General features: G+C 49.7%; 1 long non-coding RNA gene across 1 annotated transcript; it reads left to right on the top strand.

Annotated features, from left to right (window-relative positions):
* The first annotated feature begins 35,123 nt into the window (after positions 1–35,123).
* Positions 35,124–49,144, top strand: LOC119972969. Its single transcript, XR_005462204.1, has 3 exons — positions 35,124–35,203; positions 36,299–36,379; positions 48,937–49,144. It is a non-coding gene; the product is annotated as an uncharacterized LOC119972969 (long non-coding RNA).
* The last annotated feature ends 22,945 nt before the right edge of the window (positions 49,145–72,089 follow it).

The following is a 72,089-nucleotide window of genomic DNA, read 5'->3' as shown; positions in this document are numbered from 1 at the left end:
TGTTTAACAATACGCAGCGGTGCAAGATCAAAAATGACAAGATCTTGAGGTGGAGGATCGAGCTCTCCGCCTATAACTATGAGATCTTGTATCGCCCGGGGAAGCTCAATGAGCCCCCAGATGCCCTATCGCGCGGTACATGTGCCAGCGCACAAATGGACCCACTCCGAGCTCTCCACAATGACCTCTGCCACCCGGGGGTCACCCGGTACTTCCATTTTGTCAAGGCCCGCAACCTGCCCTACTCCAATGAGGAGGTCAGGGCCGTAACCAGAGGCTGCCTAGTCTGCGCAGAGTGCAAGCTGCACATCTACCGGCCAGATAGAGCGCACCTGCTGAAGGCCTCCCGCCCCTTTGAGTGCCTTAGCATGGACTTCTAAGGGCCCCTCCCCTCCACCGATCACAATGTGTACTTCCTCAACGTAATCGACGAGTTTCCCTTTCGCCATCCCATGCCCCGACATGACTTCTGCCATGATCATCAAGGCCCTGCACAGCACCTTCACCCTGTTCGGTTTCCCCACCTACATCCACAGTGATCGGGGATCCTCCTTCATGAGTGATGAGCTGCGTCAGTTTCTGCTCAGCAAGGGCCTCGCCTCAAGCAGGAAGATCAGCTGCAACCCCCGGGGAAACGGGCAGGTGGAGAGGGAGAACGGGACGGTCTGGAAGGCCGTCTTTCTGGCCCTTCGGTTTAGAAATCTCCCGGTCTCCCGCTGGCAGGAGGTCCTCCCCAACGCGCTCCATTCCATCCGGTCGCTCCTGTGCACCGTTACTAATGAGACCCCTCACGAACGTGTGTTTGCCTTCCCTGGGAAGTCCGGGGTTTCGCTCCCAACATGGCTGACAGTTCCTGGGCCCGTCCTCCTACAGAAGCATGTGAGGAGTCATAAATCAGACCCCCTGGTCGAGAAAGTCCACCTCCTCCATGCAAACCCACAGTACGCCTACGTGGCACACCCCGACGGGCGACAGGACACTGTCTCCCTCCAGGACCTGGCACCCGCTGGATCCCCACCCACAACCCCCGACCTGACACTGCCCCTTCCCCCCCCCCCCCCCGGCTGCCTCGTTCACCCCTGCGCCACCCACCCTCCCACCAGCGAACCTCACCGCAGCCCCCACCCCAGCAGGATCTGTCCCCTCACTGGACCCACTAAGGGGTGATGAAGGAGAGGACAACATCGGAGCCAATGCCACCACCAGGACTGAGGCGATCGCAGCAGAGGGTCAAAGCCCCCGACAGACTCAATCTGTAACACTGTTTTCACCCCCGCCGGACTTTTTTTTCAAACAGGGGGTGAATGTGGTAAACACCACTGGTAACACATTACATGTATTACGGTACTGCCACTTTATTACAGGTACCACAGTAAATCCCAGCCTGCTGGCTCCTCCCAGCAGGCGGCGTATAAAAGTGTGTGCTCTCCTGCGCTGCTCCCATTCTGGTTCCAGCTGCAGGAGGCACAACATCTTGTGCAATAAAGCCTCGATTGTTCCACCATTCTCCTCTCGTGGTAATTGACGGTACATCACAGGGTTGCTAAATAGGAGAGAAGTGCAGAGTCGTAGTTAATTTTCCATTCACTAACCCAGTGGAATTGAGGCCAATTGCATCAACACCACGTCACAAACTGCTGAAATTCATTGAAGACTTTGAATGAAACCTGGGAATTTGCTAGTTTATAAAACACCTCAACTCGAAGAGGTTGTGTAGTTAATGAAAAAAGGTTTACATTCATTTTCCAACTTTTCACACTATGGGTGAGTTTTCTCCTTGATATGGGGGCAAGAATGGAGGCAAGCAGGCAGGTAGTTTGATGCTGCCAGTCACCATGTGGTTTGGTGGCACCATCTCCAGACTATTCCCTCGAGGCAGGATTGGGGGGGTGGAAGGGCTACTTTCTGGAAAGCGGCAGGTATGTAATTAAGAGATGCGCTACCAGTGGAGTGGAGGATCCGGCCGATGGAGAATTCCGCATCATGTGATTTGAGGGGTTGATAAAACACCCCAGTCACCGTGGTGTCCACCAGACAGAAAAGGCCTTGATCGTGCTGGCAGACAACGCATGCACCTTTCCAGGAACACCTGGCAGTGAACACAGCCATGGAAGAGGGGCAGATAGTCGCAACGGACGAACCCCTCAACTTCCCTCTGCCTGGACCTATTAATGGCCAACTTGGCCAGGTCCAGGAGCAGGCACACGAGGGCCTCCCTGATCCCCACTGCCCTCCGCACTGGGCGTGGCCTGCTCGCGACTGAGCAAAATAACTGAACAACTAATCCCAGCAACTGAATTTTCCCATGCTACAAGGAAACTCATAGATTTCAATAGAGAGGGAAGACAGATGGCTGGGCTGATCTTCATGTGCCTGGCTGCCAAGTCACTGATGTAAATCCCCGGTACAGTATCATGAGAAGAATCAGACTTAAATTGTTATTCTTCATGCATGACTAACAATTGACATATTATGAATTTTACACTTCATATTGAATCTATTAATTAATACGAAAGGATCAATTGCATGTTTTTCAAGGATAATTGATAGAGTTAGTGGCGGGGGCATTTAAAGCACAAGTGAATTCAAAATACACGTAAAGTTTTCATATAAATATGGTTTTAATCGCTGCATTTCCTGAAGTACTCGACTGCGCTATCCATTATATACAAGTTGAATTTTCATAAATGCATGATTTATTTGCCAAAAAATGTTGGCGCTTGATTATACTGTTGGTAATAATTGTTGTAACTGATTAGAAATTGAAACAAAAGGTAAAACATTTAGACTGTCACCTTGGCATTAAATCAGGATGTGATGATGGTACACCCAACTCCTCATTAACATCTGGGGACTGGTGTCCAAAGGGACAGCGGCAAGTTGATAAAGTAATTCACAGGTTGAAAAGCTGCAGTCTCCCAGTACACTCTCAACATAAATCCAGTTGGATTGTGCTGGAAGGCTGGAAAATTAGACTAGGATCATGAAAGACCAGGGCCGGGATTCTCCAATCCCGCGGCCAAGTTCTAATGCCGGTGTGAAAAGTGGCGCCAATCACTCTGGCGTCAACGGTCCCCAATAAGGAGGAATGCTCCCGTTCCTAGGGGGCTAGGTCGGCGCCGGAGTGGTCCCCGCAGCTCCAGCCGGCGCAGAACGGCCGGCTTGATTCCGCGCATGCGCGTGGCAACGTGGTGGAGCCCTACAGGGGCCCGGCGCGGAGGAACATAGGCCCCCATGGAACCAGCCCGCCCGCACGGAGCCAGCCCACCCGCCGATTGGTAGGCCCCGATCGCGGGCCAGGCCACCGTGGAGCCCCCCCCCCCCGCAAGATGGCCCCTGCAGACACGCCTTCCATGTCCCGCCACGTGGGACCTGAGTAACCCAAGCCAGCGGGACTCGGCCGAACTTGGTGGCCACTCGGCCCATCGGGGCTCGAAGAATCGCCGGTGGGGGGAGGGGAGGGGGCTGCTTTCAATGGACCCCGACCGACGCAGCGGCAATCCCGCGGACGCTCAAGGATCAGCGCCGGAGAATCGGTAAGCCAGCGTCAGGGTAGCGGAGCACGATTCTCACGTTCCCCCCCGGGGATTCTCCAACCTGGCACGGGGCTGGAGAATCCCAGCCCAGGGGTCAGCCTTCGACACCAGTTTTCATGGGACTTTATTTGAGGTGGAATCTCAGTCTATGTCGAACAGGATCAGCTGTGCCAGAGGGGCTGTGGCTGGCGTTTTCTGGCTGGGAGTTTCCTCAACCCCTGCTTCACGATCCACTGCTTGGCAAAAGTGATAGCAATTCATGCCCTCAAATATTTCCAAGCAGTTTTCGGTCACAAGTCGGCACGGTTGCAGTATGTCTGTTCAGATGTGACACATTGACTATTTTGTGACCTCCCCTAGGGGCGTGGGTGCCCATCCAGGTTACTAAATATAGGGATCTGCCATCTAATCCACCAAGATCCGACATTCCTAATGGGCAGAGCTGTCTTATTCTGGAATGGTGCCTTATTATTTAAAAATAAACATTTCATCATAAAATGAGTTACTGCATATTCTTAATGGCACATTTACCCAGAAATTATTCTGTGTATTAACATTAAAACAGGGAAGGCACAATATTTAGTTGTGCAGCAATGCTTCTAGCCTATCATACATTTCAGTGAGCGTGATGTGTTGCCAGCCGCTACCTGCACGGAGGTATGCTGATATTTTACTTCTTGATTTCCAGAAAGCTCTTGATAATGTCAAACAGAAGGTAATTGGATATAGCGTCAGGAACCCAGGTTCAATTCCAGCTTAGGGTGACTGTCTGTGTGGAATTTACACTTTCTCCCTGTATCTGTGTGGATTTCCCCCGGGTGCTCCGGTTTCCTCCCATAGTCCAAAAATGTGCAGGTGAGGTGGATTGGGCCTGCTAAATTGCCCCTTAGTGCCCAATGATTGGATGAGGTTACGGGGATAGGAGGGTAGGTGAGTGGGCCTATATCGGGTGCTCTTTCAGAGGGTCAGTGACACTCGATGAGCCAAATGTCCTCCTTCTGCAATGTAGGGATTCTAATTCCCTTCCGACTGTACCACTGTGCCACTAGCTCTGTCCTGCCAGTGGGACAGGACAGACCCAGGAATGGTGACGGTGATGTTCATAGATCATAGAATTTACAGTGCTCTGTGAGGTATTCCTTGAGTATGATTATGTCAGGCTCTTGCTTGACTAGTCTGTGAGATAGCTCTCCTAATTTTTCCACAAACCCCCAGATGTTAATAAGCAGTCTTTTGCAGGGTCAAGAGGGTTGGGTTTGTCGTTGTTGTTTCTGGTGCCGAGGTCGATGCCAAGTGGTCCATCCGACTTTGTTCCTTTTTGTTTTCTTTGTAACAGTTGGATACAATTCATTGGTTTGCGAGGCCATTTCAGAGACCACTTCAGACTCAACCGTTTTGGTGCAATTTGAACCTTGGTAATCCAGAGCATTATCCTGGATCTCTGGATTACTAGTCCAGTGACAATATGACTCTGCCTCTGCCTCCCCTAACTCAAGTTTATAAAGGAGGTTGTGGAGTTGCTGGGGGTGGAGGGGAGGAAGTTGATGCGCGTGTCTGGCACAGGCAGGATCGATATACTTCACAATCTTTTGATCCTGCTATAGATATTTGCTAAAACCATTACCATTGATTTTCACCATGCTTGGCCTGCCTGATGTTGCCCGACCTGCTAAATATTTAGCAGCATTTTCTGTTTCATTTCAGATTTCCAGGTTATGCAACATTTTGCTGGGCGTGAACTGGACTCACATCTTTGAATTTGTCTTTCAACTCAGTCAAATATGCTCAGCCAGTTTGAGCCTGGAGTCTCCTGGCTTCCAGGATTCACCGCTGCGCACCCCCCTCCCAACCACCCACCCCCCCAAAAGAACCCATCCCGCCCTCCCAACCACCCCCCCTCCAACCACCCCACCCCCCTCCCAACTACCCCCTCCACCAACCCCCCCTTCTCCCCCCCCCCCCCCTCCACCAACCCCCCCCCCCCTCCCCCCTCCACCACCCCCCCCCTTCAAAAGCAGCATCAGGCCAGCGAGAATCAGCACAGGTTTCCAAAAACGGAAACCAGGCCTGATGGCCATGCCGGGTGCGGGGGGGGGGGGGGGGGGGAGGATCCTCGGTAACTCCATGGCAGGGGTATTGATCAGTTGGTGCGGGATAGGTGGCACCGATGCCCAGATGATGGCAAGGATGGATTGGGGGGAAGGGAGGGGGTCACCCACATGCCTGCGGGGTGTGTGGGTGGCGAGGAATATCTTGTGATATTGTGGAGGTGGAGAAGAGGTTGCCCCTCCGGCGTCAAGGGTTGGATGTGTTGCTGGTGTTTGCAGAGGACGCGATGTCCGTAGGTAACTTTGAGATCGCAGCAATCTCTGAGGATCTGCGGCGGGGTCAGAAAATCGGGGGCCGCCTGGTGTGAGGGGGGGGGGGGGGGGGGCCTGCACGGTGGGCTAGCCCGCAATCGGGGCCTACCGATCGCTGGACGGGCTTATCCCAGTGGGAGCTTATGTTCCTCCGCGCCAGGCCCCTTTAATCTCCGCCATGTTGCGTTTAGGCCGGCGCGGAGACAGCAACTCACGCGCATTCCAATGAATTCCGATGGGAATCACAACGGAACAAGCCAACGGGATCCTCAGCAGGTTTCCCACCCATAATGGCGCGATTCTCCGGAAAGATTTCAAAATGTGATAGAGAGCAGAAACGGCCGTGAGCTTCCCGGCACTTGGCCCAGCGAGGCCGGCAACAATAGTCAACGCTAATTGGTCCATTTAATTGGTCCTCATGGGCTTCACGCTGCAAATGAAGGATCGCCAGATGATTCGCCGGGACCGCGCTCGGCAGCACCCCCGCTAACAAAGTCTAGCAGCACACCAACCCCACTCAGCCCGCCGCCATGGCAGCAAGACGACCAGCCCTAACGTTTGGAGACGCAGACCTGGGCAGGCTTCCAGATGCAGTGGAGGCCAGGAGGGAGGTCCTGTTCCCCCGAGGGTCCTGGAGGGTGAGTCACAGGGCAGCCAGTGCAGCCTGAGCCAAAGAGGCCGTCAGCTCAGGCAGCGTGACCAGGAGGACTGGTCTCCAGTGCCGCAAGATGGCCAACGGCCTACTCCGATCAGCCCGGGTGAGTTGACGGCACTCCCCGTCCTCTCCCCTGCCTCCTTCCAGAAACATCCCATCCTTCAACACGAACAGGCCCACTCCCCAGACCCTCCATCTGCCCCCCCAAACCCACCGTTCACCACAACCCTCCCTTCACCAAACCCTCCCATCATCCCAACACTCCCATCATCCCAACACTTCTATCATCCCAACACTCCCATCATCCCAATCCTCCCTTCACACACACCCAGCACTGTGATGCCCTCTCTGAGTCTCCGCAGGAGAAGCTCTCCCACAATCGCCAGGAAAGGGCCCAGATGGCAGACGGGTGCCGGACCTAAGAATCTTCATGACATTCGAGGAACGGGCCCTGGAGGTGACGGGGTTGGCCAAGGACAGAGCGGTCACCAACGTGGAGGTCGGCGCACGCTGCAGAGGTGAGGATCCACTGGGCTCCACCCGGATGGACTGTCACACGCGAGTTGTTATTGGCACTCAGACTGACCGATCCATCCCACTGACCACTTGTCCATTCTCCCGCAGGTCCTCCATCCGATGGCACCTGCTGACCTGGAGTGGACCCATCCCCTGCCTCCAAGGACGCCACAGTCGATGCGTCACAGCTGCCATCCCCATCCTCCACCAGCGCAGAGACACACACCTCAGTGGGAAACATTAGTGGACAGGCTTCTGGGGCTCAATATGGTGAGCACCATACAGTTGTTGATGCACATCAGATGGAGGCAGGAACCCCCCAGGCGAGACAGCAGTCGGAGGGCTGCTGGATGCCGTGACCCAGCTGGGTCCCAGCCAGATGCTGAGCCTCTGGAACAGGTTTATCCAAAGCTAATGGAAACGTTAGAGAGCAGACGGGACAGCTAGAGGGAGAAGTCAGTGACACTCCAGCAGGTCCATAGCCAATTGGAGGAGTCCCAGAGGCTACGGGAGCAGCAGATGTCGCCGGCCATGCGTGGCACTGAGGCCAACACTGCCAGGGTGGCGACCGCAGTGGAGAGCTTGCTGCACGACGTCGGCAGCATGAGTGAAAGTGCCCAAGGTGTGTCGCAGTTGCTTGAGCAAGAGTGCAACAAGGCCGGAGAATCGGGCCATAGTCATTTTTTGAGAGAATCCCCTCCCCCCCCAAATATTTATAATTTGTGATTGTATTGACTAATTTCTGCTAATTTTATTTATAATCTTGGCTGTCTTCTTTGAACTGCTGTAGTGACACATCTCACATTAATTTAAGATTAAAATATAAAAATAATTAAGTAAAAATGGTTCTAAAATTAATTTAGCAATTTTAATATAAAATTCAAAATTTTCGAAAGGGTATACCCAAACCTCTGTAAAAGCACATGTTAACACACACCATTTGGGAGGCACATGTCATTCCAGATTTGCTGCCTGCATCCTGATCCCAGATATTCAAAAGGAGATGTTTTTACAGACACCTTGGCCTGGATTCTCCTGGAATCGGCGGGATGGCCCGTACCTACGCCAAAGAGCGGCGTGAACCACTCCGGCGTCGGGCCGCCCGAAGTTGCAGAATCCTCCGCACTTCTGGGGTCTAGGCCGGCGCTGGAGGGGTTGGCGTCGTGCCAACCAGCACCAAAGGGCCTCCGCCGGCCGGCGTGAGTTGTCGCATGCGCAGGACTGCCAGCGTGTTCCAGCGCATGCGCAGAACCGCTGCCGTGTTTCCTGCGCAAGCGCAGGGGGTTTCTTCTCCAGGCCGGCCATCGTGGAACCTTACAGGGGCCGGAGGGGAGGATTGCCCCCATGGCACAGGCCCGGCCACAGATTGGTGGGCACCGATCGCGGGCCAGGCCACCATGGGGCCCCCCCCCCTGGGGACGGATCCCCCCACACCCCCCTGAGGACCCCGCTAACCACCTTCCAAGCCAGATCCCGCTGGGATGGACCATGTCCATCTCACGCCAGCGGGACAGGCCGAAAACGGGCGACCGGAGAATTGCCGGGGAGGGGGGGGGGGGGGGGGGGCTACCAAAGGCCCACCACCGGCGCAGCGCGATCCCCGCCCCCGCCCATAAAACCGGCGCCAGAGAATTCGGCAGCCGGCATCGGAGTGGCGGGGCGGGATTCACGCCACCCCAGGCGATTCTCCGACCCGGCGGGGGGTCGGAGAATCCTGCCCATTATTTCCAAAGTTATGACAATTGTAGATACATGGTTAAAAATAAAAATATTAAAAAATGATGAATGTATTAACATTAAAAAGTGCTGCTCCAAACATACTGCTCTATCTTTCTGAAAAAGATATGTTCTTGAAAATTAATATTTTCAATGTAATTTTAAATGAATTGATATCTGAAACAAAATAGCAGCAGAGGAATGTCTTGTGAATTACACAAATATTGCTGTTGCTTTTTTCCTTATGGGCTTTACATTTAACTCCATTATGTTAATTATTAATGAAAACTTTAAAATCAATCCCTATCAGGATTTGCATAAGCTCAACTAGCTAAATTGTAATGGATTCGGATTTCAATGCACATAATTGCTTCAATATATTAGCCAAACAAAATCCTGGGATTATCACTTCTGAATCTAATTTAATACAACACAACCTATGACAGCCAAGTACCTTACATATTTTGAGACCGTGCATGCTAAAGTGACCACCTCATTGCATTACATAAAGTGTAAAAGGGAAATCAAAGACACATAAATAGTGTTACAAACAAAAGCCCAGTTCTGAGAGTGGGTTGTATTAATGAAAAATGGCCACTATGGGGCAGAGCCGCTTCAGAACCAAAATGAGCAAATAGCAGGCACTGCAAAGGCAACTCAAGTATCCTAAAACCACAATAATGGAAGATCGATTCCTTGCTTAGATGGACATTTCTACAGTTGTACGTGTTGTTCCTTCTGTCTCAGAAGTGAATCCTACAACTGTTAAATCACAGCAATTTTGTAAACTGTGTGACAAGTCCAAACATTTTGGAGTCTCTAACGTGAGGTGCAAAGCTCATTGGCAAACGTCAGAGGATGATAACGACATTAAATCCTTTGAAAAACAGCACAGAGGCTGTTTAGCACAGGGCTAAATCGCTGGCTTTGAAAGCAGACCAAGCAGGCCAGCAGCACGGTTCAATTCCCGTACCAGCCTCCCCGAACAGGCGCCGGAATGTGGCGAATAGGGGCTTTTCACAGTAACTTCATTTGAAGCCTACTTGTGACAATAAGCGACTTTCATTTCAAATGGTCCAAAACAAAGGTGGAAGCAAAAACAGTTGCCAGTCCAAAGAGGAGGTTAGAAGTTAGCAAACCCTGGAAGGTAGGATGCCTTGAAATCAAGGCAACGGCCATTGATAGGAACCTTGAAACGTAAAAGTTTCTAATGAAAGGATCGCCACCTGAAACCTTTACCTACCTGGCCTGCTGAAAGCTTCTAACCGTGCCAGTTGGCCTGAATTGCAACATAAAACATATTGCTTCCATCCCAACAAAGGATAAGCAAACAAACTGGGGCTGACATCCCCAGATGGAGGTGTTGTATTCCAGGTGAGCCACTAAACCAAAGTCCCGTCTGCCTTTTCTAGTCGATGCAAAAGAACACACGATAGTACTTTGAATAGAGCTGGGGCATTCTCCATGTATCCTGGTCAATATTTAACCTTCAACCAGCTCATTCAAACAGATTGCTGGGCGTGAGACTTCATTGTGTACAAACTGGCGGCCATATTTCCTACATTACAACAGTGACTACACTTCAGAAGTACGTCATTGGTTGCAAAAACCTTTTGGCCCACCTTAAGGCTGTGGAAAGCACGACACAAGTGCAAGTTCTTTCTTTCTTGTTGCCGGGTGAAATTTATGCTGCTTGCCTGGTGCTTTGCAATTTAAAACTGAAGAATCATTTGCACTTGAAGACCAATTATATGCCTCAGATTAATTATTATATCTCGTATTCTCAGATGGGAAGAGGTGCAACCAATCCAGAGGAAGTGCACTGACTTTTCCATCCGTTGGGACCACTTTAGAGTCCAGAACACAGCCATCAGAGCAAGGCGCCTTCTGGATCAATTTTCTAAAAAGCAACAAATTAACGGGCTGCTTCCTACTCCGTTCAATTAGCGACGGCGGATGAGTTGAGGAGGAAGGAGGACCAGTCAGAGGGCTGCAGCCTTCATACCAGCGAGAATGACAGCGTGCTGAAGGAAAGCCCTCAAAGGAGGGGAGAGCTAAATGATAGCGAGAAAAGGCTCAGCGACCAGCAGCTATTTCTGCATATGGAGACTGTCCTCAGACAGTACTCAAATAGATGGCCATGCATTGGCAAACCTCTGCCTGTGGTACCCCCAGCCTTAGCATTTGCACCATGAAGCAGTAAGATTGCCTTTTATTTTTATGTCTCTCCAACCTCTCGCTGTGCAGTCGCCTCCTCTGAGTTGCCAAGGTTCTGGCATTGCCCGTACAATGCAATCAAAATTGCATTACCCGTGGAAATGTGCTGCTAATAGTCCTTTTAACAAGCTTAATTGGTCTCCTGCCACTGCCAGGTGAGTTGCCATAACCACACAGAAGCCACCACAGATAAAACAGGAGTAGGTTGGAACATGTCAGGGAACAGGCAAAACGTCCTTGTCTGCTATTTTCCCAACTTTCCCACGTCCCACCCCATCTCTGCAATATTTTAAATTTTGCAGGGTCAGGAATTTTACACTTCCCCGTCGTGAAGTTTGCAGTTTGCATCTGCTGGCACTGACTTGCCGGCCAATCAGATTGGCTGGCAGCTCTCTGAGGCAGAAGCCCCATCTCCTATCCAGCCAAGGAATGCACCTGGAAGAAAAGACTGCCGGGTCGGAGAATCGCCGGGGGGGGGGCGAGGTGAATCCCGCCCTCGCCGGCCGCCGAATTCTCCGGCACCGGAGATTCGGCGGGGGCGGGAATCACGCCGCGCCGGTCGGCAGCCACTCGCAGCGGCCCCCGCCGATTCTCCTACTAGCGATGGCCCGAAGTCCCGCTGGTCCTTTGCCAGTAACGCCAGCATAGATTAGACTAGGTCCCTTACCGGTGGGACCTGGCGGCGCGGGCAGCCTCCGGGGTCCTGAGGGGTGCGCGGGCGATCTGGCCCCGGGGGGGGGGGGGGGGGGGGGGGGGGTGCCCCCATGGTGGCCTGGCTTGTAATCAGGGCCCACCGATCTGCGGGCGGGCCTGTGCCGTGGGGTCACTCTTTTCCGACGCGTCGGCCGTGTCAGCCTCCGCGATGGCCGATGCGTGGGTGAACCCCCACCTGCGCATGCGTGGGGATGACGTCAGCAGCCATTAGTGGAAGAGGAGGTGGGGGAGCATGAGGAGCAGTTGACCCCATTGGTGGCTGAGATAGGAGTGATGCAGGAGAGCCAGCAGAGGCTGAGGGAGAGGGTGGAGAATTTGGAGAATCGCTCCAGAAGGCAAAACCTCAGGATAATCGAGATGGCTGAAGGCATTGCAGGTGCGGAGGCCGGAGTGTATGTGGCAAAGATGTTGTAGAAATTTATGGGGAAGGGGGCCTTTGGCCGGCCCCTGGAGGTCAACCGAACGCACAGGGCGCGGATGAGGAAGCTGCAGGGGGTTGAGCCGCCAAGGGCGATGGTGGTGCCGTTGCACCGCTTACTGGACAAGGAGAGGGTCCTTGGATGGGCGAGGCAGACTAGGAAATGTACTTGGAAAGGGCCGAGCTCCAGGTGTACCAGGACCTGGGAGCAGGACTGCCGAAGCGGAGGGCCGGGTTTAACGGGTTAAAGCTGCCCTCTTTGAAAAGGGGGTGAAGTTTGGAGTATTACGCATGGCCCGCCTGTGGGTGACTTTCCATAAGCGAGAGCATTATTTCTTCACGCCAGAGAAGCTGATGGCATTTGTGAGGGTCAATGGACTGGGAAGGGTGTGAGGACAGTGAACTTTGGAGGAGCTTTGTGCGTTTTTAAAAAGTTTTTTATGTTGGTTCTTGAGGGAAGGTTATTTATGGGGGAACAACGATGGTGAGTACACCTTTTGTTATTCTTCAGGGATGTATGGTCAGGTGGATTGGGGGAGGGGGACTGGAGATGTAGGGAGGTTGGAGGCCTTGGTAGCTGGGCTGACTATTTAATGTGAGTGAGGTGAGGGATTGCCAGGAGGCAGGCATGGGTGGGGGTGGGGGGAAGGGGGGGGCTGGTGTTGGCTAACAAGCGTTCGAGGTGGGGAGCATTGTGACTGATCCAGAGTGGAGATATGTTATGAATAGGGGAAGGGGGGGGCTATCACAGACCGATCCAGAGGGCAGCAAAACGTACGTACAGTTAGTCAAATGAAGGATAAAACAAACCTCTCTGCAAAATAAAGCAAATTAGCGCGGGCAAGAAAAATGTAATGTATATTTAGTAACAACTGTTTATAAATATGAGAAAAGCCAATAAAAAGATTTTCAAACAAAACAATGAATAGGGGAAGGTTGGAGGGGATGCCGGCGGTTCTGGTAAACGTCTATGCTCCAAATTGGGATGATTTATATTTTACGGAGGTGGGTGTTAGGGAAGATTCCTGACTTGGACTCGCATCGGCTGATTATGGTGGAAGGTTTGAATACGGTGATAGAACCGGGCTTGGACCGATTAAGTCCCAAATCGCCGAGGGTGGCGTCAATGGCAAAGGGCCTGAGGGGGTACATGGAGGTTTGGGAGGCCGAGGACGAAGGAGTTTATATACTTCATACTTCTCTCACGTGCACTGGGTATACTCCTGGCTGCATTTTTTTGTGCGAGATAAGACGTTGCTGGCGGGATTCGGGGAGTATTCGGCGATCGTGGTTTCTGACCATGCGCAGAGTGGATCTTTGTGTGGCCTGGGGTAGGGGGGGGGGGGGGGGGGGGGGGGGGGTGGCCAGCGCCCGCAGTGGAGGTCGGATGTGGGATTGGTGGAGGATGAGGGGTCGTGTGAGCGGGTGAAGGCTGCCATTTGGTTTACGTGGAGCTAAACAATACCGGGGAGGTCATGGCTGCCATGCTGTGAGAGGCGCTCAAGGCGGTAATTAGGGGAAGGTTCATTTCAATTCGGGCACACAGGGAGAAAGCAGTACGGGTGGAGATGGCAAGACTGGCGGACGTGATTTCGAGGATGGAAAAGAGATACTCGGAGGCTCCGGAGGCAGGGCTGTTGAAGGAGAGGCAGAGGCTCCAGATGGAATTTGGGCTACTGTCTACAGGGAAGGTGGTGGGGCAGTTACAGAGGGCCAAAGGGGCTGTGTATGAATATGGGGAGAAGGCAAGCAGGATGTTGACCCATCAGTTGTGAAAGCAAGAGGCGGCGAGGGAGATTGGCAGAGTGAGGGATGATGTGGGTAAGGTGATGCTGGACCCGGAGGGGGTGAATGGCATGTTTAAAGCGTTTTATAGATGGCTATACGAGTCTGAGCATCCTATCAGAGGGAGAGGAGATGCGGCGGCTTTTGGACAGGCTGGAGTTTCCCAAAGTAGAGGTGGGGCTGGTTCGGCGACTGGGGCCCAATTGGGCTGAGGGAGGTGACGGAGAGTATGGGGACGATGCAGGAACAGAAGGCCCCGGGGCCGGATGGGTTCCCAGTGACAATAATAAAGATTATTATTGATAATAATAACAAATCTTTATTGTCACAAGTAGGCTTACATTAACACTGCAATGAAGTAATTGTGAAAAGCCCCTAGTCACCACATTCCGGCGCCTGTTCGGGTACACTGAGGGAGAATTCAGAATGTCTAGATTACCCAACAGCGTGTCTTTTTGGGATCTGTGGGAGAAAACCGGAGCCCCCGGAGGAAACCCACGCGGACATGGGGAGAATGTATTATTATTATTAAAGAAAGTTAAGGATCTGGAGCAGTGAGGATCGTACCACCTGGTATCATTACTGAACGTAGACGCCAAGCTGCTGGCGAAGCCGTTGGCCTTACAAATCGAAGACTGCATCCTGGAGGTGATAGGCGAAGATCAAACAGGTTTTGTGAAGGGGAGGCTGTTGACAGCGAACGTGAGGAGGCTGCTTAATATATTCATGATGCCTTCGGAGGGGCAGGAGGTGGAGGTAGTGGTGGAGTGGGATAATCTGCTGGAGGTGTTTGGGCAGTTCGGGCTCTGGCAGGGGTTTGTGTATTGGGTCCAGTTGCTGTACAAGGCAGCGGTCACAAGTGTGCGGATGAACCGAGCGAGTTTGGGATACTTCGGGCTGCATTGGGGGACAAGGCAAGGGTGCCCGCTCTCTCCATAGCTCTTCGCCTTGGCGACAGAGACACTGACAGTGGCGCGCTTAGGCATCGAGGGACTGGAGATGGATTGAGCGCGGGGGTGGGGGGGGGGGGGGGGGGGGTGGGGGTGGCATCGAGCACAGGGACTCATCGTATATGGATGACCTGTTGCTGTACATTTCAGACTCGTTGGGCCGTATTGGAGTCTTAGAGGAATTTGGTCAGTTTTCGGGATACAAATTGAATATGGGGAAGAGCGGGTTGTTACCGATTGAGATGAGAGGGCATGAAAGGAGGTGAGTGGAGTGACCATTTAGGATGGTGGGGGTGAGCTTCAGATACTTGGGTATCCAGGTGATCCGGGGCTAGACGCAGCTGCACAGATTGAACCTGGCTGGACTGGTGGAGCAGATTAAAATGGATTTGAAGAGGTGGGATGTGCTGCTGCTGTCACTGGCAGGGTGTGTGTAGACAGTAGAAATTACGATGCTGCCAAGGTGTCTGTTCGTGTTCCAGAACCTCCCAGTCTTCATCCCCAAGTCGTTTTTTAAGAAGGTCAATGCGCTGCTTTCTGGATTCATTTGTATGGGGAAGGCCCCTTGGGTTAGGAGAGCTATCTTGGAGTGGGGGCAAAGTGGGGGAGCTTGTGCTGCCGAGTATGATGAATTACGACTGGGCAGCGAATATTGCTATGGTTAGGAAATGGGTCGTGGGGGAGGGATCGGAGGGAGCCGACATCGAATGGAGGAACATGTTTAAGCGTTTTGTTTGTGGCGCCTCTACCGTTCTCGCTGGCCAGGTACTCCATTGTTGGTGTCGGCCCTAGGGGTGTGGGGGCAGTGGAGGCAGCATTTAGGGCTGGAGAGTACCTATGGGCACCGATCTGCGACAACCATAGGTTTGTGCCGGGGCCGGGGGGCTGAATGCGAGGTTTCGGAAGCTGGCAGGGATTGAGTGATTTAGCGATTGGTTTATAAGAGGCAAATTTGCGAAGTTGGAGTAAGAGTACGAGTTTCCCGGGGGGGGGGGAGGATTTAGGTACCTGCAGGTCTGAGACTTTGTAAGGAGAGAGATGCCGTCCTTTCCTGGGCTGCAAGACAAGGTGCTGTCGAGGGACAAGATAAGGGAGGGTAAGGTGTCAGATGTATAAAAAGAGTTGATGGAATGGGAGGGAGCCCTGGTGGGGGACATAAAATGTCAGTAGGAGCGGGAGCTGGGAGGGGGCCAAGACATGGGCAGAGGCCTTGTGGAGGGTGAACGTGTCATCGTCATGTGCGAGGTTAAGCCTCATCCAGTTCAAAGTGATGCATAGAATGCATGACAGTAGCAAGGATGAGTAGGTTCTTTGAGGGGGTACAGGATAGGTGTGGGCGGTGCGCGGGGTGGCCCGTGAATCACGTCCACATGTTGGAGGTGTGTCCAAGATTGAGGGGGTTGGGGCAGGGGTTCGGGGACATGATGTCCAAGGTGCTGGGTTGGGAGGTAGCCCCGATACCTGAGGTGGCGATGTTTGGGGTGAAAACCCGAGAGTCCAGGGATTGAGGGAGGCCGACGGTTTGGCCCGTCTCTCCCTGATACCCCGGAGACGGATTTTGCTCGGGTGGTGGGACCCGGAGCTGCTGAAAGCGAGGGTGTGGGTGAGCGACCTGGAGGAATTCCTGAGGCTGGAGAAGGTTAAGTTCATCTTGAGGAGGTCGTGGATGGGTTCACCCAGAGGTTATTGATGTCTTTCAGGTTGGAGGGGTCAGCGGGGCTGGGGGGGGGGGGGGGTATGGGGGTTAAATTGAGGAAGGCGGGAGGTGAGAAGAGGCTGGTATTAGGGGAGCAGGGTGGGGGAGTGGCTGTTGATTGTTGATAAAGTTGTTTGGTTGTTCTTCTCCTTTTGCTTCTTTATATGTTTGTATGAATAAACTATTTTTAAAAAAAACTTTACCATCTCAGTAACAATAGTCATGTGGAGGGACTGGACATCTGACTTAAATTGCTATTAGTAGAAGGTAATTTTCTCCTTTATCCATTGCTTAGACAGCAGTTTAAAACTGGCTCCAATGCAACCTGTAAATTTCAGGTCTAATTCCATCAGTATCGTGACCAGTAAGACGCAGGTTTCAATCCTTCACAGTATTTGATGAATGGAAGTCCAGCCGCTATGTAACTATTCTTCTGTCAGAGTTAATTCATTTCTTTTCTAAAACGTATCAGAAACCAATATATTTATGAATGGTAAGATGAAGAAGAAAAGTTATAACACAGAAAAAAAAGGTGGCAAGGCAGCTACTACAAGCAAGGATATGTTCCCCGCTGACTCTTTGGGTGGCTTCAAATCCTGCCCATAACATAAGCAGAAACTGTAACTCTGCTTAATTGACTGTACATCAATTGGAAAATGTGTTCACTTTTAACTCATCATTTTGTTCTTCAATACAATGCACCTGTGCTTTTTCCCCTTGAAGCAAATACATTCCTGCCACATTTTTAGAAAGCATTTCCGTTGCAAGTTCACCTTCAAGCCACACACCATCCTGACTTGGAAGTATGTCACCATTCCTGCAAGGTCACTGGGTCAAAATCCTGGAACTCCCTTCCAAACAGAACTGTGGGTGTGCCCACACAACACAGACTACAGTGGTTCAACAAGGCAGCTCACCACGGCCTCCTCAAGGGCAATTAGGGATCGGCGATTAATGCTGGCTTGGCCAGCCACGCCCACTTCCTGTGAAATAATTTTTTAAAAGTTTTTTGCAGACTTTAAAAACATAACATTGAAACGCTGTGATTGCAAGACCTGCTATCTTGGGATGAAATTGCAAAAAACTTGCGCAACCTTCTGAAACATAACTCACCACACAGGGAAAGCACAACAGCAAGTCTGCACCATCAACTTCAACTCACATACCGCCCACCCAATGCATCCCTATTGGTTTATTTAGAAAAGGCATGACATGCTGTCTAGGCCAATTAAAACCATATTTTGATCACTCAAGCAGTGTAGTGGGAAGTTTTCAGGTGCAGCTCTAAGAAAATGTGTTGGCCCTATCATTTCTAAATCTAGCATTATGTTGTTTTCCTGTGAATTGATCATTTTTTTCCTCAAATGTCAGTCAAACTCTGCTTTTTAAGTGAAAACTATTAAAATGAAAACTATTAAAGTGAAAATGCAGAAGGGATTTTATTTTGAACCATGTGGTATTTTGAAACATTACTTTTTACCATTACTAGAATTTCATTATGCAACAGTTTAATTCTTTAATTCAATCCTATGAAAAATATGAATTACAGAAGACTTTATTTACTTCTTTCTTTTTATATAAATTTAGAGTACCCGATTAATTTTTTCCAATTAAAGGGCAATTTAGCATGGCCAATCCAGCTACTCAGAACATCTTTGGGTTGTGGGGGTGAAACCCACGCAGACACAGGGAGAATGTGCAAACTCCACACGGACAGTGACCCAGAGCCGGGATCGAACCTGGGACCTCGGCGCCGTGAGGCAAAAGGGCTAACCCACTGCGCCACAGTGCTGCCCCGACTTTATTTACTTCTGACTGGAGGATGGCATATGGAGGGATTATTGCTTTGCTTGATTTATATTTATAACCTAGATGTTGAGTGTAATTTCAAAATCCTAGGATAATACAAGACTTGGAGTATTCTGATCTGTGAGGAGGGTAGTGATAGACTTCAAAGGGATATGGACAGGCTGGTGGAATGACAGACACATGGCGGATGAAATTTAATGCAACGAAGTGTGAAGTGGTACGTTTTGGTCAGAGAAGCAAGAAGAGGTGACGTAAAATAAAGGATTCAATTCTGATGGAAATGCAGGAGCACAGGAACCTGTGGTGGTCGAAGGTGGCAGAACAGGTTGAGAATGTAATTAATATATCCTGGGCGGGATTCTCCCCTAACCGGCGGGGTGGGCTGTACTGGCCCCGAGGAGTGGCGTGAACCACTCCGGTGTCGGGCCACACGGACCTTCGGGGCTAGGCCGGCGCTGGCGGGGCCGGTGCGAGTTGGCACATGCGCGGGAGCGCCAGCACGTGCTGGTGTCAGCCCAGCGCATGCGCAGGGGGGGTTCTTCTCCACGCCGGCCATGGCGGACCGTTACACCAGCCGGCGCGGAGGGAAAGAGTGCCCCCATGGCACAGGCCCGCCTGCGGATTGGTGGGCCCTGATTGCAGGCCAGGCCACTGTGCCCCCCCCCCCGGGCCAGATCCCCCCCGTGCCCCCCCCCCCCCCCCCCGCTCCCCGAGGACTCCGCAGGCCACCTGCAGAGCCAGATCCTGGTGTAATTCACGCTGGCGGAACCAGCCGAAAATGGGCGGAGAATCGCCGAGGGGGGGGGGGCGTGCCGGAGAATTCGGCAGTCGGCATCGGGGTGGGAGTCATGTCGCACTCCGGCGATTCTCCGGCCCGGCAGGAGGGTATCGGAGAATCCCACCCCCTTTGTTTTATATATAGGGGTCCATGAGTACAAAAGCAAGGACATTATGAATTTTCATAACGTACTGGTTCAGCCTCAACGGAAAGGATGTGTGGGTTTTAGGATGGGTGCAGAAAATATTTACAACTATGGTTCAGAGGATGTGAGACTTCAGTTATGTGGATAGCTTGCTGAAGCTAAGACTGCTCTCCTCAGTAAAGATTGAGAGATTTGTCAGACCTGTTCAAAATCTTGAGAAGTCTGTAGTGTAAATGGGAAGAAACTGTTCCCATTGACAGAAGGTCAAGAATCCTAAAGTGATTAACGAACCAGAGGTGCCAAGAGGCAAAGCTTCTTTATGGAACAAAGGGTTTGGATCTGAGTGTGTGGTGGAGACAGATCCAATTCTGGTTTTCAAAGGGGAACTGGATATTTATCTGAAGAGTAAAGCTTTTACTGAGAACTAAGGCAAACATATTGTGCTGTATGGTGTCCTTCTGTGCTGTGACCATTCTACAAATCCAGACAGATACATTCTAGGAAGTTGAGAAACAGAAAGAAACTGAAGGTTATTACAGGCCGGTGAGCCTCACGTCAGTGGCAGGGAAATTATTGGAGAGAATTATTCAAGACAGGATTTACTCCCATTTGGAAGCAAATGGACGTATTAGTGAGAGGCAGAATGGTTTTGTGAAGGGGAGGTGGTATCTCACTAACTTGATCGAGTTTCGAGGAAGTGACGAAGGTGATTGGTGTAGGTAGGGCAGTGGATGTTGTCTATATGGACTTCAGTAAGGTCAATGTCAAGATCCCGCATGGCAGACTGGTACAGAAGATGAAGTCACACGGGATCAGAGGTGAGCTGGCAAGATGGATACATAACTGGCTCGATGATAGAGGCGGAGGGTAGCAGTGGAAGGGTACTTTTCTGAATGGAGGGCTGTGACTGGTGATGTTCCACAGGAATCAGTGCGGGGACCTTTGTTGTTTGTAGTATATATAAATAATTTGGAGGGAAATGTAACTGGTCTGATTAGTAAGTATGCGGACGACACAAAGGTTGGTGGAATTACGGATAGCGATGAGGACTGTCAGAGGATACAGCAGGATATAGATCGGTTCGAGACTTGGGTGGAGAGATGGCAGATGGAATTTAATCCGGACAAATATGAGATAGTGCATTTTGGAAGATCTAATACAGGTGGGAAGTATACAGTAAATGGCGGAACCCCAAAGAGTATTGACAGGCAGAGGGATCTGAGTGGACAGGCCCAAAGGTCACTGAAAGTGGCAATGCAGGTGGAGAAGGTAGTCAAGAAGGTTAAGGCATGCTTGCCTTCATTGGCCAGGGCAGCGTATAAAAATTGGCAAATCATGCTGCAGCTGTAGAGAACTAGTTAGGCCACACTTGGAATACAGTGTTCTATTCTGGTCGCCACACTACCAGAAGGATGTGGAGGCTTTAGAGAGGGTGCAGGTTTATCAGGATGTTGCCTGGTGTGGAGGGCATTAGTTATGAGGAGAGGTTGGATAATCTTGGTTTGTTCTCACTGGAACGATGGAGATTGAGGGGGCAACCTGATACAAGTCTACAAAATTATGAGGGGCATGGACAAAGTGGATAGGCAGAAGCTTTTTCTCAGGGTGAGAGTCAATTAATAGGGGGATATAGGTTTACGGTGCGAGGGGCAAAGTTTAGAGATGTCCAAGGGAAGTTTTTTTTACACAGAAGGTAGTGTGCGCCTGGAACTCGCTGCCGGAGGTGGTGGTGGAAGCAGGTTTGATTGTGACGTTTAAGGGGCGTCTTGACAAATGGGAATAGAGGGATATGGACCCCGGAAGTGTAGAAGGTTTTAGGTTCGACGGGCAGCATGGTCAGCACCGGCTTGAAGGGCCGAAGGGCCTGTTCCTGTGCTGTACTTTTCTTTGTTCGTTACCCCAATAGTGTGATAAAGGTTGGGAAGAGGCTCATGTTAAACACTAACAATCCCTCACATACACACACTCTTTCAGCCCCACACCCTCACACACACAGTCTCCCCCACCCCCACACTCATTCTCCCCAAACCCTCACTCTCCCCAACCTCTCACACACATTCACTCCTCCCCACCCCCCCCCCCCACAACACTCACTCCCAACCCCTCACACTCTCTCCCTCCATCCTTCCCCCTCACATGCATTCCCCCGACCCCCTCACGCTTACTCCCCCCACCCCTACACACACACCACCACTCTCTCACAGACACTGTCCGCCACCATCTAACACACCACACACTCGCTGCCCCATCCCCTCACGTTCCCCCCCAAACCTCTCTCACCTACACACACACACACAATCTCCCCCATCCCCTCAAAGATGCACTCTAGCCCCATCCCCTCACACACTCTTCCCACCCCCTCACACACACACAACACCCACTCTTCCCACACAGAACACTTTATCCCAGGTTAGTCACCACTAACTGTATATTAGATGTAGTAACTGTATATTAGATGTAGTACGGTAAGGCTCCTGTACAAGAGGTACATGCCTGCTGGCTCCGCCCAGTAGATTATTCTCTACTCTCGTCTTTATAGTAATTGATAGTGTATCATTTTATTGAGCTGAGATTTTTCAGCGATGGAACTTTGTATCAAGCCTGATCGCCTACAGCTGCACCGTCAAGCAGCCAATACCATGTCGGCCTTCGAACACTGGCTAGCCTGCTTCGAAAGCTACCTCCAATCATCAAACCTCGGACGCACAGAAGCTCCAGGTCCTTTATTCACAAGTGAGCTCTGATATATTTCCCCTTATCCGGGATGCACCCACTGACTCTGAAGCAATGGAGCTCCTGAAAGGACATTACGTTCGGCCGGTTAACAAACTCTACACCAGGCACCTCCTATCCACGAGACAGCAACACCCCGGTGAGTCCTTAGATGATTTCTGGTGTGCCCTGCACATCCTGGCGAGGAACTGTGACGGCCAAGCAGTTTCGGCAGTCGAGCATACAGAACTTTAATCAGTGACGCTTTTGTTACGGGCATGGGGTCGGCATACATCCGCCAGCGCCTATTGGAAGGGAGTACGGCTTGACCTTGCAGCAACCAGGCAGCTCGCAAATTCGCTAACAGTAGGCCCCCGACCGCACAGCATACGCCCCCGACCACATGGCACCCTCATGGACATCGTAGGCCCCACAAGCTAAGGCCCCCAGCCCACCCCAAGCCTGCGCCACGCGGCAGCCAGCTAACCCCGGGGGGCCCAAATGCTACTTCTGCGGGCAGACCAAACACCCCCGGCAGCGCTGCCCGGCGCGGAGCGCAACCTGCAAGACCTGCGGAAAGAAGGGATATTTTGCTGCTGTGTGCCAGGCCCGGTCGATCGCTGCTGTTTCTAGGCCCAGCATTCCTACACCCTTCATGTGCAACCCGTGGGCGCCATCATTTTCATCCCCGCAGACCACATGCGGCCCGTGGGCGCCGCCATCTTTAACGCCGCCCGCCATGTGCCCCCCGTGGGTGCCGCCACCTTCGGCGCCATTTTGGATGGTGCTTCATCGGGAACTTCGTCTGGCCGTTCATTGCCTGCCACCACCGCCGACCAGCCCGGGGCCTACCAGCACCAGCCGCAGCTCACCTTGATCACCCTCGACCAGTCCTGGCCTCACAACCTCGCAAATGCGATGAAAACGGTGAAAATTGATGGTCACAAGACTTCCTGCCTTCTTGACTCTGGGAGCATGGAAAGCTTCATCCACCCCACTACGGTAAGGCACTGCTCCCTTGCGGTACACCCCATTACCCAGAGAATCTCCCTGGCCTCCGGATCCCATTTGGTGGAAATCCGGGTGCACTGCATCACGCCCCTCACCATCCAGGGCGTAGAGTTCAGTAACTTCCGACTCTACGTCCTCCCCAACCTCTGCACTGCCCTGTTACTCGGTCTGGACTTCCAATGCAATCTCCAAAGCTTAACTTTAAAATTCGGCGGACCCCTACCCCCCCCCTCACCGTTTGCGGCCTCATGACCCTTAATCCACCTTCCTTGTTTGCAAATCTCACCCCGGTTTGCAAACCCGTCGCCACTAGGAGCAGACGGTACAGTGCCCAGGACAGGACCTTCATCAGGTCGGAGGTCCAGAGGCTGCTGTGGGAAGGCATTATTGAGGCCAGAAACAGCCCCTGGAGAGCCCAAGTGGTAGTAGTAAAGACTGGGGACAAACACAGGATGGTCATTGACTGCAGTGAGACCATCAATCGATACATGCAGCTCGATGCGTACCCCCTTCCACGCATATCTGATATGGTCAATCAGATTGCACAGTACCGGGTCTTTTCCACAGTGGACCTGAAGTCCGCCTACCACCAGCTCCCCATCCGCAAGGAGGACCATCAATACACTGCGCTCGATGCAGATGGCCGCCTCTATCATTTCCTTAGGGTCCCTTCGGCGTCACTAACGGGGTCTCGGTCTTCCAACGTGAGATGGACCGAATGGCTGACCGGTACGGACTGCGATCCACCTTCCCGTACCTAGATAATGTCACCATCTGCGGCCATGACCAGCAGGACCACAATGCTAACCTTCTCAAATTTCTCCACACCGTCAAACTCCTTAACTTCATGTACAATAAGGAGAAATGCATGTTCCGCACCAACCGCTTAGCCATCCTTGGCTATGTTGTGGAAAGCGAGTTCTTGGGCCTGACCCCGACCGCATGTGCCCCCTCATGGAGCTCCCCCTTCCCCACTGCCCCAAGGCCCTGAAACGATGCCTGGGGTTTTTCTCCTATTATGCCCAGTGGGTCCCGAACTATGCGGACAAGGCCCGCCCACTCATTCATTCCACAGTTTTCCCCTGTCGGCTGAGGCCCGCCAGGCCTTCAATGGCATCAAGGCCGACATCGCCAAGGCCACGATGCACGCAGTCGACGAGATCCTCCCCTTCCAGGTCGGGAGCGATGCATCGGACGTCGCTCTGGCCGCCACCCTCAACCAGGCAGGCAGGCCCGTGGCATTCCTTTCCCGCACCCTCCACGCCTCCGAAATTTGGCACTCCTCTGTCGAAAAGGAGGCCCAAGCCATCATGGAAGCTGTGCTGCATTGGAGGCAATACCTGGCCGGCAGAAGATTCACTCTCCTCACTGACCAACGGTCGGTTGCCTTCATGTTCAATAACACACAGCGGGGAAGATCAAAAATGATAAGATCTTGAGGTGGAGGATCTTGCGCTCCACCTACAATTACGAGATTTTGTATCGCCCCGGGAAGCTCAACGAGCCCCCCGACGCCCTATCCCGAGGTACATGTGCCAGCGCACAAGTGGACCGACTCAGGGCCCTACACGATAGTCTCTGTCACCCGGTTCTTCCATTTCATAAAGGCCCGCAAGCTGCCCTACTTCATTGCAGAGGTCAGGGCTGTCACCGGAAAGTGCCAGGTCTGCGCGGAGCGCAAACCGCACTTCTACCGGCCATACCAAGCGCACCTGGTGAAGGCCTCCCGTCCCGTTGATCGCCTCAGCATGGACCTCCAAGGTGCCCTCCCCTCCACTGACCGAAACACGTACTTCCTGAACGTGGTCGATGAATGCTCCCGATTTCCCTTTGCCATCCCATGCCCCAATATGACTTCTGTCATTAAAGCGCTCAACAGCAACTTCGCCCTGTTCGGTTTCCCCGCTTACGTCCACAGCGATCGGGGATCCTCCTTTATGAGTGATGAGCTGCGCCAGTACCTGCTCAGCAAGGGCAGTGCCTTGAGCAGGAAAACCAGCTACAACCCCAGGGGAAACGGGCAAGTGGAGAGGGAGAATGGGACGGTCTGGAAGGCCGTCCTGCTGGCCCTACGGTCTAAAAATCTCCCGGTCTCCCGCTGGCAGGAGGTCCTCCCCGACACGCTTCACTCCATCCGATCACTACTCTGCACTGCAACTAACGAAACCCTCTAGGAACGTCTCCTTGCCTTCCCCAGGAAGTCTACCTCTGGGGTTTCGCTCCCAACATGGCTGGCAGCTCCTGGATCCTCTTCCGCAAACACGTGCAGACCCACAAGGCGGTCCCGTTGGTCGAAAGAGTACAACTACTGCATGCGAACCCGCAGTACGCCTACGTGGTGCACCCCGACAGGCGCCAGGACAGTCTCCCTCCGGGACCTGGCACCACCCATGGCCCAACACCCGACACCCTCCCCTCCGATTGCCCCGGGGCCACTCACCCTCCCCCCAGTGCACTTCACCACAGCCCTGCCCCAGGACGATCAGTCCTCCCACTGGTTCCACTCGGGGATGAAGACGAGGCCAACACGTTCCCGGAGTCACAGGCAACCTAGTCGGCGCCCGCATCGCCACCGGGACCGAGCCGATCACAGCGGAGGATCAAGGCACCCGACCGACTGAACCTAAAGATTTTGCCTGCACTGTAAATTTTTCCACCACTCCCGCTGGACTCTTTTTTTTTAACAGGGGGTGAATGTGGTAGTCACCACTAACTGTATATTAGATGTCGTAACTGTATATTAGATGTAGTATGGTAAGGCTCCTGTACTAGAGGTACAGGGGTAAATCCCTGCCTGCTGGATTTTCCCATTCTGGCAGCAGCTGCAGGAGGCCACACATCTCAGCTCAATAAAGCCTCGATTATTCTCTACTCTCGTCTTTGTAGTAATTGATAGTGCATCACCCATCCCCTCACATTCTCCCCCAAACACCTCTCACCTACACACACACACACACAATCTCCCCCATCCCCTCAAAGATGCACTCTAGCCCCATCCCCTTACACACTCCTCCCATCCCCTCACACACACACAACACCCACTCATCCCACCCCCTCACAAACACCCTCCCCATTTCCTCACACACCCCCTCCCCCATCCATTCACACACACAACCACTCTCCCCCAACCCCACACATATACCCTCCCCATTCATTCACACACACTCACGCCCACATACATGCCAACCCCTCACACACATACACACACTTTCTCTCCCCCCCCACCCCCAACATGGGGCAGCACTGTAGCACATTGGTTCGCACTGTTGCTTCACAGCTCCAGGATCCCAGGTTTGATTTCTGGCTTGGGTTGCTGTCTGTGCAAAGTCTGCACGTTCTCCCCGTGTCTGCGTGGGTTTCCTCCCTCAAGTCCCAAAAGACGCGCTTGTTGGGTGAATTGGACATTCTGAATTCTTTCTCTGTGTACCCGAACAGACGCTGGAATGTGGCGACTAGGGGATTTTCACAGAAACTTCATTACCGTGTTAATGTAAGCCTACTTGTGACAATAAAGATTATTATTATACACTCTCCTACCTCCTCACACACATTCTTCCCCCTCCCCCACCCACTCACACACACCCACTGTCTCTATCCCTGCCTCGCACACACACTGAGCGCGATTCTCCGCTCCCACGCCGGGTGGCAGAATCGCGGGAAGGCCGCTCTGGCACCCCCCGCGATTCTACCACCCCCCCCCCCCCCCCCACGCCGCTCGGAGAATCGCAAGCCGCCGTTTTTCACGGTGACCCGCGATTCTCCAGCCCAGATTGGCCGAGCGGCCTGCCGTTCCCGACCTGTTCACGCCGGCGGCAACCACACCTGGTCGCTGCCGGCATGAACATGGCGCCAAAGGTTCGTTTGTGGCTTGTGGGGGGCGGAGAGTGGAGTGAGCACCATGGCCGTCCTCGGGAGGGGACTGGCCCGCGATCGGTGCCCACCGATCGTCGGGCCGGCATCTCTAAGAGACACACTCTTTCCCCTCTGCCACCCCGCAAGATCAAGTCGCCACGTCTTGCGGGGCAGCAGAGGGGAAGACGGCAACCGCGCATGCACGGGTTGGAGCCGGCCAACCTGCACATGCGCGGCTGACATCATTAGGCGCGACGGCCGCGCATTCTCGGCGCGCCGGGCCTTGATGCCAGCGTTAAAACCTGGCGGCCGAGATTTACGGCGCACCTAGCCCCCCGGGGTGGGGGGGGGGGGGGAGAATAGGGGGCAAGGAGCGGCCTCCGACGTCCGGCGTTGCGGAGAATTCCGCCCACTATCTCATGGTCTTCAGTCACTCACTTCTCAGACGCCAGTGGGCTGCACTGGTCTAGCACTGCTCCCACTGTGCTCCACTGCACTGCCTGTCTGATATTGGGTAATGCGGCCTTCAGGACGCACGACAATGCAGAATCTCCGAACAGAGACTGATAGCTAAGTTCCGCACGCATGAGTACGGCCTCAACTGGGACCTTGGATTCATGTCTTGCTACATTTAACCCCCCAACATCTGGCCTGGACTTGCGAAATCCTACCAACTGTCCTGGCTTGAGACAATTCACACCACTTTAACCTGTGATTATCCCTCTCTCCAGTCACACTGTCTGGACCTGTAAAGACTTAATTACCTGCAAAGACTCGCATCCAAAGTATCATCTTGCATCATTGGCTTTGTCTATATATGGTGTGTTTGGGTAACCTACCTCTTCACTCACCTGATGGAGGAGCAGTGCTCCGAAAGCTAGTGATTCCAAATAAACCTTTTGGACTTTAACCTGGTGTTGTGCCCACCCCAGTCCAACACCGGCATCTCCACATCATTAAGAAACATTACAGCAAAAATGGTTGTAAAGGAATTGACCAAGTTCTTGACGAGATATAGTTAACCAAAGAAACAGGGATGAAATTTCATGTCACAGTTGTTTAGGGAAGTCATGTACAGCCCAGAGGTGAAGCGATTTAAATCGTCATCCGGGATCACAAAGGGCGTTAGAGAGATGGCATCAGACTAAAGACCACGATGAGGACATATAGTCAGGATTACCCACAAGTCTAGGATAAATGAATTCTTAATGGCTCAAATTAAGCTTAGTCCTTTTGAATTGGGAAATGGTCATAAGGTGAGAGCAACACTCAAAACTAATTCAGGAAAAGTAGTGAATAGGAATTCACAAACCACATTCTTGGACTATGTAGTAAAGTACAGGGAAAGATTGAATAGAGCACCAGTGAAAGTATTTTAAAAATATCACAGAAGGTGATGAAGACAGACGCAATGGAAAGCATTAGAGCTGGCGAGAAAGCATTAGTTTTGTTGCTGGTACTGGGTGAACCATTAAAATCCAGGTTTAACAGACTATACCGAACTGAGAAGAAACTAAATGAAATAAGCTATCTGGTAAGAACTCCAGATAGAAGTGTGGTGATATGCATCACTGTAGACACACAAAGGGTTAATGTAAGTACACATAGACTAGCTAGACACTAGAGGGAGCACCAGAGACATGACACACAGACATTCAACCAATAGGTCAGTTAGATAGGACACAACCAATGGGCATTCACGATACACACAGAGGTGACACTGAGGATGTGAAGCAAGGGTTAATAGCCAGAAAGAGCCAGAATGACCGGGATACATTAGTGGAAAATCACAAAGTAGAGGAATGTGTTATTGAAGCCATTGAAGGAGAATGAATTTACTCAGAGAAGGGAGTGATATTTGAAGTCGTGAGCCGACTCATGACTATAAGCCAAACAGCCTTGAGAAACAAGGCGCATGGCCGGATGACAGGATATGAAAAGTGGGAGCCGCTTGCAACTATAGCTAACACTTGTTAATTAAGCTAAAACTGCTACATTATCATGTGCCAATAGATAACCTCAAAGACTGTAAAATCATGTACTGGAACTATTGTAATAACCAAACTATGCTTTGAAATGTGGGCAAGCTCAAGTGAATGTAAGAGACAACCCCTTAAAGAAACATATAAAAAAGGGATGCTTTGAGCAAGACTTAGACACTCTCAGAGGTGTTTATTTGGAATACCTAGAGAGCGGCCCCGATCGCAATAAAGAATATTCTGAAGTACAGACGTGTTCGAGATTGTTTCTTCCGGACTGAGAGACAAGTGAATTAGACACGCATTCACAACACTACCACAGGGGGGGGGGGCATTACACCAACCGATATATAAAGGACACAGCACACATGATCTTCCTCTTTCCAGTGGAGTCACTCAGTGAGTACAGACACAGGGTTGATTCAACATCACACCCACCACGTGGATTGTAGCAGACTGGTTTGTCAGTCTGAGTAACTATAGAAGGATTAACAGCAGAGGCGAATCCGGGTAGGAGAATTGTAAATAGTTTAATAAACGTGTTGAAGTCATCTCCACATCTGAACCTTCCTTTGTCAGAGTGCACATCAAGGAAGCAGCTTATTCTACGCCAAGAGCATAACAAGACAAGAAGGAAAATCCAGACAGTGTGTCACCTAAATACGCTCAAGAAGTATTTTGACTGGGGGCATAACCAAAAACAATAAATATCACTACACGGTTAAACCCTCATTGCCATTTTTATCCTCCTTTTGAAATCCCTTCCTGGGATCATCCTACTTTATTGCTGTAACCTTCTCCTGTTTACCTCAGTATCACTTAATCACCTCACCCTGGGGAAATGTAGCCACTTTTCCTTTGGATACAAAATCTTTGTAATTCTCAGTGATTTGGTGAACTTCACCTGCTTTTTTAGAAGTGCCTCTACAGGGCTGAAGTTAGGGTCCGAGGCCTGCCTGACAGACCACCATTCTCTGCACGGAGCGTATGTGTCCCAGTAAATCCCACGGGTTTTTCCTGTAACCTCCCGCATTTGGCATGGAAATGGCCGACTAAACAACTGTTAAAACACACAGGCATCCTGGCTTCACTTTTCATCCTTGCACCATTCTTTCTGCCCTGACGAGGAATCCAGATGACCTTTCTCTCCCTGGGGTATTCGGTTTTCTACCATTCCGGGCACGGAGGAGAGGTGGATTGGCCATGCTAAGTTGCCCCTTAATTGGAAAAAGATAATTGGGTACTCTAAATTTAGTTTTAAAACAGGAAAAGGATGAACAGTTATAAGATCCTGAAAGTGACTTTCTTCAAACTCAATTGGATAATGAGGAAGTGCTTAAAAAATTGAATGAACTTCTAAATTATCTCCCAGATAAGAATCAAAGTGAGTCGGGAGAGTTATTGCAGTCGGGTAGAACTATTTTTGTGACAAATTGGGAAAAACTATGCATGGTGAATGGTTAATGCAATACGTTCACCACATTCACCCCCTGTTAAAAAATTGGAGTCCGGCAGGGGGAAAGGATTCACAAGTTCAGCCTGTCCGGCGCCCGGATCATGCGCTGTGATCGCCAAAGCTCTGCTATCGCAGCTGGCCCGGGTGTCGAACTCATCCGTGTGGGCATGGGTAGTGAAATCGCTGGTGCGGGCCCAGGTGTGGACTCCGGGAGCATGTCTTCTGGAGCTTCATCCCTGTGGTCGGTGAAGGGGGAATGGAGGGCAGGAGGGGGTGCAGGTGCCATGTAGGGGCGGGGGCGCTGGTCAGTGTAGGTTGGGTGGGGTAAGTTGGGGTGGCGGTGGTAGTGGAACCTGCGGGTGCCAGGTCCCAGACGGAAACCATATCCTGTTGGCCGTCAAGGTGTTCTATGTACGCGTACTGGGGGTTGGTGTGACCAACTTGACTAGTAGACCCCTCTTGACCAGGGAGTCGGACTTATGGCTTCTGACGTGTTTGCGGGGTAGGACGGGCCCCGGTGTCTTCAGCCAAGATGGAAGCGAGACCCCGGAGGTGGATTTCCTGGGAAAAACAAACAGGCGGTCATGAGGGGTCTCGTTTGTGGCCGTGCAAAGGAGGGACTTAATAGAGTGGAGTGCGTCGGGGAGGACATCCTGCCAGTGGGAAAATGGGAGATTCCTAGACCGTAGAGCCAGGAGGACAGCCTTCCAGACCGTCACGTTCTCCCTCTCCACCTGCCCGTTTCCCCATGGGTTATAACTGGTAGTCCTGCTAGAGGAGATGCCCTTACCGAGCAGATACTGAGGCAGTTCATCGCTCATGAACGACGAGCCCCGGTCACTGTGAACGTACGTGGTGAAACCGAACATGGTGAAGACACTATGTAGGGCTTTAATGATGGTGGCCGCGGTCATGTCGGGGCAGGGGATTGCAAAGGGGAAGCGTGAGTACTCGTCAACGACATTAAGGAAATATGTGTTGCGGTTGGTAGAGAGGAGGGGCCCTTTGAAATCAATACTGAGGCGCTCAAAGGGCCGGGTTGCCTTTACCAGGTAGGCCTTATCCGGTCAATAGAAGTGCGGCTTACACTCCGCGCAGATCGGGCAGTCCCTGGTCATGGCTCTGACCTCCTCGGTGGAGAAGGGCAGGTTGAGGGCCTTGATGTAGTGGAGAAGCCGGGTGACCCCTGGGTGGCAGAGGTCATCGTGGACAGCCCGGAGTCGGTCATCTTGCACGCTGGTGCATGTGCCACGGGACAGGGCATCTGGGGGTTCGTTGAGCTTCCCAGGACGATATACAACATCGTAATTATAGGTGGAGAATTTGATCCTCCACCTCAGGATCTTATTATTCTTGATCTTACCCCTCAACGTATTATCAAACAACTGATCGTTGGTCTGTGACGAGGGTAAACCTCCTACCAGCGAGGTAGTGCCTCCAGTGCCGCACAGCTTCCACGATGGCTTGGGCTTCTTTTTTGACCGAGGAGTGTTGAATTTCGGAGGCGTTGAGGGTACGTAAAAAAAATGCTACCAGCCTGCCCGCCTGGTTAAGGGTGGCGGCAAAGGCGACCTCTGATGCATCGCTCCCCACCTGGAAGGGGACAGACTCATCCATTGCGCACATTGCGGCTTTGGCAATGTCCGACTTGCTGCAGCTGAAGGCCTGGCGGGCCTTGGCCGCCAGTGGAAAGACGGTGGCCTTGATTAGTGGGCAGGCTTTGTCCGCATAGTTGGGGACTCACTGGGCGTAATAGGAAAAGAACACGAGGCACCTCTTCAGGGCCTTGGGGCAGTGGGGAAGCGGGAGTTGCAGGAGGGGGCGCATACGGTTGGGGTCGGGTCCTAGAACTCCATTTTCCACGACGTAGCTGAGGATGGCCAGTCTGGTTGTGCGGAAAACGCATTTCACCTTGTTGTAAGTGAGGTTAAGGGTTTGGGCAGTTTGGAGAAATCTGTGGAGGTCGGCGTCGTGGTCCTGCTGATCATGGCCGCAGATGGTGGCATTGTCCAAGTACGGAAACGTGGCCCACAGCCCGTACTGGTCCACCATTCGGTCCATTGTTCTTTGGAACACCGAGACCCCGTTTGTGATGCCAAAGGGGATCCGGAGGAAGTGGAAAAGGCGGCCGTCTGCCTCAAAAGCCGTGTAGTGGCGGTCCTCCGGGCGGATTGGGAGCTGGTGGTCCGCAGACTTCAGATTCACCGTGGGGAACACCCGGTAGTGTGCGATCTGGTTAACCATGTCTGCGATCCGGGGAAGGGGGCATAGGGGGTACGCATCGAGGTGCGTGTACCGGTTTATGGTTTGGCTGTAGTCTACAACCATCCTGTTCTTTTCCCCGGTCCTGCTACCACCACCATCTGAGCTCTCCAGGGGCTATTGCTGGCCTCGATGATCCCCTCCCGTAAGAGTCGCCGGACCTCGGACCTGATAAAGGTCCTGTCCTGGATGCTGTACCACCTGCTTCTGGTGGAGACTGGCTTACAGTCGGCGGTGAGGTTTGCGAAGTGCGAGGGAAGGTCGCGAGGCTACATACGGTGAGTGAGGGTAGGGGCCTGATGAACTTCAGAGTTAGGCTCTTGAGGTTACACCGGAAGTCCACTCCCAACAGGAGAGGAGCGCAGAGGTCGGTGAGTACATATAACTTAAAATCGGCGTACTCGGCGCCCTGTATTGCGAGGGTTGCAGTAGTGCAACCCCGGATCGCATCGAGTGCGACCCAGAAGCAAGGGAAATGGTTTGATGCGCAGGGAAGATTGGGAGCGAGCAGCACCTTACCATGTCTAGATGAATGAAGCTCTCCGTGCTCCCGGAGTCGAACAGGCAAGGCGTTTTGTATCCATTTAACCAAACGGTCATCATGGAGAACTGGAGGTGTTTGAGTCGTAACTGGTCAAGGGTGTCCACACTGAGTTGCGGGTAGTCGGCGTGGTCGGAGGTGCTGGGGTGGTCCCAAGATGACTGCTCCCGTCGGTCGCACGTGTCGGGCGGCATTGCAGATGGCGGCCAAGATGGCGGACCCTGTTGGTTGCACGTGTCGGGCGCACATGTCGGGCGGCGTTGCAGATGGCGGCCAAGATAGAGGCCCCCATGAGTCGCACGTGGCGGGCCGCGCGGGCGAGGATAGCCAAGATGGCGGCCCCCGTGAGTTGCACACGTTGTGCGGGCTTGAAGATGGGTGCCCCCACGGACAACATGAGGCCGATGATGCGTCCGTGGGGGGGGCGGAGCCTGCAGACACGCTGCCACACTACGGGGTCTGCGGGCCTGTGAGTCCGAGAGTCGTGCCTGCGATTTTGAGGATTTGGACCTGGCCAGGCAAATCTTAGCGAAATGTCCCTTTTTACCGCAGTCGCTGCAGTTCTTGTTCCGGACCGGGCAGCGCTGCCTGGGGTGCTGATGCAGCAGAAATAGTAGGGTAAACCCCCCCCCCCCCCGTGTTGGGCGGGCAGCCGCGCGGCACAGCCCTGGGGTATTCTTTGGTCGGGGATCCACGAGAGGATCGCGTGATCAGACGGGAAGGCATTGAGGCTTTGGAACGCTACTTCTAGGGAGGATGCTAACTTTACCGTCTCTTCCAGGTCTAGGGCACCTTTCTCGAGTAGGTGCTGTCTCAGGTAGTTGGAACTGATTCCAGCCACATAGGCGTCCCGGACGGCGAGGTCAATATGTTGAGTGGCTGTAACGGCCTGGTAGTTGCAACTTTGCGCAAGGACTTTGAGGTTGCGTAGGTACTCCTCCAGCGATTCCCCGGGGCATTGGCGGCGAGTAGTGAGGAGGTGCCGCGCGTACATCTCGTTCACTGGCCTTATATATAGTCGCTTCAACATCGCGAGGGCGTCTGCGTAGGTGGAGGCTTCCTCGAGTTAGACAAAGTTTCGATGGCTCACCCGGGCGTGGAGGAGGCTCAGCTTCCGATTGTCGGAGACGGAAGGCGAGGAGGAGGTGGCGAGGTAGGCCTAGAAACAGCGGAGCCAGTGTGAGAAAATCCCTTTCGCCTCCGCCTTTTGTGGGTCGAGTTCCAGTCAGTCAGGTTTGAGGGCCGATTCCATAGTGGTGTTTTAGTCAATAAAATTGATGCGACCATTAATTCACGCGAAACAGAGTGTAGATGTAAACTGTGGCTTTAATCGACTAGAACAGTGCCTGCCTGTGACTGCTCTGCTACTGAGAGCCGCCTACAGGGCAGCTGCTCTTTATACCTCCCCTCAAGGGGCGGAGCCCACAAAGGCACCAACATGATACATTCTATGTAACATCTTACAATGGTCCATAGGTGGAGCCCTCATGGGCAACAGCGTGATACAGTGACATACATGGTGAATGGTTAATGCAATACGTTCACCACAGATACTAATGGGTTTAAGCCCAATAAAAGGTACTAATGGGTGCAATGAAGAAAGGCAAGTGTGACATCAAAACCAGCACAGACTCGTTCGGCTGAATGGCCCTTTTCTGCCCTGTAATTGCTCGTTTACTCTCTCGGTTTACAAATCATGTCCCATTCTTCCCAGGGAATTTTTTTTAAAAACGAACACAATTTGTCGAAAGCTTAAGCACCATTATCACCTTCAACTCCAAATGACTCTTCCATCTCATCCCATTCCATCCCATCCAGCCAAGACAAGACAAGACAAGATGGCGGATTGAGCCGTTACTTCCTCGCGCGCGTCTCCTCCACTCGGCCGGTCAAAGGGATGACGAGTCCTGCGAAGGGTGTGATTGGCGGGTTTGAACGCAGGCGGGGTCGCGCGCTCCTTATATGGAAGGCGCTTCGGTTGGTCCCGAGCCTGGGTGGCGCGGGGTCGGAGTTTGCGCAGATCCCCTGCCCCATCCCAGTACGTGAGCGGTGATCAACGGATTTAGATGGCCAGCATTGAACTCCTGCAAATCCTGTGACGTTGTTTTTCTTTAAATTCTACTGTGAAAGTGTAACCCAATGCATTCCGCCAAAAACTTGATTTTCTGAGCTAATGTAGAATTCATTCCCAAGACTGGTGTCCTGGCTAATCTCCGAATGCTCGTGGTTCCAAATAAACCTTTAACCTGGTGTTGTCAGACTTCTTGCTGTGCCCATCTGGTTTGCCAGTGTCCTACAGTGGCCACTTGTCCATTCTGGCCAATGTGTGGCCTGCCGACCCCAAGCTTTGGTTGACTCTTCAAACTCCCTCAGACTTCATATCAGGCCAGTTGAGTTATTCTTTTTCAAAGCCATCACTCCAAAAGGTGATCTTTTCAGGGTAACCAGGAATGCTGGGTTAGTGTTTTATGTGGTTCTGGCATAATCTCCTTGCTCTCTGTCTCTGCTAATAAAGAAATGTATCCCTTTGGGAATCTGGGAGCATTGGGGATTGTGAATACTTTTGAGACAAAGGGATCTGTTCAAGTAAGACCTATTTTAATCTTTAATTTTGTTCAGTGATCTAATTTAAGTCACATATAGTTCACATTTCTGATGCCCACACTTGTTTTTTTGAGTGTTCTATGCTTGGAAAGGTGGGAAGGAATTTGCATGGGTTGAGCGTAGCTCCTGGTGATACATTACTGAATTGTCACCTTGTCTTAAATATATAACAGCAGATTTGGGATGTTCTTGAGGTAGATATTTGTGTCGAAGTCTGTTTTAGTGTGATGTGGGGATATTGGAGGGCAAAGGGTCATCTGGACTTGAAACGTTGGCTCTTTCCACTCCCTACAGATGTTGCCAGACCTGCTGAGATTTTCCAGCATTTTCCCTTTTTGGTTTCAGATTTCAGCATCCGCAGTAATTTGCTTTTATCTGGTGGAGGAATGGGAGTGTTTGGATTACTCCGCTGGCATGGATGCTGGGCTAAATGACCTGTGCTATAAATCACCCCAAAACTAGCTATTCATTTACATAGCTCTCCAATTGTGTGTAAGCACTGGATGTGGCATTTCAAATGATTTGGGAATTGTTTTATAAATGCTAGCTTTCAAATTATATGTAATTTTTTTTTCTTTATTCACAGATGCCTATTATCTGCTGGAAAGTGAATCAGCAAATTGAAGGTCTCCAGATGTCCTATTGATACTTTTGAGCGCTGCATTAGGTAATGGGAAGTCTACGTGCCGAATAAAGTCAGCTTTACACAATAGGTCATGGTTCAAGGCACAAAATGAAGCTATTTATTGTCTATAGCTGGAGTTTTGCTTGCACTAACTAGTACCATGGACAGCACAGCGGTTAGCACAGTTGCTTCACAGCGCCAGGATCCCAGGTTCAATTCCTGGCTTGGGCCGCTGTCTGTGCAGAGTCTGCACGTTCTCTCCGCGTCTGCGTGGGTTTCCTCCGGGTGCTCCGGTTTCTTCCCGCAGTCCAAAGACGTGCAGGTTGGGTGGATTGGCCAGGCTAAATTGCCCTTGGTGTCCATAGAGGAGGTGGGGCTACTGATTTATTGATTTGATTGATTGATATTTATTGTCACATGTACCGGAGTACAGTGGAGTGTTTTTCTGCGGCCAAGGGAACGTACATAATAGACAAAAGAATAATCGACACAATATATTGACAGTGGTGCATCAACAAATGGTGATTGGTTACAGTTAAGAGCAGCGGAGGGCGTCTTGAAAAGTCTTCTTACAGGGAACAGATCAGTCCAAGGCAGAGTCGTTGATGAGTCTAGCAGCTGTTGTGTCGTTCTTCAGACTTCTGTATCTTCTGCCTGATGGAGGGTCTGGAAGAGGGCAAAGCTTGAGTATGAGGGGTCTCTGACCATGCTGTCTGCCTTTCTGAGGCAGCGGGAGGTGTATACAGAATCGATGGGTGGATGGCAAGCTTGTGTGATGTGTTGGGCTGAGTTCAGCACACTCTGCAGTTTCTTACGATCTTGGGCCAAGCAGTTACCATACCAAGCTGTGATGCAGCCGGATAGGATGCTCTCTATGGCACATCTGTAGAAGTTTGTGAGAGTTGACGAAGACATGCCAAATTTCTTTAGCTTCTGTCGGAAGTAGAGACTTGTTGGGCTTTCTTGACTGTTACATCAATGTGGGTGGACCAGGAAAGACTGGTGATCGTGACCCCCAGGAACTTAAAGCTATCGACCATCTCTACTTCGGAGCCATTGATGCAGATGGGAGTGTGTGTCGTGCTACGCTTCCTGAAGTCGATGATCAGTTCCTTGGTCTTTCCAGTTTTTAGAGAGGTTGTTTTTGGTACACCATGCAATGAAGTGATCTATTTCCCTTCCTTCTGTAGTCTGATTTGTTGTTGCTTGGTGTTACGGGGATAGAGTGGAGCTGTGGGGCGCTCTTTCCAAGGACTGGTGCAGACTCTATGGACCGAATGTGGTCTCCTTCTGCATCGTAAGTTCTATGTTGCCCCATAGCATTTTGTACTTCAAAATATTTACATTCCCATTATCTGCATGCATCTTCACAGGTCCCTGAAGGCAGCAGGATGAGTAAATTGGTAACTGAGGCAAAGAGATACTTCCTTTTATTAGTTGAAACCTAGAATCTCAGAGCAGTGAGATTATGCTAGAATTATCTAAAACATTAGATCAGAGTACAGCTCTGGACACTGAATTGTCGGAAGGATGTGATGCAGCGAAGGCGTTGGAGGAAATTCCCAAGGTTGCCGGGGCTGGAGAATTTTAGCTGTTGAGGAAAAGCTTGATAGGCTAGGGTTGTTTGCTTTACAATTGATGGTGGGTCTTTCCTCTAGTGAGGTCAATAACCAGGAATGGGGCGCGATTCTCCGCCCCCCACGCCAGGTGGGAGAATAGCGGGAGGGCCTCCCAACATTTTTCACGCCCTCCCGCTATTCTCCCCCCCCCACGCCCGACCCATGCCACGAATCGCCGCTCGCCGTTTTTTACGGCATTGTCCAACCTGCGCATGCGCGGCCGACGTCATTGGCTGCGTCAGCCGGCGTGACGCTTGACGTGCGGCCTTGACGACTGTCGTCAAGGCCGCGCCGCCGTGACGCTCGGGGCCGCGCTCCTAGCCCCGCCTGGGGGGGGGGGGAATCGGCCCCGGACGTGGGCGTGAAGGCTGCCGTGGTTCACGGCCTGTCCCCCGGCAGCCTTTACGATTCTCCGCATTTGCGGAGAATCTCGCCCGACAGGTTTAAAGTAATTGCAGAAAAAAATGAAAGATGGAGCAATCCTTCACCCAGAGTGGTGGGGTCTAGATTAGAACCCACCAGCTGGGAAGACCATAGAGGTAGAAAATGTCATCACCTTGCTATGCACTTGGAAGATTCTTAGCCTTGTAGCTTATGACACAAAAGGGGGCTGGTTTAGCTCAGTTGGCTGGAGAGCTGGCTTGTGATGCAGAGTAAAGCCAGCAGCGTAGGTTCCCATAGCGGCTATGGTTATTGATAAAGGCCTGCCTTCTCAACCTTTTCCCTCACCTGAGGTGTTGTGGTTAAATCACCACCAGTCAGCTACCCCCCCCCCCCCCCCCCCCCCCCCTCACAAGGGGGAAAGCAGCCTATGGTGATCTGGAACTATGGTGAATTTGCTTTACTATGACACAAAAGAGCTTAAATAGGGATTCGGCATTACATAGATTTTTTTTATAGCTGGCATAGACATGATGGGCGTCTCGTATTTTTTTACACAATCTTGGTGCTCCTTTCTTTGCTATTTGCATGTGCCTGTGACATGCATTACATTTGACATATTTCCTACAGCTTTACCTCTGTTTAAAATAGGCAAGTGCTTCTATTTTCTCGAGCTACTGTACTGGCTACTGAACTGAATGTTTGCAAGTACTTCTCGCCTTCCTGTGCATCACTCAAATAACTTTTGTGCGAATATAGCCAGTGGCATTATTCTTTGCTTCTTTACTCCCAGCCTGTGATTTGTCACCCCACTAATGAATTGTGGCGGGGCAGCAGCCGAGACCCTTAGCTTGCATATTGCCACTATTCTCTGGGAAGAAATTGTCGGCGAGTCACCCACACTTGCACTTTTCAGAAGGTGCCTCTGAATAATCAGGAGCACAGGGCACATCCTCCTGCTTTGTGGTGCCATGCTTATGTATTTTAATAACGGTACAATCAGAACTGTAATTGGATTGGTGCTTTGATGCGAAGGCCAATGGTCAGAGTTCTGTCTGATTCCATGCCTCCATTTACATTTAGTTATATTAAGTTAATTGGGAAAGGTTTGAGGGAATGTGTTATATGTACTTTCTGCAAAGGATGATCCTGTGTCCTGTTGTATGATTCTTGTAAAAATAGTACATTTAATAAAAAAATTTAGTGCCCAATTATTTTTTTTCCAATTTAGCGTGGCCAATCCACCTCCTTGCACATCTTTGGGTTGTGGGGGTGAGACCCACGCAGACACGGGGAGAATGTGCAAACACCACACAGACAGTGACCCGGGGCCGGGATTCGAACCCGGGTCCTCGGTGCCGTGAGGCAGCAGCGCCGCCCTAAAATAGTGGGAACACTCCAGTAACGTGCAGCAGCTGTCTTGCCGTAATTAGTAGTTTATTTCTTGATGAGCTAACTTCAAGGCTATAATCTCTTTGTTCACAGGATTATTAATAGCTGCAGTTTATAACATGTGAACTGCAGATTCCTGCATTATCTCCAGTTATTAGAAATATCACGATGTCTCAAAAATTCCTTGCATTTTTACCGACAAAGCTTTCAATCTCCAGTAATTGACAAACTTTTCATCTTCTGGTTCTGTCGGCTGACCAGAATTTACTGTTAAATTACATTATTTCATGTGTAAATTTCTCAAACTGGATGAGGGCAACTGCATGATTAAATATCTATCTGGCAGTTGCTATCCCAAATATGCCAATGCCTTTCCAGAAACAGCAAGCAGTATCTAATAGTTGAGTCGGAGAAGATGCTCCACTCTCGATCTGCATGTTTCAATCTGAACCTGGTCAGCTGTGCATACCCATATCACCTGGATTTGAATTTATAGAGTGGGCAAGGGGCTTGGCCTGCTGTCTGGAGAGCCCTGCATTGCTTCATTTGGGGCTGGGTGGGGGGGGGGGGGGGGGGGGGGGGGTGGCAGCACTTAACTGGCGGCAGGAGCAGGACTTCTTCAGGATATAGGGTTGCAGGACTCAAGAGCTACTGGCCAATCAGTGGCAAGAGAGCCCTTCTTTACTACACGCAACTGCTTGCTGAGTGAATTTCTTTTTAAAATTTTTTCCAATAAGCGGCCATTTTCTTGGCCACTCCACCTACCCTGCACATCTTTGGGTTGTGGGGTGAGACCCACGCAGACACGGGGAGAATGTCTGTCTGCTGAGATTCTAGCAGCGACAGGATGGGGGGCACTGGAATTATAGGGCAGCACGGTAGCATGGTGGTTAGCACAATTGCTTCACAGCTCCAGGGTCCCAGGTTCAGTCACTGGGTCACTTTCTGTGTGGAGTCTGCACGTTCTCCCTGTGTGTGCGTGGGTTTCCTCCGGGTGCTCCGGTTTCCTCCCACAGTCTAAAGATGTGCGGGTTAGGTGGATTGGCCATGATAAATTGCCCTTAGTGTCCAAAATTGCCCTTAGTGTTAGGTGGGGTTACTGGGTTATGGGGATAGGGTGGAGGTGTTGACCTTGGGTAGGGTGCTCTTTCCAAGAGCTGGCACAGACTTGATGGGCCGAATGGCCTCCTTCTGCACTGTAAATTCTATTTGCTTGTGCACCACAGGCAATTAACTTCATTGAGGCAGTGGCAGGAAGGAGGTGGGGTCCCAGCTCTGATCGTCCTGCCTGATTAAATGCCCTCCTCCATCAATCTCCACAAGGAGGGTTGGTTCAGTCTAATCTAATCTATTGCTCTTTTAGCACAAATGTTGGGTGTGCTGTGGGGAGCACTGCACTATTTCACTTTTTCAGCTTGCCATACCAAAACACGTGGAAATTAAATGGGCAAGGGTTAGATGAAAAGTGTCATTTGTTCGCTCGCTGCATTAAATTCTTGCCCAATGTTTTTAGGAATGTGTGTTGGATCATAGGCTCACTTTTGAAGTTTCTATATTAGTTTTTTTTCCAAGCTGCCGAGCTGTGCTTTGGCATTTATGGTATCCTCCAGTCCTTCTGAGATTAAGAAAGATTAGTCAAAAATGCTGCACCTGTTAAATGTCCAACGTTCTTGTGCTTGTCATTTTCTTCTCATTACCATTGATCTATATCTTTATGGCTGACTTGCCATCGTGTGCAAATGGTATTTTCATGAAGTTGTAGAAACTGCAAGTTGGGGGGCAGAAGATGCTCCACTCGCGATCTGCATGTTCTGACTTGTGATACTAGGGGCTAGGATTGTGATCCATAAGAACTGAACCTGGTCAGCTGTGCATGTCTGTGCCACCTGAATTTGTCACATGTACCAAGGTACAGTGAAAAGTATTGTTCTATGTTCTCTGTACAGTTCAGACAGATCGCTCCATACACGAGAACATAGAACATACGATAAATACATAACATAGACAGTGGGCCGTGCTACTCAGTAGAGAGGATGCGTGGATAGATCGGTTCAGTCCTTGGGTCTTTCAGGAGTCTGGTAACAGCGGGGAAGAAGATGCTTTTGAATCTGTTACGGCGTGAAGGGAACAACGTGGAGAGATCGTCTATAAGAGGGTCATTCAGGAGTCTGGTAACAGCAAGGAAAAAGATGTTTTTGAATCTGTTAGTGCGTGTTCTCTCAGACTTTTGTATCTCCTGCCCGATAGAAGAGAGAATAACCCGGGTGGGAGGGCTCTTTGATTATGCTGCCTGCTTTCTCGAGGCACCGGGAGTGGTAAGCGGGTTTGTGCGATGGACTGGGCTGTGTTCACGATGTTCTGTAGATTCTCACGGTCTTGGGCTGCGATATAGCCAGATGGGATGCGTTCTTTTGGGGTTTTTTTTGATAAATTTAGAGTACCCACTTCATTTTTCCAATTAAGGGGCAATGTAGCATGACCAATCCACCTACCCTGCATGTCTTTGGGTTGCGGGGGCGAAACCCACGCAAACACAGGAGAATGTGCAAATTCCATATGGACAGTGACCCAAAGCCGGGATCGAACCTGAGACCTTGGCGCCGTGAGACGGCAGTGCTAACCACTGCGCCATCATGCTGCCCTAGATTGGATGTTTTCAGTAGTGCATCTGTAGAGTCAATGTGGATATGCCAAGTTTCCTGAGGAAGTATAGGTGCTGTCTTGGTCGTAGTGTCAGTGTGAGTGAACCAGGACAGATTGTTGATGTGCATACCTAGGAATTTGAAGCTGTCAACCATCTCCACCTCAGCACCATTGATTCAGGCAGGAGTGTGTATAAATACTTTGCTTCCTGAAATCAATGACCAGCTTCGTTTTGCTGCCATTGATGGAGAGATTGTTGTCATTGTGCCACGCCACTGGATTCTCTATCTCCCTCCTGTACTCTGACACATTGTCGTGGAGGAGTTGCTGTTGTTTATCCTTGCTGATTATGATCTTATGAGTCAGGAAGTTGATGATCCAGTTGCAGCAGGAGGAGCCAAGTCCTAGGTTTTGGAGTTTTGATATGAGTTTGGCTGGGATTATGGTGTTGAAGGCTGAGCTGAAGTCATGACTAGGAGTCTTGACGTAGGAGTTCTTTTTCTCGAGATGCTCCAGGGATATTTTTTGTTGAGATGCTCTAGGGATGAGTGTAGGGCCGGGAAGATGGCATCTGCTGTGGGCCGGTTGTGGTGGCACGGTAGCATGGTGGTTAGCATAAATGCTTCACAGCTCTAGGGTCCCAGGTTCGATTCCCGGCTGGGTCATTGTCTGTGCGGAGTCTGCACGTCCTCCCCGTGTGTGCGTGGGTTTCCTCCGGGTGCTCCGGTTTCCTCCCACAGTCCAAAGATGTGCGGGTTAGGTGGATTGGCCATGCTAAATTGCCCGTAGTGTCCTAAAATGTAAGGTTAAGGGGGGGGTTGTTGGGTTACGGGTATAGGGTGGATACGTGGGTTTGAGTAGGGTTATCATTGCTCGGCACAACATCGAGGGCCGAAGGGCCTGTTCTGTGCTGTACTGTTCTATGTTCTATGTATGTGAATTGCAGTCGATCAAGGCATTCTGGGAGTATGGAGTTGGTGTCTCCTGAAGCACTTCATCATGGTAGATGTCAAGGCCACTGGCAGGTTGTCTGGTTTTTCTTTGGCTCCAATATGATAGTGGTCTTGAAGCAGGTGGGAACAGTGGAACGGAGTAGAGAGAAGATGTCTGCAATGCACCCACCAGTTTTACTTTGATTCATTTAGCAACACTGCTGATGGCCAAAAATGAAGATTCTGTTCAAGCTGTTCTATTTGTCCCTCTTCGATCTTTGATCTTTCCTTAGAACTTTTGCTGCCTTTTCCCCCCCCCCAACTCTCCAGTCTATTCTCTTGCTTCTCTTTCTACCCCCTCCCCCTGTTTCCCTCGCCCTGTTAGTTCACAAACTTAATCTAGTTGGAATATGTTCCTGTTTTTAACAAATATATACTTTTTTTTTTAAACCTACTTGTTGTCTACTGCTACCTGGAGAGCTGAGGGACAGGGAGGTGGGACAAAACTGTGCAGCCCTTGAATGAGAACGTTAGGAAATTATAGTCAGGGCATCTGTAATGTTCTCCCTTCAGTGAAGGGAGAGTGGGACACATCGGACCCAAAACGTTAGCTCTTTTCTCTCCCTACAGATGCTGCCAGACCTGCTGAGATTTTCCAGCATTTTCCCTTTCGTTTCAGATTCCAGCATCCGCAGTAATTTGCTTTTATACATGAGTGGCCTTCCTCAGTGGGCCCCGGGATCAGGCTTGTTCACTAACAACAACCCCATAATCATTAAATACCTTAGTACGTGCTGAATATTTTGTAACAAGTTATAGAAAACACCTAATCATTTTTGAAGAGCATTTTCACCCTGAAGCAGAGGGAGTGCACGCCTCACCCTTAGTATTGTGTGGAATCAGCATGCACCCTTGATTTGCCTGCCTATCACTTCGGTCATACCAGTAGAAAAACTGTGGGCAGGAGAGTAGAATGTGGCAACCCTGCATGTGGGCAACTGTCAATGAAATGCCTTGTGGGCTGCACTCCAAACCCTGCAAGTTGCTCACCACTATCTCGCCTTTTAAAAGCCTAAAATGCCTATGTTTCTGGAGATTTGCCACGATTCAGTGTCATTTCTTCACCCTGTGTTTTTGCGTGTTATTTCCGTTTGTGTTATTTCCTTCACTGGTTCAATATTAGTCACCTTGATGTCCAGAATACTGACCTCTTCCTCTACTGAAACAATTATTCAACATGGCTGAAGGGTGGCTATTGCCGCCTCCATCATCCCTGGAACTCCGTCTTGATAGCTTCCTTCATAGTGGCCAGTTCCTTTTTTAAAAACGTTCCTCCATCTGTCCCCCTGTGTAGAGGTAGGGGGGGGGGGGGGGGGGGTGAATATCATTGTCCGCTCCAGCTCCGCCGTTCGGGTCGCCGATCTTTTCCCTCGTGATTCGCCTGAGCCTCCGCCTCGTGGGGCCACTAGTCCGTCTGCCCATTGCTCCTGCCCCTTTCCTCTGCTCCTGCCTCTGCCTTCTCGCCACCCCCTCGAGCTGCTGTGTGCGGGCTTCTTCTCTTCTCGCGCTATTGATGCCTTTCGTTTGGGGGAATTTTAGATGGCTTTTACGTCCAAAAACATTTTCCCTATGTTGGGTCCAACTGGGAGGAGATGCACCTGATGTCCATCCGCTCAGCACATCATTGCCACCGGAAGTCCTTGCGATGAGGGTTTTCTGCAACTCTTCACAACAGTCTGTGAATGACCTTGAAGAGCATATAATTGGTGTTCTGTTACCTGTAGTTTTGGGATAGGGCTTTTTTTTTAACTGTTTCAATATGGTGTTGTTGAGATGGGGAGGGAGGGGGTTTTAATTTGTTGACTGTGTCTGTGGGTCCTCTTGTCCAGCCATCTGACTTGGCTCTTGGTGGATTTCTTCACCTTGGGATTGTCTGGTATTTCCCTTTGGGAATGGCTGACTCCAGATTAAGGAGTGGTGGGAGACCTCTAATTCGTTTGGTTACCTGGAATGTTTGGGGTCTGAATGGCTCAGTAAAACTGAGGGGATTTGCCCATCTTAAGAACCTAAACTCTGTTGTCCTGTTGCAGGAAACCCACTTGCATATCAAGGACCAGATCAGGATACACAAGGGTTCGACAGGTTTTTTAATGGTTTTTCACTCCAGTTTTAATGGCAGGGATACAGCAATTATAATTAATAAGAATTGAATTCTCCTCACAAGTAGCCAATCCCAATGGCTGTTATATTGTTTGTGGTTCCCTGGTGGATTCTATCCTAGAGGCAGATCTCCAAAACTCACTTGATCCTACTCTGAAGCTACTGGTAAACGGGAAAAGATTTCAGACCCAGTTCGAGCTGTGCTGGCAAGGCTGTGTCAGTTACAACGCCCCAGAGGTACATTTTTGAGCTTAAGGAAAAGGCCAGTTGTCCTCTAGCTCATCAGCAGCTGAAAGGCAATCAGTCTCACGTGAGAGCAATAGGGGCAGCAATCCCGCCTCGGGACACTCTCTAGATCAATGCAGCTTTTAGATCTTAATACTGCGACCTGTATAAGTCTGAGCCCCCTGCAGATAAATCAATCTTGGCTAATGTGGTGGGCAAGAGTGCGAATTGGCTTCCCCATTATGTTTTGGGCTGATGCAACCTGGCAGAGCCCTGAAGGCTCCCCGGTTAATTTAAAAAAAAATTCTCAACAGCTCATATCCTTAATATTGGATGTGTTTAGTGACTCATTGTCTCGGGGTTCATTGCCTCTGACCCTCGCTCAAGCCTCTACTTCTTTGCTCCTTGAGGGACCCAGAAGAGTGCGGTTCATACTGACACAAAGCTGCCAACTAAGGTCCTGGTGATCCGGCTGGAGCCTTGCCTCCCAGGTATAATTTCGAAGGATGAAACAGGTTTTCAAGGGCTGACAATTGTGTGTTGCATGTTATTCATTTCCTCTGACCCAGAACCCCAGCCTGGGGTTATAGTATCTCTAGATGCTTAATAGTATCTCTAGATGCTTTGATGGGGTGGAATGGGAATATCTATTTGAGATTCTTGGGAGATTGAGATTTCTGGTGAACTCTCCCCTTATGGTCGCGGAGTTCAGTTTTTAGCTCATTACCTTTCTGACTTTCCAATACTTGTTTGTTATTTGGGGGGTCCAGTTGGCCCAAAATTAGACCTCACTTAATTTTTTGTATTTTTTTTGCCCAAATCCTTTTTCATACAGTTACAAATTGATTTCTGCTTTCATTTGGGCAGGTGGGCGGGAGGCTTGGCTCTCTCAGATTTCTATTGGGCTGCGAACATCCAAAACGTTTTTCTGTCGATTAGCGACCCCCAATTCCATTTGCATTACCTCCACTCTTTTTTTAAATAATTACTGCACCACTGCCCTTCCCTCCTGCTAGATTCTCCTCCAATCCGGTGGTGATTTCATCCCTCAGGATTTGGAAACTGTTTCGGCAGCACCTTTATTCCCCCGGTCCTCTCTAGCTCTATTTGTAACAATCGCCTCTTTCCTCTGGCTTGGACCTAGAAGGCAAGGGAAATTGGAATATTGTGGAGATCTATTTGTATGGGGGTGATTTGTCAGTCTTAGGCATTGGTTAGGCCACACCTGGAGTATTGTGTGCGGTTTGGTGTCCTTCTCTGAGGAAGGATGTTCTTCCTATGGAGGAGTGCAGCAAAGGTTTACCAGGCTGATTTTATGGGATGGCAGGACAGTCACATGAGGAGCAACTAAGTCGGTTAGGATTATATTAGTATAGGAGTGAGAGTTGATCTTTCTAACAGGATTATACAGGGTAGATTCAGAGAATGTTCCTGATGGTGGGGGAGTCCAGAACTAGGGGTCATAGTTTGAGAATAAGGGGTAAATCTTTTGGGACTGAGGTGAGGAGAAATGTCTTCATCCAGAGGGTGGTGAATCTGTGGAATTTACTACCGCACAAAGTAGTTGAGGCCAAAACCTTGTGTAATTTCAAGAAGGAATTAGATATAGCTCTTGGGATCAAGCCATTGAACTTGCTGGTCAGTTATGATCATAATGAATGGCGAAGCAGGCTCGAAGGGCTGAATGGCCTTCTATGTTAGACGGCAACTCATTTTCTTTTATTTCCTTATGGTTTTTTTAAGGATCTGGACACTGTCAGCTGTTAGGGGGTTTAGTTAGTGTTTGGGTCTTAGTTTGTGTTTTTTATTGTGAATTTGTTTGTCACTTTGATTTTGTACCCTTACACCTTCGTTGATTGATTGTGTTAAAGAGAGAGAATATCAGCCTAATTGGTTTTCAAAGGGGTGCACATTGCACCTGGCCCCCAATGTTTAAATCATAGAATCATAGAATTTACAGTGCAGAAGGAGGATGTTCGGCCCATCGAGTCTGCACTGGCTCCTGGAAAGAGCACCCTACCCAAGGTCAATACCTCCACCTATCCTCATAACCCAGTAACCCCACCCAACACTAAGGGCAATTTTGGACACTAAGGGCAATTTATCATGGCCAATCCACCTAACCTGCACATCTTTGGACTGTGGGAGGAAACCGGAGCACCCGGAGGAAACCCACGCACACACGGGGAGAATGTGCAGACTCCGCACAGACAGTGACCCAAGCCGGAATTGAACCTGGGACCCTGGAGCTGTGAAGCAATTGTGCTATCCACAATGCTACCGTGCTGCCCCTGTTAAAAAGTTGTTGTTAAAAACTGTACTGCCTTGATATCTCTTGCAACCCTACAGTGTAGATTCTGGGTTTGTGTTCACTGATATGGAGATGGGGGGGGGGAAGAGGATATAGCTCTAGTTGCAATGGTTTGCCAAGGACCTTTAATTTCTATGGAACAATTTTGCGAAATGACAAACGACTGGAAGAGAATGCATCTTAACAACAATGTGCATGCATTTAGTTCGTTTAACACAGGAAAGCATTCAGGTACTCGAGATCTTTTTTTTAAAACACTAGTACTAAATCCAAGGAGGGGAAAGTAAGAGTGGTTCTTTGTGAACAAGAAGCTAGAAATGGAGGAATAAAAGGGCAGAGGATGGTTGTAGGTCTTTAGTTTCATCAATCCTAATTCATTACAGTGCTTCAATTTTGTCCCTATTTTCAAGCTTTGCTTTAAACTGTATTTGCCAGGGCGATGCAGCTGATTCCAATGCTCCGTGTACTGGTAAATCAGGTGGAGTAATTACAAAATATAGTGCTATTATTCTAATAGGAAGAGTATCCCGGAAACAATCAGTGACCTTTATCGTTTCTACTCATCTGTCATATTTTTGTAGCTTGTTTGATTGTTGATGGTGAGGCATATTGCCTTGAGAACTGAAACATATTTACATTAATCTCCATTTTAGTTAGCATAATTGCTTGTCAGTCTGGGCTAGATTTATTACTTTAATTTATATGGGTATTACCAACGATGCATACATTTGGTATCCTTTGAATTTTAATATCAAACTGTACTTGCATTATTAAATCAAATACTCTTCCGAGTACGTCAACTGGAATACAAGCAGTCAAAACCTCTATGTTCTTTCTAATGGTCGCTGTCTACAGATTTGTCCATTCATGCTTTATACCTAGGCTATTAATTTCTGTGTGGTTAACCAATAATATAGCATTGATTCTTTTTACTAGGCAGATATGGCCCATGGACAGAAGCTTGTGGAGCAAAAAGAAGCAGCATGAACAGGGAAAAAAAGCATATGATGGATTGCCACAAAAGCAGCTCTATTCTGCTCTTGCTCTGTCTGTAGGATAAGGGAAACTTGGGACCAACGATACTTCTGAGCACCTCTTCGTCCTAATTCATGCTGGGACATGTAAAGTATGACAGTAATGTGAATCACTTACCTGTTAATTGAAGATTAATGTTTTTCAGTCCAGGATGCAGAAAATTAAATCTCTGCACAATCTGTTTTTTAAGTCAGATTATTTCGCCAATTGATGTTCAACACAAAAATGATGTTGTCTTTACACAGCCCACATTTTATTGCTAAAGTACAATCGTACAAACCAAGCTGTTAATTTTGAATGTGCTGGTATGTGGAATCCAGTCCACTTGCATGTTCAGAGTGCTTGATTTCTTTGTGTTGGTTTGTCCTTTAGCTTTCAAGGATCACAATGTTGCTAGAGGAACATTATAAATCTTATTCTCAAACTTGAGGAATTAAACCCCCCCCCCCCCCCCCCCCCCCCGCTCCCCCGGTAAGAAAGTGCATAATGAATAACGCCCATGAATTGTAGAACCCCTCCATCCTTCCCCTCAGTTCAAATTTAACCTTCGCCAAGAGTCAAGAATTCTGGCAGGTGCCCCTGTCATGCCAGGGCACAGGGTGGCAAGGTTGATATCCACCCTACCAAGATCCACCTTTGGGCGATCAACGAGGCGAAGGCTACAACATCTGCCTCCGCACCCGTTTCCAACCCCGGCTGGTCTGACACCCCGAATATGGCCTCCCAAGGCTCGGGTCACCACTTTACAGATTACCCGAAACACCTCCTTCCAGTAATCCTCCAGCTTTGGACAGGACCAAAACATATGAATGTGGTTTACGCTCCCCCCCCCCCCCCCCCCCCCCCCCCCCGCAACGTTCACGTACATCTTCTACCCCCTCAAAGAGCCAGCTCATCCTTGCCCTTGTAAGATGTGCTCTATATACCACCTTCAGCTGTATCAGCCCCAACCTCGCACAGGAGGTGGAGGTGTTCACTCTCTGGAGCACCTCACACCAGAACCCCTCCTCCATACCCTCTCCCAACTCTTCCTCCCACTTTGCCTTGATCCCTTCCAGCGGCACCTTCTCCTCTTCCAAAATAATCCCGTAAATCACCGAAACTATTCCCCCTTACACTGCCTTGTACTTGATGCAGGATTTCCAAGAATAACACTTGGCAGGAAGTAGATCTCTTTGTACAATAACCAGTTGCTATTAAGCAAAATTAAAGATCATTTTAGATGAAGTCTAATAGGATTTACAGTATATTAGATCCTGATTACAAATCTATAGTTTTTAAAATCATTTGTGGGAAATGGGCATCACTGGCTGGACCAGCACTTACTGCCCATCCCTAATTTTCCCTGAGAAGGTGGTGGTAAACATGTTGTATGAAGCATGCTATATACCCCCTGTTAATTGTATCCTTTCATAGCTATCCTGTTTAATTAAAGAGATATTGCAGACCAGGATCCATGGGCCCCCGAAATAGGCTAATCATAGAATCCTAACAGTGCAGAAGGAGGTTATTCGGCCTATCAAGTCTGCACCGACCCTCCTGAAACCATCCTAGGCCCTATCCCTGTAACCCCACCGAATACTTTGGACACGGGGCACGGCCAATCCACCTAACCTGCACATCTTTGAACTGGGAGGAAACCAGAGCACCTGAAGGGAACCTGTGCAATCTCCACACAGACCTAAGACTGGAATCAAACCTGGTGCTGAGACAGCACTGCTAACCACTGTGCCACCATGCAGCTCTTTTTGAAGAATTTCTATTTTGAATAGGAAATAGTTTTTTAAATTCTCTAAAAAGAACTTCAGCAAAACATACTTGTATAGATAAACATCTTAAAGCACTTCATGGACATGACTCTTTGGACTATAACAGTCATTTTCCAGTTAAACATAATTGATTTTAATTGGTGTTGATTGGGAGGAATGTTGGTCAGGACCCCTGGGAGCCTATTTGTCCTTCAAATAAAGCCCAGAGAAAAAGAAGAAAAAACCAACAGCATGACTTAAGTTCTTGTAACTGTTAGTCAGGGTCTTGACTTTAATCAGACTCATTTGTGTTTGATCTGGCTGTGTAAATTGATTCTATTTGATATATCATCTGTCTGTTTTGCATTAGGTCAGATTCCACAAGAAACTTTGGGCGCAATTCTCCGCAAAGGCGGAGAGTCGTGAAGGCTGCCACGAAACCGGCCGTGTTTCACGGCGGCCTCCGCGCCCCCTCCCGGGACCCGATTCTGCTCCCTGGTCGGGGCGAGCATCGCGGCCCCGTGAACTACGGCATCGCGGGCTTAATGAATTTCGCTAAGCCCGCGCGCCAAAGTTAGCGACGGCTGACGCATATGATGACGTCAGCCGCGCATGCGCGGATTGGACGACTCCAACCCGCGCATGCGCGGATGACGTCATCCGCGCATATGCGTCAGACCCGCGCATGCGCGGTCCGTAATGCCCCTCAGCCGCCCCGCGGACTTATCCTGCGGGGCGGCGGAGGGAGAAAGAATACGCGGGAATCGGACCCGCTGCCCACGATTGGTGCCCACTGATCGCGGTCCCATGCCACCCCTGGCACGGCCGTGGTGCGGCCGTGCCAATCGGTGGCATGGTTGTGCAGAACGGCACTTTGCCGCCGTTTTCACGAACTTGTATAGCAGGTGTATTAAAATTCGTGAAAACGGCCGTAAAGGCCTTGGAAATCGGCCCATCGGCCAGGGGAGAATCGCTGCTCGCCGTAAAAAAAACGGCGAGCAGCGATTCGTGTCGGGGGGCGGGCGTGGGGGGGGGGAGAATAGCGGGAGGGCGTCGGACCAGCGTCGCCGTAAAAACTTGCGCCGCCCGCTATTCTCCGCCCCGTCGTGAGTGCGGAGAATCGCGCCCTTTGATACTGATGGTTGCCTGCACAAGGCATTGTAGACATCAAGGTGAGATGGCTTGTGCCACTTGGATATGTATCACTTTGGCATTTCATTTGCTTCATGTGACCAATTCCCAACCCCTACATTTGGATCCATATAATAATGAGAGAAACAGGTGCCCTTCGATACTGTTCTACTTGTCCTAAGAATAAAGACCTGATTTTACCAGACTACATCAATCATTCCTGATCTAAATCTGGAACTCTGTGCATTTACTGTGACTATTCAGTTTGTATAGTCAGCACAGGCATTCACTGACATCATAATTTGGTCGTTCACTCACCTTTGGGTGTGCTGAATGAATGATTAAGCCGGCATTGTGCAAAGCTTGCAAATAGAATATACCTTGTGTATTTCAAAAGCCCAGATATAAGCATAAACTACTTTGGGAAGTTAGCTGCACGTTTAATGGAAATTCAGCTTTAGAAAAACAAAATTCATTTACCGCAGAATTACACTTGAAAATTATGCTGCAATCTGAAAAATGTTTCCCAAAGAGACCAAGTTTAAAATTCTAAAATACTGCACTTTGAAAAACTGGATAATTGTCATGAACAGTACTTGATCCCAGTGGCCTGGAAGGGTGATGCTAATTGTTCTATATTCTTGTCTAGTGACACACAGCTCCCATCTCTGACTGCATTTGCGTATAGGATATTGTCCTATAGATGCTTTTCTCTATAACCAGCTAGATAGGATTGAAGTAGTGGTATCCATTCAACTCGCCTCATTTGCTGGAGCCGTGTGAAGGAGCCTTAAATCCATAGCCTTCAGACATTCTACCACAGCTATAGTTCACTCCATATATCATATGGGACCACATTCTACCACTGCTATCCCTTCTGTCCTCAGTGTTATCTTCGAACAGACATAGAAACATTGAATACAATAGGAGCAGGAGGAGGCCATTCGGCCCTTCAAGCCCGCTCCGCCATTCTATATGATCATGGCTGATCATCTAACTCAATAGCATAATCCTGCTTTTCCCTCCTATCTTTTCATCCCCTTCACCTCAGTGCTATATCTAACTGCTTCTTGAAGCCATACAATTTTTTGGACTCAAACTACTTCCTGGTAACGGATTCCACAGGCTCACCATTCCCTGGGTGAAGAAATTTCTTCGACATGGACTACCCCGTATGCTCAGACTGTGACCCCTGGTTGTGGACACATCCACCCTCAGGAACATCCTTCTTGCATCTACCCTGTCCAGTCCTGTTAGAATGTTATAGTTCCCCCCCCCCCCCCATTCTTCTGAACTCCAGCGTACAGTCCTAACCAATTCCATCTCTCCTTGTACATCAGTCCTGCCATCCCAGGAATCAGTCTGGTAAACCTTTGCACTCCCTTTCCAGCTGGAACATCCTTCCTTCCACAGATAAGGAAACCAAAACTGCACACGATATTCCAGGTGTGGCTTCACCAAGGCCCCATATAATTGCAGCACGACATCCCTGCTGCTGTATTCTCATCCTTTTGCAGTGAAGGCCAGCATACCATTTGCCTTCTTTACCCCCTGCTGCACCTGCATTCTTGCCTTCGGTGACTGGTATACACCCAGGTCTTGTTGCACATCCCCCTCTCCTAATTTATGGCCATTCAGATAATAGTCTGCCGCCTTGTTTTCCAAATCACACTGAAGGATCTCTGCATCCTCCGCACAGCTCACCCTCCCACCCAACTTGGTGTCATCTGCAAATTTGGAGATACGACATTTTGTTCCCTCATCTAAATCATTAATACAGTAGTCCCCCGTTATACCGCGCTCCGCAATACCGCGGTTCGCGATATACCGCGGGGGGGGCTTATGGACCCCAACTGTCAGTTGTGTCAATTTCAGCGGCCGGCTCACTTTGATCCGGAGAGGGAAGCTGCTCTCTCACTGAAACAATCAGCCGGCCGCTGAAATTGACACTGCCGGCTGCTCTCTCCCTCCAATCACAAACATTAAAACTTAAAAGTTGGATTGGAGGGAGAGAGCAGCCGGCAGTGTCAATTTCAGCGGCCGGCTGATTGTTTCAGTGAGAGAGCAGCTTCCCTCTCCGGATCAAAGTGAGCCGGCCGCTGAAATTGACACTGTTTTAATTAGATCCACGATGTGGGTATTAAATTTATTTAAAAATCTATGCTAGCGCTTCCCATTGTGAGTCTACGGGGGTCTGACCTCTCTGTCTTGGACCCCAACACCCGCGTTATAAAGGGAGACTACTGTATATATTGTGAATAGTTGGGGCTCTAGCACCAATTTTTGCGGTACCCCACTAATCTCAGTTGGCCAATTTCCTACTCTTTGTTTCCTGTCTGCCAATCAATTTTCTATCCATCACAATACACTACCCCACCTCCCAATCCCATGCGCTTTAATTTTACACACTATTCTTTTATATCAGAGTACCCAATTCATTTTTTTCTACTTAAGGGGCAATTTAGCGTGGCTAATCCACCTAACCTGTACATCTTTGGGTTGTGGGGGCGAAACCCACGCAAACACGGGGAGAATGTGCAAACTCCACACGGACAGGGACCCAGAGCCGGGATCACATCTGGGACCTCGGCGCCGTGAGGCAGCAATGCTAACCACTGCGCCATACACTAATCTTTTATGCGGGACTTTGTCAAAAGCCTTCTGAAAGTCCAAATACATCACATCCGCTGACCCCCCCTTCATCAATTCTACTAATTATATTCTCTGAGAATTCCCTAGATTTGTCGAGCATGATTTCCCCATCAAAAGTTCATGCTGATTCTGTCCAATCCTGCCACTGTTTTCTAAGTGCTCTTCTATAAATGTTTGATAATGGATTCTAGAATTTTCCCCACTACTGACGTCAGGCTATAATTCCCTTCTTTTTCTCAACCTCCCCGCCCCCCCCCCCTTTTTATTAGCCTTCCAACCTTCCTCCATTATACTTTTGTAAAATGTTTTTGCCCAACTAATCAGTGTAAACGAATTTGAGAGTGAAGCTTTATTTGCACAAGCTGATGCTGACAGTGATATATTGAAACTTTAGTTTGTTAGAGGAAACAAAATACGAAAAATGCTGGGAAAATTCTGGTCAGTCAGCATGTGGTGCAGAGAACAAATGAGTTAATGTTTCAGTTGTAAGCTTCTGTGATGGCCACAACATTTTGACTGGCTTACTCAGTCAAAGTTTGCATACTGTATATGTAGCCAGCTTGACTTGATGGAAGCACGGTTGTTTCAGGAGGTTGAGTTCAAAAGCCACTTTCAGGATTTGAGCACATAATCCAAGTTTAAACATTCAGTGCTGCATTGTCTGAAGTGTTTCCCACTTCACTGAGACCCTGGGCGGAATCGGCAGGGCACCGAGCAAGTCCAGCCACGCCGCCCCGGCACCCGCATGCGATTCTCCCCCCCCCCCCCCAAACCGGCGCGGCGCGATTCACGGCTGGCCGCTGGGAGAATCGCCGCTTGTCGTTTGTAACGGGCGAGCGGCGATTCTCCGGCCCAGATGGGCCGAGCGGCCTACCCAACACGACAGGTTCCCGCCGGCGCCGTCCACACCTGGTTGCTCCCGGCGGGAACAGTGCGGAAACACTGGGGGGGGGGGGGCAGCCTGTGGGAGGGGGAGGGGGGTTCTTGCACCGGGGGGGGGGGGGCGCCTCAAAAGGGGTCTGGCCCGCGATCGGTGCCCACCGATCGGCGGGCCGGCGTCTCTGAAGGAGGACCTCCTTTTCTCCGCCGCCCCGCATCCATCCGACATCTTCTTTCGGGGCGGCCGCGGGGAGGACGGCAAACGCGCATGTGCGGGTTGGCGCCGGCCAACCTGCGCATGCGCGGATGACGTCATTTGCACAGCGCAGCTTTTACGCGGTGCCATGGCCCAGCACGCGTAAATGACGCGGTGTCGCTCCTCGCTCCTCGCCCCCCCGGGGGCGGGAGAATAGGGGGTTGGGAGCGGCCTCCGACGCCGGAGTGAAACACTCCAGTTTTCACTCCGGCATCGGGACTTAGTCTCCCGATGGGGCAATTGTGCCCCCTGTCTGTTCTAAGTTGGCTTAAATCTCATGGCACCATACAAAGAAAAGGACCTCCAGCCCACATTGATCCTTCAACCGGACTGCAGAGGTATCATTTGACCTCTGTTTACGGGACCTTACATAATGCAAAGTGACTGCTACATTTGCATATATAACTGACCTCCAAGATACTTCATTGGCTGAGTACTTGCCTTGAGCTTCACCCTGCTGAAAGGTGGAGAAGTTCAGGTGCTTTTTTCAACTTTGTTGCTTTAGGAGCCTTGGCATTCTACCCATCCATAAGTGTTGGTTTGTGAGGTATGGCGTCTTTGCAGGTAAGCATGTTTGTGCTATTAATACACCTAGAACTGTCTGATTTATTTTTAATTTTAAACTAAGAATACATTTATTTTCAGACTGCCAAGAAATACATCAATCCTGTGGTGTTCTGAATGTGGAAACTACAAATGCAATCTAATAATAGTAATAATGAGCAGCTATAACAAAGCAATTTGTTTGAATTGCTGTGGCTGCCTTTCCAGTTCTGGACTATAGGCAAAACCACCCTTAAGTTGATTGTTTTGTTTTTAAAAAAATGCCCCAAATTATTTATTTTCTCAGTCCTAGATTGGCAGCCAACCATCTTGGTGACCACAACTGGATGTAGACTTGAGGTATAACCTGACCAGAGCATCATGGTAACACAGTGGTTAGCATTGTTGCTTCACAGCGCCAGGGACCCGGGTTTGATTCCCGTCTTGGGTCGCTGTCTGTGCGGAGTCTGCATGTTCTCCCCGGTCTCTGGGTTTCCTCCAGGTGCTTCGGTTTCCTCCCACAAATCCTAAATACGTGCTTGTTAGGTGAATTGGACATTCTGAATTCTCCCTCGGTGTACCCAAACAGGTGCCGTAGTGTGCCGACTAGGGGATTTTCATAGTAACTTCATTGCAATTAAGCCTACTTGTGACACTAATAAAGATTATTATACCGTTTGATCGTAACTTCCTCAGGTTTTTTTCTTCCTTTTATTATACAGTTGACTGCTGTTCTACATTTGTCAGGCCTATTAAGACTTGTCATTCAGTCTCTTGGCTCACCTCTTGTTTCTTAGTCTGAAGGCTGCAACTTCAAGCCACACTGTTTTTAAGTCAGCAATCAATGTGGCACAATCCATGCTGACAATTCAGTTCAGCAGGTAGTGTTGCATTGTTGGCCAAGCTGAGTTGTTAAGAAATTGGATGCAAAACCTTCCTTTCGCACTATATTTGCAGAAAGGTCCTAACCAACCATAAGCCAGCAGTAGTACAGTAAGCAAGTGACTAGATGTGGTCTGAAGTGATTCTAAAAGATCTGCACAGGTTGCCACTATACCCACATGAAGTTTAAACAATCCCCGAGCCTGGATTCCTAATCTGTGCCCTTCTAAATAGAGCATGTCTGTCAGATTTTTCTGACTTCCATTCTTGAGCACTAATATCTGCATATTTCTGACTTGGTACTCTTAGTCTGTTAAGAGGAGCCAGGAAAGATGAATCCTTGTCATCTCCAGAGATGAGAGATATCATTGCTGGAGATGTGCCAGCTAAGGAACAATTGGCTGGATAGGCTTAGACCATAAGACATAGGAGCAGAATTAGGCCACTTGGCCCATCGAGTCTGGTTCACCATTCAATCATGGCTGATATTTTTCTCATCCCTCTTCTCCTGCCTTTTCCCCATAACTAATTATCCCCTTATTAATCAATAACCTACCTATCTCTGTCTTAAAGACACTCCAGTGATTTGGTCTCCACAGCCTTCTGCGGCAAAGAGTTCCACAGATTCACCGCCCTCTGGCTGAAGAAATTCCTCCTCATCCCTGTTTTAAAGGACCGTCCCTTTAGATTGAGATTGTGCCCTCTGGTTCTAGCTTTTCCTACAAGTGGAAACATCCTTTCAACATCCACTCTATCCAGGCCTCACAGTATTCTGTAAGTTTCAATAATATCCTCCCCCGTCCTTCTAAACTCTGACGAGTACAGACCCAAAGTCCTCCACTATTCCTCATACGACAAGCTCTTCATTCCAGGGATCATTCTTGTGAACCTCCTCCGGACCCTTTCCAAGGCCAGCCTTCCTTTGGCACGGAGCCCCAAACTGCTCGCACTATTCCAAATGGGGTCTAGTCAGAGCCTTGTACAGCCTCAGAAGTATTCTAGTCCTCTCAACGTGAATATCATGAAGTGCAGTCTTGCTGGAAGACTGTGTGGTTGACATGGTTGAGTGCTGCAAAAGGTCGAGATGAACTATAGAGATTATGCACCATAGCTTGACTTAGTGCATTGGCAGGGGTGAAAGCCTAACCTGAATCTTTCCAACCATGAAGTTGTGGGCCAGATTGACAGTGATATGAAGAACTTTGAGCAGAAAGGTGGGGTAGAGTTGGTGAGCTAAGGGTAGATTTGTGGTGTGGGTAACAACCGGAATTTTAGGAGGAACGTAATTAGTATCCGAAGAGAGGGAACCATTTTAATATGTCAGCTGGCATGTAGGTCAGGAAGGAATGTTTGGTCAGCAATTTAGCAGGACTGGGGTCAAAGGAATGGGAGGTTTTCCTACTTTACCTGCATATTCCTGCCAAAAGTTTTAAATACTAAAAACATTCTTCTATCTCTTCTTCCATTTTTTCCCCTCTTTGCTTGTAATAAAGCATCTTTTGTTTCTTTTAACATTTATCAGCCTTTTTTCATGTTGACTCTTCTATCTCCTTTATCTCTCCATTAATTGTTGGCCTTGTTGACATCAGTCTGGAGTCAACAGCTATCCTCTTCACTATCAACTACATGGCCAATTTTTGGGTGATCTGCAAATCCCACATTTAATATCTAAATCATTAATGAAAACAACAGAGAGCAAAATCCTCAAAACTCAACTTGTGGAACACCACTGGAATTTTCCATTTGCGGGAACGTCAGTTGACCTTTACCCGTTTTCATGAGATCTTTGTTTCTGACCAGTCTGCCACCTGGGACCGTGTCAAATGCCTGACTGAAATCCATGTAGATAATATCCGCTGCATTTATCCTCCTCAATCCTGCTTGTTACGACCTCAATACAAACTTTCTCTGACAAAACCATGCTGACTATCCGTGTTCAATCCGCGCCTTTCTTGACAGTTTATTCTGTCTCTGAATTGTTTCCCACCGCTGAAGGCAGACTGACCGGCCTATAGTTTTCTGACTTATCCCTCAAACCATTAAAAAATAATAGTACAACATTCACAAACCTGCAATACTCCAGTGTCTCAATTGTATCTTATGAGGATTGGAAAATGATCCTCTGAGTATCCACCATTTCCTCCTGACTTCCTTCAGCAGCTTGGGATACAATCCATGAGGTGCTGGTTGATTTATCCACCTTCAAGGATTCCAGTCTCTACAGTCCTTCCTTCCTCGTATGCTTATTACATCTAATATTTCACATTCCTCTATTTAACTAAAATGCCCGAATAATGCCTCTCATAAATAAGGTATTCATTGCATATTCTGGATGAATCCACAAGTTACTGTGTACATCTGAGGCCCTAATCTTTCCTTAGTAATTCTCTTGCTAAGCAAAAAGATCTTCTGATTTAATTTCCCTTCAAATATTTTCACCTATCCTCTCTTCGCATTATTAATTTCCAATTTACTTCACTCCTGTGCTAGAAACATGGGAACTAGCTGCAGGAAGAGGCCCTTTGAGCCTCCTCTGCCAAACATTATGATCATGGCTGATCATCCAACTCAACAGGCTAATCATGCTTCTTTTTCTGCCCCCCCCCCCTCCCTTTGATCCCCATCACGCCAGTACCATATCTAACTGCTTCTTTGCCTCAACTACTTCCTGTGGTAACAAATTTCACAGGCCAAGTACTCTCTGGGTGAAGAAAGATCTCCTCGCCTTGGTCCTAAATGGTCTACTGGATATCCTGCAACTGACATCTGGGGCGGGATTCTCCGACCCCCCGCCAGGTCGGAGAATCGCAGGGGGGCGGCATCAATCCCATCCCTGCCGTGTCCCGAAGTCTCCGGCACCAGAGATTCAGCGGGGGCGGGAATCGCGCCAGTCGGTGGGGCCTCCCCCCACCCCCGGCGATTCTCGGGCCGCGATGGGCCGAAATCCGCTGTCAAGCCTCTCCCGCCGGCATGGATCAAACCACCTACCTTACCAGCGGGATCAGGCGCGCGGGTGGGCTCCGGGGTCCTGGGGGTGGCGCGGGGTGATCTGGCCCCGGGGGGTGCCCCCACGGTGGCCTGGCCCGCGATCGGGGCCCACCGATAGGCGGGTGGGCCTGTGCCGTGGGGGCACTCTTTTCCTTCCACCTTCACCATAGTCGTCACCATGGCGGAGGCGGAAGTGACCCCCTCCCCTGCGCATGCGCGGGGATGACCTCAGCAGCCGCTGACGCTCCGGCGCATGTGTGGACTTCCGCCGGCCGGCGAAGTCCCTTCGGCCCTGGCTGGCGTGGCGCCAAAGGCCGTCCACGCCAGCCGGCGAGGCGCCAACCACTCCGGCGTGGGCCTAGCCCCTCAATGTCAGGGCTTGGCCCCTAAAGGTGAAGAGACTTCCGCACCTTTGGGGCGGCCCTGACGCCGGAGTGGTTCATGCCACTCCATCACACCGGGACCCCCCCGCCCTGCCGGGTAGGGGAGAATCCAGCCCCTGGTTCTGGACAAACCCACCATCGGGAACATCCTTCCTGCACCTACCCTCTCTAGGTCTGTTAGAATTTTATTGATTTCTATGAGATCACTCCGCCACCCCCATACTTCTGAACTCTAGCAAATATAATCCTGACCAATTAAATCACTCCTCGTAAGTCAGTGGCGCCATCCCACGAATCTCTACTCGAACCCTCTCGCAATGGGGGCCAACATACCATTTGCCTTCTTTATTGCATGCTTGCCTTCAGTGACTGGTGTACGAGGACATCCACGCTTTGTTGCACATTCCCCTCTCCTAATTTATGGCCATTCGGATAATAGTCTGCCTCCATGGGCGAGATTCTCCGCAAATGCGGAGAGTCGTAAAGGCTGCCGTGAAACCGGCCATGTTTCACGGCAGCCTTCACGCCCGTTCCCAGGACCCGATTCTCCCACCCCCCCCATCGGGGCTAGGAGCGGGACCCCGGGAATCACGGCGTCGCGGCCTTAACGACCGCCGTTAACGACTGCCGGTGCATGCGCGGACCGGCGAAAGCCTTTCGGCCAGCCCTGCTGCCGTGGGCGCCGGTTTTTTGCGCCGGTCTTCAGGTGGCAACCGCTCCGGCGCGGGGCTGACCCCCAAAGGTGGGGAGAATTCCCCACCTTTGGGGAGGCGCGACCCCTGAGTGGTTGGCGCCACTCCCCTACTCCGGGACCCTCCGTCACGCCAGGTAGGGGAGAATGCCGCCCCTTGTATATGAAACTTGATGCCATTTGAATGATATGTATAGAAGATCTCTTTGTCCTCTGTCTCACTCTGCTCTGGACGTTTCAGGAGACTGTATGTGTCCTGAGTCTCTGTAGAGCGGGTCAGCCTTGCAAGTTGTTTAACAATAAATAATACCATACCTACAGATTCCTCTCGAGTTTTATTGATACCAGACTGACAGCAATAGAATCAGGATTATCACTGTTGCTCGTTGTGTTCGATCTTTAATTGGCTCTGTTTATGGCGGTTAATATGGTCGCCATCCTTAATTCTAATTACGTTTGCTCAAGAGTCTCCAGGTATCTTTTCGATACCGCCACAAGGTTCAAAACCGCATACTGATCAAAGACTCGATACACCAGTTAGTAAGTTCGAAATCAATACTCACTTATTTACACACACAGTCAAATATACTCATGCACAAAACTCTACCAACTAAACTATCACTACTACTAAAGCCTATACTTAGCTTCGGGCGCCCACTCAGTCAGAGGAACAATGGCCGTTGTCCGGTTCTGAGGCTGTTGGGATCGAACTTGTATGGAATGGTAGCTAGGAGCGTCTATCTCGTAGCGTGCGTTGACTTTGGACTTACTTGTTCTGGTGCAGCTGCTTGGCAGGCCTCTCGTCGCTGAGAGCCAAGGCCAAGAAGAACGATTCTCTCTTGGGGGCTTCTTCTTATACCCAAAGGGGCTTCGCGCACTTTTGGGTGGACCTTGAACTTGCTCCCAATTAATTGGACCATATCCTGATCATCGGTATCGATTTCCTCCAATAAAGGGGTGGCTGCCCTGATTGCTGGGCAGGCCCTAGGTGGCCATTGGCCTGCTTTGTTCTGGTCTCCTCTGGCGCCGGGGTGTCTGCTTTGGTATCGTTTGCTTAAATGTTTCTCTTTTGTCCCCAGAAATGGCTCATTAGTATGCTAATAGTTTTGCAGTATCGGTCTTGCCTGGGAGCTGCAAACTCCAATCAACAGACAAACCTTGCACCTGCTTGCTTTCTCAGCATTGTCCATTTTTCCCTTCATTCTCTGCAAGTGTCCATTTTGTAATCGGGACGTGGCCACCCCAGGTGGCTACACCACTCACCTCTGATCCTGTGTGATTTCATCTTTTGTACCAGTCTGTCTGCTACGAGGGACCTTGTCAAAGGCCTTACTGAAGTCTATGTAGACAACTTCGACGGCCCTACCTTCATCAATCCTCATCATTACTTTCTCGAAACTCGATCAAGTTAGTGAGACACGACCTCCCCTTCACAAAACCATGCTGCCTCTTGCTAATACGTTCATTTGCTTCCAAATGGGAATACGTCCTGTCTTGAAGAATCCTCTCCAATAATTTTCTGATGTGGAGTTAAGAAGCCTTACAACACCAGGTTAAAGTCCAACATGTTTGTTTCAAACACTAGCTTTTGGAGTACTGCTCCTTCCTCAGGTGAATCACCTGAGGGAGGAGCAGTGCTCCGAAAGCTAGTGTTTGAAACAAACCTGTTGGACTTTAACCTGGTGTTGTAAGACTTCTTACTGTGCAATAATTTTCTGACCACTGACGTAAGGCTCACCGGCCTGTAATTTTCTGGATTATCCTTGCAGCCCTTCTTAAAGGGACAACACTAGCTATTTTCCAGTCCTCTGGGACCTTACCTGAAGCCAGTGAGGATACTAAAATTTCTGTCAAGGCCCCAGCAATTTCCTCCCTTGCCTCCCTCTGTATTCTGGGGTAGATCCCATCAGGCCCTGTGGACTGATCCACCTTAATGTTTTTCAAGACACCCAATACCTCCTTTTTGAATTCCATGTGACCCAGACTATCAACACATCCTTCCCCAGAGTCCTCATCCACCAAGTCCTGCACTTTGCCGAATACTGATGCAAAGTACTCATTCGTACCTCGTCCATTTCCTCTGGCTCCACACATAGATCTCTTCTCCCCCCCCCCCACCCCACCCCGCGCTGTCCTTGAATGTGCTAACTCTTTCCCTGGCTACCCTCTTGCTCTTTATATATGTGTAATAAAGGCTTGGGATTTTCCTTAATCCTGTTAGCCAATAACGTTTCATGACCCTTTTTAGCCCTCCTGACTCCTTGCTTATATTCCTTCCTACTCCTAATTCATATGTTTGTATAAACTAACTAAATCTACAAACTTCCACTCTCTACATTGAATAAGTGGCAGATAGTTGGCTGGGTGCAAACAAACATGCAGTTATAGAGTCCAATCTGAATGGGTGAAATAAAAATCATTCATCACAATTTAGGCCATTTCTGGTCAGTTAGATTTAAAGTGACTTCTATGGATAAAATACCCAATTCTCTCTTTTTTTTCCCAATTAAGGGTGAATTTAGCATGGCCAATTCACCTACCCTGCACATCCTTTAGGGTCGCGGGGGTAAGACCACGCGGACACAGAGAATGTGCAAACTCCACACGGACAGTGACTGGGGCTGGGATCGAACCCGGGCCCTCGGTGCCGTCAGACACCAGTGCTAACCACTGCGCCACCGTGCTGCCACTCCTTCCTAATTTCTTTATATTCCTCACGAGCTACATCTGTCCCAGCCTTCTAGCCATTACAAATGTTTCCTTTTTCTTTTGGATCAGGCTCACAATATCCCTCATTATCCAAGGTTCCCGAAACTTGCCACACGAATCCTTCTTCCTCACAGGAACATGCTGGTCCTGAATTCCTATCAACTGACATTTGAAAGCCACCTACATGCCAGATGTTGATTTACCCTCAAACATCCACCCCCAATCTAGATTCTTTCTGCCCAATATTGTTATAATTAGTCTTCTCCCAATTTAGCATTCACCAGAGGTGTCATCCAACAGCACCTTAAAATTGACTGAATTATGGTCACTGTTCCTGAAATGCTCCCCTACTGAAACCTCAACCACCTGGCTGGACTCATTCCCCAAAACCAGATCCGGTACGGTCCCTTCCTTAGTTGGACTATCTACATTTTGTTTCAAGAAGTCCTCCTGGGTGCTACTTACAAACTTTGCCCCATCCAAGTCCCTAGCATCAAGTGAGTCCCGGTCAATTTAGGGGAAGTTAAAATCACCCACCACAACAGTCCTGCTGCTTTTACACCTTTCCAAAATCTGCCTATATATCTGCCCTACCTCCCGCTGGCTATAGTAAACTCCCAACATTGTGACTGCACCCTTCATATTCCTGAGCTCTACCCATGTAGCCTCGTTGAGCCCTCTGAGGTGGCCTCAGCGCAGTAGAGCTGTGATATTCTCCTTAACCTGTAGTGCAACTCCCCCACCCCTTTTTACATCCCTCTCTGTCATGCCTGAAACATCTAAATCCTGGCTTGTTTAGCTGCCAATTCTGTCCCTCCCTCAACCAAACCTCTTCTGTAATGGCAACAACATCCTGCTTCCAAGTACTAATCCAAGCTCTTAACCCCTTATTTCTCTCGTTGAAACAAATGCACTTCAGAAAATCAGTCCTGCTATGTTTTGCAACATCTCCCTGACTTCTCTTCCTCTGAGTCTTACTGGCCCCATTCTCTAATTCCCCCTCAGTTATTTCACCTTATGACCTATTGCTCCGGTTCCCAACCCCTTGCCACAACTAGTTTAAACCCTCCCGTATGACACTAGTAGACCTTGCGGCCAGGATATTTATGCCCCTCCAGTTTAGATGCAACCCATCCTTATGCAGGTCCCACCTGCTGCAACCCATCCTTCTTGTACAAGTCCCACCTGCCCGTAAGAGATCACAATGGTCCAGATATCTGAAACGTCCCTTCCTACACCAGCTGTTTAGATGTACTATCTTTATTTCTAGCCTCACAGGCTGTGGCACAGGGAGTAATCCCGAGATTACAACCCTAGAAGTCCTGTTTCTTAACTTTCTACCTAACTCCCTAACCCCTGTTGCAGGACCTTGTCACTCCCTGCCTATGTCGTTCGTACCAATATGTACATTGACCTCTGGCTGTTCGCCCTCGTCCTTCAGAATACCCTCTGCCTGTTCAGAGGTATCCCGGACCCTGCCACCGAGGAGGCAACATACCATCCTGGTGTCTCTTTCACGTCCAGAGAAGCGTTTATCTGTGCCTCTGACTAGCGAGTCCCCTACAACTATTGCTCCTCTGCACTTTTTCCCTCCCTGCTTAATAACCGAGCCAGCCGTGGTGCCATTGCTTTGGCTGCTGCTATTTTCCCCCGATAGGCCATCAAACCAAAGTATATCCAAACGGATATACTTGTTAGAGAGGAGGAAGCCACCTGGGGACTCCTGCACTGACTGCCTGCCCTTTCTAATGGTCACCCATCTACCTTCCTGCGCCTTGGGTGTGACCATGCCTCTAAAACCCCAGTCTATGGCACTAAGTGCATCCAACTGCTGCTCCAACCAATCCATGCGATCTGAGGAGCTGCACTTGGGTGCACTTCCTGCAGATGTAGTTGTCCGGAATGCTGGAAGCTTCACGGACCTGTCCCCATTTCAAGTGAAGCATTTTACCCCTCTAAATGCCAATTCTAGAACTAATTAATAAATTCATTTAAAAATAAATATTTAAGTTACATTTAACGATATGCTCCTTTGCACTAGTTTTCCACTATAAATGTAAAATGCTAATAGTAACATTTTGAGTGGTTTCCCATCTATCCTGCACATCTTTGGGTTGCGGGAGTGAAACCCATGCAGACGCGAGGAGAATGTGCAAACTCCACACGGTCAGTGATCCAGGGCTGTGATTGGAACCCGGGTCCTCAGCACCGTGAGGCAAGAGTGCTAACCACTCTGCCATGTGCCGCCCTTGCAGATCCCTTATTAACCAGTCAAATCACAGCCTTCCTGTGACGTTACTTTTCAGTTTTTCACCCCGCCCCCCGCAGTTGGAACACTCAGTGAGTCAGTGAAACTACTTTCTTTCCCAGGCCTCTGTTCGAAAATCTCCCGCTCAGCTCTGCTCCCGATGTTTCGGTTTCACCTTCTCCCACTCCCTGCTTTCCACCCAATACCAAAGCACTCTCGTCCAGTCAAGTGGCTTTCACAGTACAGACAAGCAACACTTAGTGGCTTCCCTGTTTATAGGCCTCAAATTCCAATGCTCAGGAAACTGGATTAAACCAATTGCAGAATTTAGTAACTTACTCAGTGTGTTACTCAGCGGACCCCTGTTTCAGGAATGCAGCTACCCAAAAGAGCAGCTTTTGATTACCTGATTTAAGACATGAAAATGCTCAGACCTATTGTTTTGTATGATTCTTCCTTGGATTGAATACTATCTCTAATTGACCTTGTAAGCCATGGATAAAAGCAAATTACTGTGGATGCTGGAATCTGAAACCAAAAAGAAACTGCTGGAAAATCTTTTTGACTAAGGGTCATCTGGACTTAAAACGTTAGCTTTTTTATCTCCCTATAGATGCTGCCAGACCTACTGAGATTTTCTAGCATATTCTTTTTGGTTGTAAGCCATGGATTGGCCACCTTTCCCATTTTACCTTTGTGCCAGACAGGAATAAACAATTGTTGCGGTTCCCCCCATGCGCTCCTTGAATGTTTGCTATTTGCCTATCCACAGGTAACGTTTCCCAATCTATCATAGACAACTTGTAGCTCATACCATCGTAGCTTCCTTTACTAAGATTAAGGACCCGAGTTTCATAATCAACTCCTTCACTCTCCATCTTGACTAAAAGTGTTCGATTATGGTCACTTATCTGGTTCAGCACACTGGGCTGAATAGCTGGCTTTTAAAGCAGACCAAGGCAGGCCAGCAGTACGGTTCAATTCCCGTACCAGCCTCCCCGAACAGGCGCCGGAATGTGGTGACTAGGGGCTTTTCACAGTAATTTCATTTGAAGCCTACTTGTGACAATAAGCCATTTTCATTTCATTCCTTTTCATTATCTCCAAGGGGTCTTGCATAATTAGATTTCCAATGATTCCGTTCTCAGTCTAAGATGATGACGTGGAGATGCCGGCGTTGGACTGGGGTGAGCACAGTAAGAAATCTTACAACACCAGGTTAAAGTCCAACAGGTTTGTTTCAAACACTAGCTTTCGGAGCGCTGCTCCTTCCTCAGGTGAGGTCCAGTATTGGTCCAGAAAACTATCCCGTATACACTCCAGGAATTCAATGGCAGCAGGGTGGCGCAGTGGTTCGCACTGCTACCTCATGGCACCGAGGACCCGGGTTCAATCCAGGCTCCGGGTCACTGTCTGTGTGGAGTTTGCACATTCTCCCCGTGTCTGCGTGGGTCTCACTCCCCACAACCTAAAGATATGCAGGGTAGGTGGACTGGCTGCTCTAAATCGACCCTTAATTGGAAAAAATATATAATTGGGCACTTTAAAATTTATTTTAAAAAACTCTCTGGGAATTCTTCCTCTACGCTATTGTGACTAATTTGATTTGCCCAATCTATATGCAGATTATACCGTTCATAATTACGGATGTTCCTTTATTCCATGCATCTCTAATTTCCTGTTTAATGCCATTCCCAACATCCCACTGCAGTTTAGGGGTCTATATACGACACCCACAAAAAAGCTTTTTTGCCCCTTGGTGTTTCTCAGCTCGACACATAACAGATTTCATATTGTCAGAGCCAATATCGTTTCTCACTATTGAGTTCACTTTCTCTTTAACCAACACTGCCACTGCACCGCCTGTCCTTTTTGTCTGTGCTTCCTAAATACTGAATACCCCGGGACATTCAGTTCCCGTACCTGGTCGCCCTGCAGCCATGTCTCCGTAATCCCGATTTTGAACCCTACCCGTTTACATCTATTTGCGCAAGTAGTTTGTCCGCTTTATTGCAAATGCTCTGCGCGTTAAGGCAAGATGGCTTTAAACTTGTCTTTTTAACATTACTTGTCTCACTCCCGATATTTTTCACTGGCCCTATTTGAATCCGGCCCTTGTTTTCTCCATCTGCCTATCACTTTTCTTATTTCCCTTTTGTCTTTTGTTTTTGGCCTTGTTTCGCCCTCCTCTGACTCCTTGCATGGATTCCCATCCCCTTGCCATTTTAGTTTAAATACTCCCCCCGAGGACAACAGTCTCAGTCCCAGTCAGTCCAGGTGTAATCCATCCAGTTTACACTGGTCCCACCTCCCCCAGAACCAATCCCAATGCCCCAGGAATCTGAAACCCTCCCCTTCACACCATCTCTTCAGCCATGTAGTCATCCAATATATCTTGCTATTTCTCCCCTGACTAGCACGTGGCACTGATAGTAATCCTGAGATCACTACCTTTTGAGGGCTCGATTTCTCAACTTTCTTCCTAACTCCTTGTATTCTGTTTTTAGGACCTCATCCCTCTGTTGTTGGCATTGACATGTACCACAACCACTGGCTGTTCACCCTCCCCCGCCAAAATGTCCTACAAACGCTCCCAAGACATCCTTGACCCTAACACCAGGGAGGCAACATACCATCCTGGAGAATCGTTTGTGGACACAGAAATGTCTATCTTTTCCCCTTACTATTGAATCCCCTCTCACTATTGTATTCCCACACGTTTTACTCCTCCCCATTTGCAGCAGAACCAATTGTGGTGCAATGCATTTGGCTGTAGCTGCTTAAAGTGGTCTATCTGTTTTGCAGGGGCATGCCGCAGCAGATTCCTAAACTGTCTGCCTCGCTTCCTTGCTCTGCCTGTCACCCATTTCCTTCTGCCTGTGGTGTCTGAGCCTGCGATGTGACCACCTCTTTAACGTCTGCTATCTGTGGCAGCACGGTGTAGGTCAGACATTGTTAAAGTTGGGAGGGTCGTGGGCAGGTGTCGGGAGGGTCACGGAGCCGTCTGACCCATAGAAAATAATGACATCAGTTCGAGTGTCTGCTGAGAGACCAGTTTCTACAGCTTGCGCTGAGAAAGTTTGAGTCATAATTCAATTGGAAGAAATCCAAGAACACTTGCCAGTACTGTAACACAGTTGATAGTCATAATCAGAAAAAAATGAACTTTGCTACTTATTTCTAAATGAGAAAAGGCACCCTTCATACAGCCAAGTGTGCTTTGTTTGTCCCAGCAAGCCGTCTTTGACTGAAGTGTTGGGTTGCATTAGTCATCTGCAAGACTGGTTGTTACGTAACGGGACAGCGTTGCACAACTTGGATACGACGAAGCACACAAAACAGTGTAATCCATCATAGATCAAATATTCTGCCTCTCTGTGCAATAATCTTGGTGCTGTGATCAATTGTGGAGGGTGGGGTGATGTTTTTCTAGTGATTTTTATAGCGAAGGTTACTATCTTCCAATCCTTCGTAAATAGGGGAGCAGTGCCGGAAGACTGGGGATTTTCAAATATTGCACCTCCCTTTTTTTCAGAAAATAGGAATAAATAAACCAAGGCAAAATTGATTTGGAAAAATGTGGGTTAATATATTACAGCCAGCACAGATTCTTTAAAGGCGAACTGTTGGAGTGTTGAAGTAAGGGGGAAAGTTGATGAAGTTCGTGCGGTTGATATGGATTTTCAAGAGGTGTTTGATGAGGTACGCAAAAATAGGCATGTTATCAAAATCGAGGAATTAAGGCAATGGCATTCTGGATGTAAATTTGGTTAAGGAACAGAAAGCAGGATAGTGGTGAATGACTGTTTCCCAGACCGGAGGGTGGGTAAATAATAGTGTTCTAATAGGGCCACTGCTCTTTTTCATACATATTAACGACTTGGGATTGGTTAATTGGAGCATAATTTCAAAGTTTGCCGATGACACAAACCAGGAAATGTAAACAATGTGGAGTTCAGGAACAGACTTCAGGATGACAGGCAATGAACTGCACAGGGCACACATATTTAAAGCAGGAATGTGTGACCTGATGCATTTTAGTATAAACAAAGAAGAGGCAATATAAACTAAATTGATCAATTTTAAAGGGAGTGCAGAAACAGAGAGACTTGTGGGAGCATGTACATAAATCTTTGCAGGTGCCATCTTTGAAGTTGAGAAGTCTGTTTATAAAGCATACAAAATTCTTGGCTTTGTAAGGGTACAAATGCATGCACGCTATGCTAAGTCCTTGTCGATCACTATTTAGGCCCCAGCTGAAGTATTATGGCCAGTACTTCTGGAAGGATGACAAGGCCTTGGAGAATTTGCAGAGGAGATTTACTAACCGGGGTGAGGGATTTCAGTTATGTGGAGGAACTAGATAGCTGGGACTGTTCTTCTTAGAACATTGAGGGAAGATTTAATAGAGGCTTTCAAAATCATGAATTGTTTCAATAGAGTAAATAAAGAGAAGCTGGGACATTAAAATTTTTTTTTAAGAGTACTCAATTAATTTTTTCCAATTGAGGGGCGCGCAAGAATCGCGCGACGCCGGGCCGCAATCGCGCCAGGGGGTCATTTCCGCGCCGGTCGGGGGCCGTTGAAAGCGCCCCCCCCCCCCGGCGATTCTCAGCCGAGTTACGTATGGTGGGTTACGTATGGTCCGACCCGGCAGGACCTCGGAGTTCTGACTGCAGGGACCATCCTGGTGGGGCGCGGGGGGATCGACTCCGGGGGGCCTACCGATCGGCAGGCGGGCTAATTCCGGGGGGGCGGGCTAATTCCGGGGGGTGGCCTATGTTCCTCCGCGTCGGGCCCCTGTAGGGCTCCGCCATATTGCCCAGGGGCCTTCATGGAGACGGCAACCCACCCGCATGCGTGGACCCGCGCCGGCCGTGGCGCGCCGGCTTTTGAGCGCTGGAGAAGCGGACAGCACTCCGGTGCCATACTAGCCCCCTAGGAAGGGGTGAATGCCTGGGCCTGGAGGTCCATTGACGCCGGAGTCCCTCGCGCAGGTTTTGACACTGGCGCCAACACTTGGCTGGGATTTCAGAGAATCCTGGCCATGATGGACCAAATGGCAGCCGCCTGGGTTGTATCATTCCATGGATCTATCCTACTGGCCTGCCGGTGAATGTTATAATCCCTTTTGCAGTTTAATTGTCACGGAACGTATTCCTTAATTCTATGAAAATCCTCATCTGGACAGAGGTAACATCCAAGCACCATATTGTTTCCTTCCAGACCACCCTTTTGGAATGTGCACTGGGGGGGGGGGGGGGGGAAGGTGGCAGGAATGTGCCATGGGTGAACCTTGCCCTGCTTAAAATGATTTTCTCTATTACAAAGGCCTTCTCCCATCAGTAAAACAAAAAATATACTTTTTATTCCCCGGAGTTGTTTTTTGACTTCCAGTTTGTCTTGTCTGAAACAGCAATGAAGGCCTTGGCATTGAAAGTCAAACAAGGCATAGTGTATTTAGCTCAGTTGGCTGGGTAGCTGGTTTGTGATGCAGAGGGAGGCCCGCAGCGTGGGTGTGATGAACAGTATTAATAACTGCTGTAAACGGTACCTGACCTTTAATACCTTGCCCCTTTAAGATGCTTGGAACCCTGGGGGACTCCGCCTCTGGCTACGCCCCCAGGAAACAGTATATAGGATAAGGCTCCATGTGGTGAGCACACTTCTCTCGGATGCAGTTCAGTTCTCTGTAGATTAAAGCCTTTTGATTACCGACCTCGCTCTCGCGTCGTAATTGAGGGTGCCTCAATGGGTTTAGTTCCTGAACTGGTTGAGGTTATTCGTGAAGGCCCTGCCTTCTCAACCTTGGCTGAGGTGTGGTGATCCTCAGGTCAAATCACCACCAGTCAGCTGCCCCCCCCCCCCCCCCCCCCCCCCCCACCCTCAAAAGGCGAAAGCATCATTTGGCACAAGGGTGACTTTACTTTAGAACCCCATTTCC

Source organism: Scyliorhinus canicula, chromosome 10 (genome assembly GCF_902713615.1).
Source record: "Scyliorhinus canicula chromosome 10, sScyCan1.1, whole genome shotgun sequence".
Taxonomy (NCBI): Eukaryota; Metazoa; Chordata; class Chondrichthyes; order Carcharhiniformes; family Scyliorhinidae; genus Scyliorhinus; species Scyliorhinus canicula.
The sequence above is the reverse complement of the archived record's forward strand: the minus strand, read 5'-3'. Positions and strand labels throughout refer to the sequence as shown.